The sequence below is a fragment of the Magnolia sinica genome, chromosome 18 (genome assembly GCF_029962835.1).
Source record: "Magnolia sinica isolate HGM2019 chromosome 18, MsV1, whole genome shotgun sequence".
Lineage (NCBI taxonomy): Eukaryota > Viridiplantae > Streptophyta > Magnoliopsida > Magnoliales > Magnoliaceae > Magnolia > Magnolia sinica.
The window spans coordinates 20,636,716-20,708,804 of NC_080590.1; the positions used below are offsets into that span (position 1 = coordinate 20,636,716).

The window sequence follows — 72,089 nt, forward strand, 5'->3', positions numbered from 1 at the left end:
TAGGCCGCACCCTTGCTCAACTTGTTACGTAGCTAATCCGCTTCCTCATGTTGGGGTCCACCATTATTTATTTATTTCATCCACTCTGTTCATCTATTTTAACACATAATTTTATGGCTTCACTACAAAATGGAAGAATATAAAAAAACTCAAGTAGATGACATCACAAGAAACAAACAAATGGTGGACATTTAATCATTACTGTTTTCCTGTGGTGTGGTCCACCTGAGTTTTAGATCTAACTCATTTTTTGGATCAAGCTTTAAAATAATATTTAAAAATGAATGAAAAGCATGGATACAAAAGATGCATCATGGTGGGGCTCACGGAGCACCGACTTGCACCGTCAAAGCTTGGCACAGATTGAGTAGTGCGACTGGCTAGTGAAGTGACGTCACCAAGTTCCGTGGGCCCCATCATGATATATGTTTTGAATCTACAACTTCCATCCATTTGGGGAGATCATTTTAGGGCAATATACAAAGACTGAGTTAAATTCAAAGTTTCAATGGACCCCAACACAAAAAAAAAGTGGAGACAATGACGCCCACCGTTAAAAACTTCTAAACGCCACAAAAGCTTTAGATCAAGCCGATATTTGTGTTTCCTCTTATTTCATGTCTTTTTTAACTTTTGAACAGGTTGGATTTCAAATAAACATTATGGTGGGCCTTGGGATAGTTTCAATGGTGGGAATCACTCTCCCCACTATTTTCTATGATGGGGTCCATTGCAGATTTTTATCTGCCTCGTTCTTTGGCACATGACTTAAAATGATATCTCAAAATGGATAGACGGTGTGGATATGACACATACAACATAGTGGGCCCCACAGAACTTGATGACGTAGCCGACTCACTACTCAACCTGTCAGTATCTAATCCACGTCCGTCAAAGCCAGATCCCGATCCTCAATTTAACACCGAAAATCCTCCCCCTCAACATAAATTTTTAAAAATTCCTCTCCTTCCCACCTATATCTCTGGATTTTCAACTTGAAAATCCCTCTCCCTCATCCTCAATTTAAAAAAAAAAAAAACCTCTGGCATCCGACAATATCTCGAAATTTTGATCGGCGATAACCAGGTTTTACCAAAATCAAAGATTTTTTTTAAAATCTTTTTTCCATTTTTTTATGTATTTACGCAAGGATATCGTCGATATTCTTGGTGAGAATCCAAATTATCGACAATATCGAAAATTTCGCCGATATTTCGTCGATATTCCGTAAAGAAACGAAAAATTAGAGTTTCAGTTTCACCAATGTAGCGACACCGCCGTGGCAGTAGCCCCGCCCGCCTAGCACGGCGTCCCTGTCCGCCGCCTAAGTCGCCCCGACGTGGCCCCGCCCGCCTAGCACGGCGTCCCTGTCCGCCGCCTAAGTCGCCCCGACGTGACCCTGCCCGCTTAGCACGGCATCCCTGTCCGCCGCCTAATTTGCCCTGACGATGCCTTGCCCGCCGTGGCAGTAGCCCCGCCCGCCTAGCACGGCGCCCCGAGCCGCCGCCTAATTCGCCCCGACGATGACCTGCCCGCTTAGCATGGCGTCCCTGTCCGCCGCCTAAGTCGCCCCGACGTTGCCCTGCCCAGTTAGCGCGGCGTACCTGTCCACCGTCTAATTTGCCTCGATGATGCCTTGCCCGCTTAGCACGATATCCCTGTTCGCCGCCTAAGTCCCCCCGACACTGCCCTTCCCATTTAGCACGGTGTACCTGTCCACCGCCTAATTTGCCCTGACAATGCCTTGCCTGCCGTGACAATAGCCCCGCCCGCCTAATACGGCACACCGGGCCGCCGACTAATTTACCCCGAAGATGCCCTGCCGATATTTCGATAATATCACTGATAATTAATTTAAACATTGTTCATGGTGAGGCTTCCAGCGTGGAGCTTCCACGCGGAGATTCCATATGAGTATTGGAATGTCTGTATTTCAAGGAATTCCATTCACGATGGTGTGTGACATGGTGTGTGACGTCATATTATCTGATTGGCTGAATACACAGACCATGGTGGACCCACACTTTTCAGACCATCTAAATGGGTGCGACTTCACATCTCAATGTTTTCCTATGTTGTGGCCAATATAAGTGTTTAACTCTCATAATGTTTGGGATTCATACCAATCAAAACGTCCCAACCATGATGGACGGTTTGGATCTCATCAAAATGAAGTCCTTCCATCCACTTCAGCGAAAGTTACCCACGTCCGTCCACTGTCCACTAACGAAAGTAACGCAGACGTTTTCGTTACGAGGATTTATACGATACTCGGGCTGTGCATGCGCTTGATACGCATGCACTCGGAAATTGTACAGTTGGCATATATTAACTCAACTAAAACCGAATAGATCGTGCATCCTACCGTCTCCAACTCGCAATCCGTAGTCAGCTGTTTGAACAACCTCCGGTTCGTGAACGCTTGTTCGTGGAAACAGGATCATTGGATATCTTTCATTTCAACCGTCCAATATCTGTACTCCAATCCGATAGTCAAACAATCAAATAATCGTAATTTTTGGTTCAAGATATATCTATAATATTTTTCATAATTAGGACGATTTAATTGAACTATTTTTATGCCACGTATGCAATTTCTAAGTGCCAGTGTATCATCCATCACACCCTTCCAGGGTATCAAAGGTTCTCTGCACCGTTTCAACGTACACATGCTCTGCGGGTCACTGGAAATCGTACGCCCTAACTCTAATCTCTCTCGGGCGATCAACGACCGCTTCCATTACTCAACCGGTGTAGGGCAGCAGCTATTAGGCGAAAACCGACCCCGCTCGTTCCGTTTCTCCTCTCTCTCTCTCTCTCTCCCGCTTCTGCTGCATATGGTTCATGGAAATCCAGCAATAGGAAGAAGGCAAAAAAAAAGGGAAATGGAAGAAGAAGAGGGAAACGCTGGAAGAGAGCAGCAGCAGAAAAAGGGGTATATAAAGATCCCTTCATACGAAGAAGTTACAGAGAGCTACCTAAAGAAAGATACTCCTCCCTCTCTATTCACTCCCTCTTCTTCTTTCTCCCAAGCCTTCTCCTTCATCAAAAACACCGAATTCTACGCCCCTCCCCCTCTCCCTATCCCTAGGTCTCTCTCTCTCTCTCTCTCTCTCTCTCTCTCTCTCTCTAAGCCATATGTTTTCCTTTTTATTTTTATCTGAAACATGATTGCTGATTTCTCTCTTCAGGCAGGTTGCACAATCCGAGACTTCTTCTTCTGCAGCTGCTTCTTCTTCTGCAACTGCTGCTTCTTCTACTTCTGCTGCGGCTGCCACTTCTTCTTCAACTCCATATCCTTCTGCTCAGAGTCGTAATGCGATCCTTGTCAGTCATCGGCAGGTGAGTCCACTTTCGATCTTTTTCTTCATATTCTCTTCTCATACATTGTAATTTGTGGTGACTTTGTGTTTAAATTTTGACCTAGAATATGTTTAGGTGGGACCTACCTATTCTGTAACCTAGTGGTGGATCGGATTGGCCCCATCATGAGATGGCAAGGTTTGCAACTTGCTTTCGGTGTACCGTTTGGGTTTGTATTGTACCCTGTATCTGGCTGTTTTGGGCTGTATCGATGCAGCCGTGTTGTTCATGGGACGTTTTTCAGACAATACGCTCGAACCATGGATGGGACATGCCATAGTATCTTCTTTCTCTGATGTGCTAGCCATCTGATGGAAATAGGCAGTTGTAACTGATAGCCCACATCTAACGGGGGTCCCTCATGGGCAGTTTTGATCATCTGATGCGGAAGGTTTGTGGGTGTATTTCATCCACCATGGGGCCCATCACTATAGCGTGCAATTTCAATCACCATAAGGTTGGCCCTACATGTTGATATTTTTCCCTTTTGGACCTCATGACAATAGTGGCAGTTCAGTATAGAGGTGGGTGCTCTTTGGAGAGAAGTTATTACTAGCAAACATGGTTGTCCAAGAGGAGGATGATGGGCCAAGGAATCTTCCCTCTACAGAGCCTCTTCGGTTGGAAAGGTGTTTTTAGCGTGAAGCCTAAATTCTTCAATGGTGTTACTTTCTCACTTGAGAATGGGGAGAAGCTTCATTTTTGGGAAGATGTTTGGAGGGACAATTTGCCTCTCTCTGCCCGTTTTCCGCTTATCGTGGGCCTTGCTCCGGATCGAAGCATCATGATCTATAGATGTTTTGAGCGTCATGGTGAGACAGTTGTTTGGACTCCGCTTTGTCGCCACTCTTTGAGGGATGAGGAGTACACTGCCCTCTTGGAATGGCTTCATCATTGCAGGCTGTCAGTTGCTGAAAGCGATAGCATCAGTTGGTCAAATGATAAGTCTGGACGCTTCTTGGCTGGATCATTCTACTTCATGCTTCGGAACAAAGGGGAGAGTCTTGCAAGCACTTCTTATGTGTGGCATTATGGTGACCCTCCTAAAGTTGGGGCTTTTGTTTTGCTAGCAAGCACTTCTTATGTGTGGCATTATGGTGACCCTCCTAAAGTTGGGGCTTTTGTTTTGCTAGCAAGCACTTCTTATGTGTGGCATTATGGTGACCCTCCTAAAGTTGGGGCTTTTGTTTTGCTAGCAAGCACTTCTTATGTGTGGCATTATGGTGACCCTCCTAAAGTTGGGGCTTTTGTTTTGCTAGCAGGAAGAAAAAGAATCCTCACCATTGACAACCTCCAAAGGCAATCCATGATTATTCCGAATATCTGCCTTCTTTGTATGTCCAATGCAGAGTCAGTGAACCATCTCCTCTTTCATTGCTCCTTTGCAAGCCAAGTCCGGGCCTCTCTTATTGCTAGATTCAGCCTAGCATGGTCAATGCCTCTTGATATTGGCAATGCCCTTCCTTCTTGGCATGGGATGACCCTCCGCAAGAGTTCTTGCACGTTATGGAGACTCTTTCTTTTTGCCAGTTTATAGGCAATTTGGGCCAAAAGGAATGGGAGATGTTTCCGTAACTCATGTTGCAGAATGGATTGGGTTGCTAATCATTTGTGGGATATTGTGTTGGAGTGAGCTGCATCCATGATTTGCTACTAGTAGTAGCTTCGTTTTTGCTTCCCCCTTTGTTTGTTGTTTTTTTCATCTTGTTGTTTCGCTTTTTGGCGCTACCTTAGTGCTTTTTTAATGAAACTTTCAGTTATCTTTCAAAAAAAAAAAAGACAGCATATGCTGATTTTTTTTCTCTCTCTAACATCTTCTATGCAGAAAGGAAATCCATTGCTTAAACATATTCGGAATGTGAGGTGGATGTTTGCAGATGTCGTTTGTGACTTCCTGCTGGGGCAAAGCTCTTGCGCTTTATATTTAAGGTCAGTTAGATTCTGGTTTTCGGACCTGTTATACTTTCTCCTTGCATGATACCAAGAAAATGGAATTGTATAAGGTCATGAATTTTATTTTTTCAATTCTTTGTACAGAACTTCCCCATTTCCACGTCTACTTCATTGGGTGCTTAGAATGTCTATCGTCAAAGGATAGTTGTAGGGCTGAACTAGTAATAACTTTAAATCAGAATGTTGGGTAAGATTTGGAGGATGTTTTTGGATGCTTAATTAAAGTGGAACTGGAAATTACTAAAGTGGGACTAGTCTCCACTCCAAATCAAAATAATGGTCATTTCAGCTCCTGCGCAAAATGTATGAAAGTATCATTAGTGGTTTGGTCGACATTAATTACAATGTGTGCCACCTAAGCATTTGCTATGAATTGGACTTGAAACAATTCTACTTGGGTGAGCATTTGAACTAAGCCAAACAATTCCCTAAGACTGCAAAGTGGGCGGATGGTTTGAATCATTGAAACCTATTCTTTTATGGAAGAGTATCTTTTCCTGGTTAAGTTTGTGTTATAATCATAAGGGACATTTTGTTCGGCAATGTACAAATGTTTGTCTAGAAAGCTATCCGCTACATTCCTGCCCATTTAGATAATTCATTGGGTTGTAAATTTGTCGTTCCAGCATGTAGTTTGCTTGGAATATCTCATTTACTTTAGTAGTATGCAAAGACTTTTTGCTATTTATTTGAATATGTTGTGTACCACTGGACGCAGTCTTCGGTATCATCTTCTTCATCCAGACTACTTATATTTCCGGATAAGGGAATTGCAAAAGAACTTTAAGCTCCGTGTTGTCCTGTGTCATGTCGATGTGGTAAGTTCAGTTCGCATCTATATTTTCGTAGTTGATGTTTGTATTAATTTATGAGCAGATTCCAAGCCACCCATGGGTGGAGAATTTAGAGATCATGGTTGCGATTCGTGTATTCCTTTTTGAGGATGCTATGGTTTAGTCATAGATATTTTATTGACCTCAATTTCAGGAAGATGTCATCAAGCCTTTACTTGAAGTTACCAGGACAGCATTGCTTCATGATTGCACCCTCCTTTGTGGCTGGAGGTGCTTCCCAATTTCCTCTTCATTTTTTTGTGAATAACTCATTTTGTCGAATTTTCTTGGTACTGCATTCCCCCCCCAAATTTCTTTGGTGGTGCACCAATCAACCCTTTCCATTGTTAATTAGCATGAACCATTTCTATTATACTAGAGTATGGTTACAGATATTGAGTACCACAAGGATCAGGTATGGGGGATCCTCTGTACCTTTCTTTTTTCTTTTTTCTTTTTTTTTTGAAAGATCTCTAAACCCCAAATTGTTAGCATATGCTTTAAAGATTGTTTACTGCTCATAAGCATAATCATGTTGAGATACCTCCCTAACACTACCACAAGTTGAATTTCTAGGCTGTAGATCAATTCGCACAATTCCCAATAATTTCTGAATGACTAATGCCTCTAGAGTTCAAAATCGTTCTAGAATTCTATTTTAATTCTCAACGAAAGCAGATCCCTTATCTGTTCCAGTTCCAAGAATTTGAGTATCTGACTCAGGTACCTTAAATTATACTTGCACGAAGAGTGGAGTGAAATGGCAAGAGATTCAGGTGTGCGGGATCAGGGATTTTTTTTTTTTTCAGAATGTTAGCAAGTATAAAGAAATAGGAAGCAGGAATAAGAGCATGAGTTAAGAGGGATATTCGAAGTGGGAGCGGCAACTAGTTAAAAGGATCATGTAACTGAGCTTCAGATTTTTAAGTATCCAAGTATCATAGAGTTACTATGTTGAGAAATGGGGATTTAGGCATAACATCCCTTTCAAATAATAAATGAAACTATTCTGAAATTTAAATATAGAAAAAAAATGAACTGGCTGAAGCAAATAACAAACAGATGGAATACATTCATTTGAAGAACTGAATGACCTTCAAGAAATTGGGGAATAGTCATTTGGATCAATACTAAATCCTATGCTCCAGTCTTACTTATGGAGGAGATGGGTGAAATGTTATTCTCTAAATAATGTGGGCAAAGAATTACACATAAGAGATATAAGTATTTGGAGATTTATGTTTAAACCCAATTAATCTATCAAAATTGTCAACAGCTGAGCAGAGGCCACCCCCTGTATAGAGTCGTCCAATCTAGAATCGAGGGTCTAGACTCTAGAGCATATTCTTCCCAAATGTTGACTGCAAACAAGAGCATTGTACGCAAAGATGATAAAGTTGTTTTCTGATAGACGAGTTGTCCATGTTGAAACATGCTCCCAGGGATGTCATTTGCTTTCACATTGAGTGATACTGTTCAATTCTCGAACATTTATGTTATGGATGTGAACACAAGGCATATAACTGAGTCAGCCTCCAAAGCAACTAGTCCTGGAACATATTACTATCTAGGCCAACGGATGCAATGCAAATGCACTTCTTATTCTTTTTTTTCTTTTTTTTGGGGAGAGAGAGAGAGAGAGAGAGAGAGAGAGAGATTTAATTCCATCATTTGGGGAACAAAAAGGGGATGTCTGGCATAGATGTGCCTATTAGACTCTATTTTCTTGCTCGTAAGGCAGGCCTCACAACTTTAAAAAGTAACATGTACAATAGAAAATAATATTTTACTGTTTCTTGAAGACTATTAATTGACCCTTATAAGAACTTCTTCCATGATTATAATTCCTTCCCTAAGAAACAACACATGCACGCACCCACCCACACACACGTGCCTTTTCTTTTTCTATCTTACATTTTCTGGGGTCACTTTTGGTCAACACGCGCATGCACACACGTGCACACCTTTTCTTTTTCTAGGGTCACTTTTAGTCAACACACACACACACACACACACACACCTTTTCCTTCACCAACTTACATTTTCTGGGGTCACTTTTGGTCAACTGTTATTTTGTAATGCGAATGGTTGGTAAAGACAATAGATGATTTCACTGCAATCTGTTTCTTGATATCAGATGTCTAATTTTCTCCATAGCTTTCAAGATACCGTTTGAAACCACTCTTGTTGTGCTTCCCTTGACAATTGGTCTGGTCTTTTCCAGTTTGGAGGAATGCGGTCGATACCTGGAGACAATAAAAGTTTATGAAAACAAACCTGCGGACAGTATTCAGGAACGAATGGATACTGACTATATGTCACGGGTACCCATCTTTTACAGAGATTATTGGAATGATAACTAGGCGTGGATTATTACAATTCTTGAAATTATGAAAACTTGCAATTTGCTGCACAATATCAGTTTGTAGTTGCAGATATCTTTTCTCCTACTTGAGATTATTTTGCTTGGTTAGACTGAAACTCTTCCTTTTGTAGCTTAATCATGCACTTACAGCTGTTCGGCACGTTAACAAGAATGATGTTGTCACTCTTGGTTCTGCTTTTGGGGTAAGCTTAGCAATCTGCTTTGACTCGTTGAGATAATTTTTGTTTTAGCATTTTATTCATGTGCGGATGTAATTTTGTGGCCTCAAATGATGTGTGTACACATGTTGCGGTTGGATCCATTGATTTCCCTTCTCTATTACAATGGTATCCACTTCTCGTCAATGTGCTCTTTCACTTTTCATCTCTGCTGTTTCAGTTCTCAAAATATTCACTAAGAAGTAGTACGGGCCGCAATTTAATATGCATTGGAGAAACAAAAGAATCATGCTGTATAGCACTTAAAATTTTCCTATCTTTAGCTTTTTATTGATGGGTATTTGACTACATCACAACATGCCAATGCAGTCACTTTCTCGTATCATGGATGCATCTATGGAAGACCTAGCTCGCTGCCCTGGCATAGGTGAGCGAAAGGTATTTATCTGATGCATTTTCCTTCCTGGCATTACAAGAGTTGAATGTAGATGCATTTTTGTTGCACTTTTGTAGTTTCATTTTGTAGCAAAGATCGCGAAATTAGAAGTTGCTGCAATGTGAGGAAGATTCTAGCATATGCCACAATTTTTTTCTTCTTACTGATATAAATAAAGACACATGTGCACGAACACACAATGATATTCACCAATTATTTTATAAGACAACAAATCGACCATATATGCTATATGAGCAAAGTGTCAGGCAACTAGAAAGCAGCATGAGAATAGATTTGTGTTGCAGAAATGGGAATACTGAAATGGATGTGTGGGGAGACTAGAAAGGATAGAAATATGAATGAGGTCATTCAAAGTAGCCTAGTAGTAGTTGAATAAGAGATAAACTGATGGAGCAGATTAAGATGGTTCGTTCAATTGCAACAACGCCAGGATACAACTCCAGTAAGGGGGGGAACATTGGTTTGTGTTCAAGGACCTAACAAGTGGATGAGAGGAACACTTGAAAGGACTTGGATTGAGGTGACGAGAAGAGGCGTTCCACTATAGGCTTCATGCAGGGTGGATTGTTTGCATGAAAATTTTCACAGAATTTACACCCTTCAAGCTTTTTTCTCATCATATGTAGTGGGAACTTTTGTTCTTATACTTATATTCTTAATTTTTTTTTGCAACAAACATATCATATTTCCATATGCTTCTCTCAAAATCTGTCGTCATTTGTCACATGCTGCAAAGGTTTAAATCCCAATTTGCACCCACAAATCTCTCACATAAGGTTGCATTGGAATGGCTAGTTTTCACTATAGTAGGAAAAAAAATCTTCAAAAATTTATCTATAAAAAAGAAAAACTCAAAAATGTTGTTAGTGATTTTATCCTCTCAATTTAAGTTGCATCAATGGTAGTATATGGTTGACAAGCAAGGGCTACAACACATTCTAATAGCACCACTGCCACTTTCTCCCTGCCATGAAATTACAAATCCAATTTTAGTATAGAAATATTATTTATGATTGGGTGATATTTAATAAACAATTTTAGTCTGATTTGCATATTAATAGTTAACATGAATATTATATTAAATCAATAGCAATATAGTATCTGTTTCTCCTACATTCTATTTTCTAGTGGATTTTCTGTTATCTGAAAAGCTTGACTTGTTAATTTGACTCAGCTCTAGCACAAGTCTGCTGGGTCAGTTCCTGATGTTAAACATTTGTTTAGGAGCGATATTACTCCATGTCAAACCTAATGCACATTCATAGAATAATGTTCTTTTATTCAATACTATTAAAAAAGAGCCAAAAGTTGAACAAATCTAAACAAAAAGCGGGATGACTAGAGATCATCTTGCAAATAAAGCAGTATCATACTTCCATGGGCCAACAAATTGACAATGTCTCCTGGTATAATCTTCTCACCAACCTGTAAATGCAATGTTTCTCTAACACTAATCATGAGTTGTGCATTCCAATCTACATGTGCGTGCTGAGATGCAGCTTTATGAGCTCAGTGGTTCTCAAATGTTTCAAACCATAGTTTACCTATTCACTTAGGAAGTACTGAATTATGATGATTTGAGACCGAACAGGTTCACATTCCAATTCAGTCTAATTTCTATCATTCAATGAATTCACTGAACAACCACAGTTCAGGGCTTACAATTTCAGCATTGTAATTGAAGGAAATGACAACCACGGCACTATTTCAAAAATCGAGAAGGATTGAAAGCCACTCATTTTGATGTGAATTATGAAATTATGCCTATCCTTTCATATTTGGACCTTAAAACTAATACCAAATCTTCCATCTCATTTCAAGGGGTTAATGCTTGCCTAAGAATCCAAGATTAATTGATCTAATAAATAGAAACCATCCAAATTAAAGAATTTCAAGCCTACCCCTCGCAAACCAGGTTTCGGGAATATAACAAATGACATACCAAAACTTGAGAGTGGACCAAGGCCTTCTGGTTGGGTATGGATTGCTCATCTTTATGAGTAGCTGCAATTAATGTTTTGAGTGGAAATGTTGTAATTTTCTGCTGCTAAGATTCATATGCTAACTTGGATTTGAGGTTTCCAATTTATGGCAGGTCAAACGTTTGTATGACACATTTCATGAACCATTCAGGCGGGTTGTTTCAAGACCTGCTATCATTCCAGAAGCTTCCGTCCAGGAGAAAGTCAGACCAGTTTCGGAGGATGACGATGGCATGGAAACTAAGAATGAAAAGGCAGACGCAACTGAACTTAGGAAGGAACCCATCGTAACTGTGAGGTCAGCCCTCACTGCTGCCTTCACCAAATACTCGGAAAAAGTTCATAAACAGGATGCGAAGAACTCTCTTATTGAGAAAGGTGAGGAAAACTAGTGCAGATGTGTCGTGGATGAAGACAGAGATGAGCAGACCAGATGAAGGGGGAGCTAGCTAGCTGACACGCAATGATCATGATAATGAATCTGCAAACTGATATGCATGTGCACCACTGGTGAAGAGGTTAACATGGAGAGAACATGGTGAGATATCAAAAACTCAAATTGGTGGACCAGCAGCTTTTGTATAAAGCAGCACTGAAAATCTGGACCCCCCCTGGAAGTGTTGTTACAAACTTAAGTCTATTCATTCGTGCAGACTCTAAAGGACACTTGTGAAATTGCCACGGTCACGTGAGGAAAGTCGTTAATTTCTCGTGTTTGATCTCTCCTGTGCCATCCCTGCTACATGCAGTATGTCTGGCTTGAATGGGGGATTGTTGGCCTGATATATTGAGCTACCCTTTCTATTGACCAAACCATGAAAATCATAGCTGGGATTTCTTCCTCACCATTTGCAGACTTAACCATCACAATCACTTGTATGAAACATGATCCAATGCAATAGAGGGGGAGCAAAATGCTAGGTTGCCTTGTTTGCATATTTCTTCACAATGGCAATTGATGCATTGGATCAAATTCGGCATGGTCCATTCCCTTGTTTTGCATATGGCCAAATCCAGAAAATTCAGGGAAAGGAATGTTCACCCTCCATTCTCTTTTTTATTTTTCGGTTTATCAATGACTGAAGAATATAACTTTCTCCAGAAGGTAACCCTCTAAACCGTGTCCTTAAACAGTCAACACTGTATATCTGAGCTTTACCATCTGGTTGGAAATAATGCTTGCTTCTTTTGCGTCAAAAATCAGGCAGCTTCGCCTAGGTGGGCCACTAGGTATGAGAGTAAAATGACAGTTAGACAAATTTGTTCTAGCTGTCCATTTGTTTTCTACACTGTACCATACGCTAGCATAGCAGATGGAGAGTTGGTTTTGCATTCACGTTCATATGCCTGTGCGTGGATGGGCAGGGCGAGGCTCCCACATGCTTGTGGATTTAGAAAACCGGGTAGTCATTGGTACATTCAGACTTATTTAATGTTCTTCCTGTTAATCAATCTTTTATAGTTCCTGGAGGCATTCTTTGCCAATCACTAGTCATAGGAGTAAGTGAAAGTAAATGGTATTTGTGGTGTGTTTGAATGGAAGTAAATGCTTAGAAATAAAATGGGAGTAAATTGAAGTAAATGGAGGGATTAGGGGTAAATGGAGATAAATTATATTTGCAGTGTTTTTGGATGAAAGTAAATGCATGGAAATGAAATGAAATAGGAGTAAATGGGCACGTAAATGAAATCTCATGCCAGAGATAATTTGAAAGCAAACCGGGTGAAATGTCTTTTTGAGCTCCCTTGGAAAGTGACACAAATAAACAAAGGTGACATCACACATGTTTGTCATACACATGGCATGCTAGTGATACTTCCAAACAATTCGATTACAGACTATATCACAAAAATCACACCAATAGAATGATTCAAATCATCTAAAAATTGGCCATCTAAATGGATGATTAAAAAGCATTGGCAAGTTGCTTGTTTGTGATCCTCAGGTTTGTAGCCCACCCGAGGCTTTAAATTTTCTGATTGAATGCCTACAGTTAAAAACTTTATAGGGCCCACTAATGTTTATTTTCCAACCTGTTGATTATGTCACACAGACGTGGAGGGAAAACAAAAATATCAGCTTGATCCAAAACTTTTGTGGCCCCCAAGAAGTTTTTATTTTTAATGGTAAGCGTTCAACTACCACTGTTTCCTGTGTGGTCCACCTGAGATTTGGATCTGCCTCATTTTTTTGGCCATGCCCTAAAATGAGCTGGCAAAATGGATGGAAGGCATGGATAAACCACATACATCATGGTGGGACCCACAGCTTATCCAGCACCAACATCACTGCTGGAGGGGTCACTATGAATCCGAGTACATGTGGCTCACTCCAAACCTTTCAAAAATTCAGCTACACTGTAGAAGGGGCATAATCAATAAACTACATAACACATGATCAAGTCGAATTGGGGACCATCAAATAGACAATATCCATTCATCAGAAGTCGAAATCATTCAATTGATCTAATTCTGTAGTGGTGTCCTATCTACGGCAGAGCCCACTATTTGAATATAATATAACTTGAGGCAAACATATGGCGTGTGCACAGTGGCTAGCATATGAGTCATAACACACAACCGGTGCATCAATGATATTCTCAGACAGATTAGTCTACTCCTTGAGTTAATAGGTGGGATGGAAAAGAGAAATAACCACTTATAGAATATCGTGTTATAAAATGATAAACTTGTAATCAGAAGTAGCCACTGACTTTAACCAATCAGGACAAATGATTATGACATATTGGAAAAGACTGAACAAGTCAGATTTATGGTGGGAACCCACCAAAAGAGCAAAAGGCTAAAAATTGCATCAGGGTATCATTTGAGAGCAGTACTTCAAAATGCGTAATTCCTATTCCGGTGAGGATGCCAAATGCCTGCAAGGGGGGGGTCGATGGTGTAAGCAATCAGCTGCTTCAAAACCAACACTACAAGTCCTGACAGTACAATATATGCACATGTTAAGTTCTCGAAAAGATGAGGCATCACTAGACATACTACCTTCAAAAAAACAGATTCTAGGGATCTTGGGCTTCTGATTGAATGTTGACAATACGGGACATAAGCTTAGAGAGCTCCGAGATAGCAATCTGGACCTGATCATCATCTTGCTCTCTGTTCCTTGACCATGCAGCTGAGTTTGAGCCTAATCTATATTCACTTGTCGTAGCTCTCGCCATTCTTGATGTCGATAGAGCCTTCTCCAGGTCTGACTGTGTCAGCATCCTTGGCCCCTGCAACATAAAAGTTTTATAGCTAACTTGATGAGAGGGGGAACAATGCATGAATACACACGTATGTACATGCACACTTCTATTGAAGGGCATGCATGAATATTTCACTTGTGGGTGTTTGAACGCAACAGGAAAATTGAACTGTGAAGATATAGTTCGATCAAGAGAAGATTAAAAAAACAAAAGACCTAGCTAAGCTCCTAGTATTTCATTGTCTCAATAGCCCACAAATTTCAGTTAATTCCTTCCAAATCCAACCCTGGACTAATGTAATTGCAATTTGGGGCCTACAGCTCCAATACAGATGCTAATAAGAAAATCACAAATGATGGGGGCGACGTGACCTGATGAAAGCGCCGCACACTTGCCTCAGATGTGGGGCCCACAGTGAAAAGCAAAGATTGCCCTGTGTGAAATGACGATGCTGCCCTTTTCACTGTGGGGTCCGCATCTGACGCACAAATGTGGCCCATTTACATGGGCCACGGAGGGAGCACCCCATGCTGAGAAATAAATAGGCTGGGTTGAGGGCTGATCGCAGCCCAGTCTAACTTGGCCCAAAGTTTTTCTTAATAGTCTTACACTAGCTTGCTTAAGACGACGTTTGCTAATTACAAAAGCACGTGGAAGGCATGCCATGTTGAGCATTTCATCTTGTTGAGAATAATGCTTAGACCTTCTTCCTCAAAAATCAAGCAGTTTTACTCCTCAAGTAGGCCACAATTAGGGGTGTCAATGGGCCAGGGGTTCAGGCCTGAAAATCAGAATTTTGAATAGGTCTGGCCCAACAGCCAGGCCCAAAATAGTTCAAAATCCAGGCCGAGACCTACCCCAGGCCCAGCCCGTTGACAGCCCTAGCCACAATGCAGCAAGTAAACTGAGGGTTAATACAAATTTTCCTGGGTACCATTTGTTTTGTATAGTTTGTCTAACTTTAAGTGTGAAATAGCCTGATCTCTAGGCCCAAAGATATTAAAGTAGCCCACCCATGAATGAGCAGGGCTCCCACACACGTGGAATTAGGAAACCTGACTTTAGCCATCCCATTAGTAACGCCATATTTCTAGATTGAGCAAAACTATTATCCCACAGAAAATAGCAGTAAACTGAGTTCTGATGAAATGGTATTTCAAGGAACTATATTGCATTAGCTGCAGCTGACCTTTTCCTCTTCAATAGCCAAAACCTTGATTTTAGATATAGCCTGAACAATGAAATTTATGAAAAAGAGAGACGATCCAAGGGGACTTTAATCCCACTTCACATGGGTCAAAAATAAAGGATCCCAAGACACCATCAAACAGCAGAAGTGAGCATATAAGGAAACATGTGCCAACTGTAAATGATGGCGAAGAAAACACAGTGAACAAGAAAGCCACTTGCACAAATAAGCAAGATTAATGAGATAGTACTAAAAAATCATTAAAAACCCATGGCTGAATGCATGAAAATGCATGACTAATCCGTTCAAAGGAACATCTAAAAGAAGAGGTAATTCACAATGAGCCAACATGGCTGCATGATCGGGATGATGTGGAACACTCCTCTGGTGACCATTCCAAGGAAAAGGTCCCAGACCAAAATCATGATGACCTTCAAATCATCATATCATCATCATGGGTCATTCCCAAATCGAGGTCATCCATGATAACCCCACATGGCAGGATGATCAGATGACACAGACCATCCCTTTGATGACTGTAACAAGGAAAGAGTCCCTGTCCAAAAATCAGGCTGACATTCATATTATTGTATCATCATGCCTTTTGTCACACCAACCTTCAAATGGTGAGTAAAAGTTAAAACCGGTCCACTGTCCAAATTCAATAGGCATAAGGCCCGCCAAGCAATTAACCAATTGGTGTAATTTTTGGATTGCAGCACTCCATGGCGCCCAACAGTGGAGAGAATAATGGATGCTTGACAGCTCATTCAACCGAGTAGTTTTTCAACTGACAGTGATGATTGACGCCTGAAAATCAAGCGTGTGCTTGAATGGAAACCCGCCCCCTTACTTGTCAGGTAATTCTCTAAAGGAGTTGCCAAAGTGCAGCTACCATCGTGTCTCCATTCTCTTTTTTATGATTCCTCTCTCAAATAAGTTGGCCTAATTTGTTTAAGTTTTTCAATTATAAAAAATGAAGGCACTCCCAAAGAATCTTACATCTTGAGAAAATGATCAAGGACAAGATGGTAAAAATAAAGATGAGATCAAGATGTATACTGACATGAGATGCTTGACCGTTCCTTTCATCACGCAGCAGGTCTCTGAGAGGAAAGTAGGCTGCTTGCTTGCAGAGTTCGAGCAGATCTGAACCAGTATAGCCCTCACATAAGCTGGCGATGCGATCATAGTCAATGTTCTCTTCTACTTTCTCACCCTTCAATATCACTTTCAGTATCTTGGCTCTCTCGCTGCAGTCAGGTACCCCAATTTCAAAGGCCTGGGGAAGACGCCGGAGTATTGCTTCATCAAGTTCTTGTGGACGGTTGGTTGCTGCCAGAACCATCACCCGAGCATTCTCTATATAAACAGAGGAAATAAAGTTCAGTTTACAGTATAAGTATGGAATTGGGTTTTCACCCACCACTCACAGATGAATTTTTTATTGTGGATTCTTTATCCTTAAAACAAAACAAGCCCCCAAGTTCAATAAAGAAGAAATGAGCTTATATCCATGCCCTTTTTTTCTGCAAACACCATGTTTCCTACTTTTGGCAATAAACTAGTACTGAAGCATACTATTCTAATACTTAATAAGAAAAAAGGGGTGCCTGTAAAAAACTAGGTATATGCATCATTTAAAATGAAATGCATGCTCTAAATAGACAGATTTTCTGAAATAAGAGTATCACGGACATGAGCTTCTTTTTCTTTTCTTTTTAAAGCAATTATTTTATTAAAAAGCAAACTACACAACACAAGCCAAGAAACTGAAGAGGCTAAAGCACATTTAGCAAGGGCCTTTATAAAAGAGGCCCAAGCCCATCCAGCAGACTGCCATATAAGTCTTCCTATCAGGTATACTGGCAGAAAGACAGTAGGGATGGCAATGGGCGGGGTTTGGGCTAACTTAAGACCCAAGGCCTGAGCCCGGCATGGGCCTAGCACATCGGACCTGAGCCTGGAGAAAATTGGTTGGACCCACCCAGGTCCGCCTGGCCCAAAATTTGATAAAATCCCTATTTCCCTCCAAAATGCTCTTAACCTATCCACTGATCAAGTGTGCCAAACGTGGACAGGTAGCATTTTTAGAGGAATGAAACCAGCGGTCTTCATCCAAGAAGGATGGATTGTCTAACCAGAAGATTGGAATGGCATGCCTGCAGGATATAACAAGTGCATATAAATTCAGGTCAAGCCTTGCTGGGCTGGGCTGGGCCGGGTTGGGCTAAAAATAACTTGAGCCCGAGCCCATCCAGCCCAGCCCAAAGCCGGGTCAGGCAGGCTACCTGGCCCATTGCCACCCTTAGACAACAGAACATATAAGCCTCTTTGCCATTTCTTTCGCTTTACGAGATCTGAACCCCCAATCTAGAACTTGGTTTGGAAGTTGTACCTGACCCAGATTCATAAGCTATAGACTTAAAGGCTGCATGACAGTAAATGCCACAATATTTTCATTGGACTAAACACCGCATAATGCTAGTGCCAGGCAATTTTTTTTGAATGCGGACCAGACCCCAGTTTGGTCCAACTGTTGATGCCACCAGTCCTACCCAAGACATTCACTTAGGTATTACTGAACTGAAAGTCCAAAGTAAAATTCTCAAATCATGCTCCCAAGAAGTGCTATGAAAACTTTTTCGGATGTCCCTCGGCTTAGAAAGCCAGGAAATATACAAGACATCAAACGAGATTATAAGAGATCATCTTGTTACGAAGCAATTGAGAATTTCTCATAGATTGCAAAAGGCTGAAGTGACTCGAGCCCACAGGATGGCTTTCTCTTGCATTGCAATTTGCACTTCCTACCTTTTAGATTCTTCATTCGACAACAACGCAAAAGAATAAAAAGAAAAAGAAAAAGAAAGTGAGAGGCCACAAAGCTTGTTTCTTTCTTCCCAAGTAGACACCATCCCAAGCTCGGATAAGGGAAGAGATGAACCTCAGCACAACCCACCCACCTCAAATATCCTCAACAACTCATTCCACATAAATGAAGCATACTCACAAAAAAATTGAAGAGATGGTTCTCTGATTCAGCCTCCTTAAGCCACAGGAGTAGCCATTGGTTATCACTTATCACTATCCCTCTCTGCCTCAATTGATCTATGGTTAAGACCTTATCCTTCCCAACTAGCCATGAGAATGCCATCAACCTTTGAGGTCCCTAATAAAACCACACTTGAGTTGTGTGAACCTTCCTTAGACTAGATCCTACCCCGACTCTGAAGGTATAAAATGATCTCACTGAGAAATATCCATTGGTTTCCTTATTCCACTTCCATTTATCAATCACCTGGGTGAACCAACTAAAGTCATTGAAAGCTATAATTATCTTAAAAGCTCCTCAAATTCATTGTCCAGAAGAACTCTTCTAAACTATGGAATCCACAAAACCAAGTAGTGACTTATGTTGTATCGCTCACACACTAGCTTTAAGTGGTGGAACAATATAGCAAGTGCATGATTATCGCACCAGATATCCTCTCAAAACCGAATTCTTGCACCATCTCCTACAACAATTTCAACATTTTGTGAGTAGAGCCCTTCGATTATGAAAATCACCCTCTATGTTGGTTGTCCCTGTACTGGGATCAAGCCTCTGCAAACCACCCTCTACCTCTGGTCCCATACTTGCAAGAGACGAAACATCTCCATAGATTATTAGTTTTTTTTTAAGGATCAAGATATATATATATAAAAGAAAAGGAACTACAGAGGGAGCGGGGCTGCTAAAGAAGTGAACCACCTAAGCTCCAAGAAAAAGAAGATTACAGCCCTTTAGATTATCTACATTAGCAGCCCACTCCATAATCAACTGTTTTGCTCTACGCACTAAGAGCTCCACTGAGTTGGAGTCATTCCTGAAACATCTTCCGTTTCTTTCTTCCCATACAAACCACCAAACAGCCAAGAAAGCTATTCTCCAAATCGGTGTCCTCTGCTTGCCTAGGTTGACTCCGTGCCACACATTTAACAACCAACCCGTTATGTCAGGAAGAGACCATTTAATTCTGGAAGAACGTAAAATTTCTGGCCAGATCTGGTTTATATAGGAGCAGTGGACAAATAAACGATCGACCGTCTCTTCGTCCACCATGCAACATAGGCATACGTTAGCTAGAGTCATCCTCCTTTTACTCAAGTTGTCGACTATGAGGACCTTTTTCTTTCTGACCAGCCATCCAAAAAACGCTATCTTAGGTGGGACCGAGTAGCTCCAAATCTGATTTGTTGTAGGTTCTTCTTTGGGGGAGGGATTGTTGTCCAGAATTTTATATAGTGACTTAATCGAGAACATACCAGATTTTTCGGCCCACCATACTAACCTGTCTGCACTCGAATGATCTGGCTTACTTTTGGAGATTCGATCAAGGAGGGCCACATACTCTGCAATCTCCCAATCCTATAAATTTCTTCTGCATTCTAGGTTCCATACCAAATTCCCACCGAGTAATGAATAACAATTAGCTACTGATGTGGCTTGGTTTTGGAGAGATGCAGAAAATGTTTGGAAAGTCCTCTTTCAAAGCTACTTCTCCCACCCATGTATCTTCTAAGAATCGAACATTTTCTCCATTACCAATATCGAAGCCGATTCCTTTGAGGACCTTTTTCATGGATAGGACACCCCTCCAGAGGGCCGAAGCCCAATAAGATGAATAGTCTTTGGTCCACCAACCTCCCTCCGAGCTTCCATACTTGCTTTTGACTAACTTGTTCCATAGACTCCCGCTTTCAATCCCTAATCTCCAAATCCACTCCCCTAAAAGGGCCCGGTTCATTGTCTTGAGGTCTTTAATCCCAACACCTCCTTGAATATGCTTGCACACCTCCTTTCATTCTACCAAGTGGAATTTCTTTTTCTCCTCTTTCTCGTGCCATAGAAAATCGTGTCTAGATTTTTCTAGGATAGCCGAAACTGAAACCGGACATCTAAATAAGGACATGAAGTATAACGGTAGATTCGATAAAGCCTACTTTATTAGAGTGATACGCCCCCCGAACAATAAGAATCTGCATTTCCATCTAGCAAGATATTTCTCAAACCTGTCTATGACCTTGTCCCAAAGAGATTTAGGAGGCTTTCCAATGCACAACGGGAGACCGACAAAGGAGGTCGAGAAGCGGCCTATAGAACATTTAAAGAATTCAACATATTTCATAATGTCTTCCTGTTCCATGTTCACCCCGTACATCTTGGTTTTAGACATATTAACTCTCAGACCGGAGACTGCCTCAAAACATCGGATCGTTGCACGCAGATTGCTTACCTTCTCCTGATTTGCTTCACTGAATAGCAACTTGTCATCCACAAACTAAATATGTGATATTGGAGTGTCCATGCCCTTACTCTGATACCACTTAAAATGCCTTCTTCTTGGCCTTTGATTAGCATTCTGGATAAAGCCTCCTCGAAAGGCGATAGCGGGTCCCCTTGGCGTAACCCCCTAGAACTTTTGAAAAACCCTTTTGGGTAGCCGTTTAGTAGTACAGAGAAGTCTGCAGACCCAATGCACTCTCCTATCCATCCTTTCCATTTCTCACCAAATCCCATACAAGATAACATATATTGAAGGAAGCCCCAATCCACATGGTCATATGCCTTCGCAAGGTCAAGCTTGCATATTCGATCTGGATCTGTGACTGGAGTCTACACATTCATAAGCGATTAAATCACTGTCAATGATTTGTCTACCCAGAATGAATGTGCTCTGATTACCAGATATAACGTTCCCTACCACCTTCTTTAAACGAGATGCCATAACTTTTTCCAGGATCTTGTACGGCCCTCCAATTAGAATTATCGGTCTAAAATCTTTAAAGCATGCCGCACCCGGGAATTTAGGGATTAATGCTATAAAAGAAGCCCCGAGCCCTTTAGAAAGACGCCCTCTTTCATGGAATTCGCTGAAGAAATCCATAACATCACTCTGTATGTCTTCCCAGAAGATCTGAAAAAAGAGGATTGGGAATCCATCTGGCCTTGGAGCTTTATCTCCTCCCAGGGCATCCACCGTTGACTTAACTTCTTCCAATGAGAAAGGGGACTCGAGATCTTTGACGTTAACTTCCGACAGCCTGTCTACCTACAAGAGGTCTAAACCAAGCCCGTTCCAATCTTCTCCTTGGAGCAAGTTGCTGAGAAAACCTCAATATGAATTTCATTCACCACTATGCTATTGATCTTGTTATATCTAAGACGTGCACTAGCTACACTATGGAAAAACTGTGTTTTTGTCCCCCTCTCCAATTTTTACCACGATCGTTGTCTCCAAACAATTTCATCTTTTAACACTCTAGCTGATAGGTTTCGAATAAGCTATATTCTTTTTATCAATTGTTCTGTTGACATTGAACCTCCTTCGGCACTCAAATCAATTTTTTACAACTCTGACAAAATCGCTTCTGTTTCCCTCACCCTTTTACACAAATCCTTCGCTCTCCACGATTTAATCTCTTCCTTCAAAAGTTTCAGTTTGCAACTCAACCTGAAACTAGCATAGCCTTCCACTTCAAAACCAGACCACCATTCTTTTATAAGTTGCGAGAAACCTTCTATCTTTAACCAAGAAATTTCAAATCTGAAAGGTTTCGGACCCCAACTCTGATCTTCAGCTACGAGAATCACCGGGCAGTGATCCGATGTAGTTCTTGGGAGGACCCCAACCCCATATATTATTAGTTTCCACCTCTGCCTCAAAAGCCACTTCCTAAAAGTGCACTATTCAAAGCGTTTAATGATTTAATGCGTGTTCCCCTGACCTCAATCGATTTACTTCAACCCAACAAGGTCCAATTAACGATGGCTTTTCACCCCTTTTCGGAGGAAGTCCCTTTGGATTCTTTTATCCGAATTGATGCAAGATATTGGAAAAGAGATGCAATAAAGGGGCATATTCACATGAGAGTCACTATAAAAAGGGTAATCTTACCCGAAAATGGTCGATATCTTCCTTTCCAAGCCAAAAACTTCTTTTCTATTCTTTCTACCACTCACCATTGGGTCCCAAAAATGCTTAGCTGGCTTCCTGGCATAGAGAAGAAGGCCCATATGGGTGGAAGGCAACATTCCCGCCCTACACCTGAATCTTATTTCAAGCTTTCCACCTCTTCTTCTCCATATGAACACCAGGATCTCACTCTTTTGAAAAGGCTCAATTTCTAACCTAACACTGCTAAAACATCCACGGATCAGTTTCAAATTCCAAATTTGGTCTTCATTCTCATCACAAGAAATGATTGTATCATCCGCAAATAGGAAGTGAGAGATTTGAAATCAGTTTTCTTGATCATAAAGCCCTCTATTAGACCTACAACCCTTGCCCTATCCATAATCCTACTTAACGCTTCCACTATAGCTACAAAGAGAAAGTGACAAAGCAGGTCCCCTATCGAAACCCGCTAGAGCTCTTGAAGAAGCCCTTAGGAAACCATTGACCAAAATCGAATAGTTTGTGGATGCGACACATTGTGATGCAGGACAATTAACCACTTGCTTTAGAAGCTCAAACTGTTAGAGCATGGCGAATCAATCCATTTATCTCATAACCCAAGCCCCGCATCGCATGGGTTATGACCTCGGCCGAACCCCCCTCGTGGGCTCCACATCATATGGGTACCACCTCACACTGGTCGCCCACCCCGAGTGTGCCCCTGCATCCCATAGGCAACCCCACTCGAGCACGGTGTGAAAATACCCCTGCATTAATCACCCCGATGAGAGGTCTCGAACATGAGACCTCTCGCTCTGATAGCAATTTGATGTAGGAAAATTAACCATTTGCTCTAAAAGCTCGAACTGTTAAAGCATGGCGAATCAATCCCTTTATCTCATAGCCCAAGCCCAAGGTGTCCCGTATCGGTATCGGTTGGCATAACAGTGCCCTCCGAAACTGATACGGATACAGGGGCGTAATGGCGCAAAAAAATTTTTTACCAAAAAAATATGAAAAAATATGGATTAAATCCGGAATATTCTAAGCATTCCAAATATGCATTCATTTATAAATTGGAACATGTTTATGGTGGTGTAACGGTCCACTCTTTGGTGAGAAGTTGTATCGGACTGTCTGATTAATTTTTTTAACCAGGTAACTTGAATTTGACTACAAAATTCATATATTTAATTTTCTAAATATGTAATTTATATACTTAACTTGATATCATTTTTCCCAATAGTTCTTTAAAAAAATGAAATTAAATTCAGGTAAATGGCGTTGCCAATTTGAGGCTAACTTGGAAGACCAATCTATTCTCCAAATCAGCCTCAAATTCATGCCATTTATTGTCATTATCCCACTTATAAATTGGTGGACATTTATTGGATAGTGAATCATTAAAAAAAAAAAAAAAAAAAATCAAAAGGCCATATTTTAAAAAATAAAAGTCCACAAATTAACAATTAAAACTATTCAAACAATTTGATTTTGGCATTGTGAGTTAGCAATTGCAGTCCATAATTTAATTGCCAAATTTTAAGTTAATATATGTCTCGTGTACAATTTGTTAAGGCTTGAATTAGGAGGGGCTTGGATTGTAAAGTGCAGCACACGTGTCAAAGTTTTTTGGGCCCCACCCGTGATGAATGTGTTATATCCACACCGTCCATCCATTTTGCCAAATAATTTTAGAGCATGAGCCCAAAAATGAGGCACATCCAAAGCTCAGGTGGACTGCACCATAAGAAACAACAATAATTAAACGTTCACCATTAAAAATTTATTGGGGGCTAGAAAAGTTTTAGATCAAGCTAACATGTGTGTTTTCCCTTCATCCACGTCAGTGTGACCCAATTAATATGTTAGATTGAAAATAAACATTACAGTGGACCTTAAGAAATTTTTAATGGTGAGCATTCTATAACCACTATTTCCTATGGTGTGGTCCACCTGAGATTTGGATATTACTAATTTTTTGGATCCTGACCTAAAATGACGTGGCAAAATGGATGGACGATAGGGATAAAATATATACATCATGGTGGGGCCCACTCGGGTCTGATCAGATTGGACGAAAAATAAATGTTACCGTGCGCACTACGAATTGTTTAACCATGAAAAACATTATCACCGCTGCTATTTTTGGTGTGGTCCAGATGATCTCTGGATATAATTCATTTTTTGGGTGGTGCTCTAAAATGATCTCTGAAAATAGATGAACGGTGTAGATGTAATAAATACATCACTGTGGAGCAAATATAACTTTGATCTCCTTTGAACCGTTCGTACAACTCGGAGCTCAAGGAGTGTCAGCGCTCGTCTTTGCGTGACACGTACCTACAGCAGCTAGCTGCTGCAAATAAAAAAAAAATGGAGAGAGGGAAAACGAAAAGAAAAAAAGAGGGAGAGAGAAGAGATTGAGAGAGAGAGAGAGAGAGAGTGAGTGAGAGAGAGGAAGAAGAAGAAGAAGAACAGGAAGAAGCCGCAGCCGCAGCCGGGCACAGCCGCAGCTGCCCGAGAAGAAGAATAAGAAAGAGAAGAAGAAGAAGAAAAGAAAAGAAAAAAGGTACGGTTTTTTTTTTTTTTTTGTTTTTTTTTTTTTTCAAGGCCCGTAACAGCCGTTATGGGTCTATAACGGCCGTTATGGCCCGTAACGGCCATTACGGTCACATAATTCCATAACGGCCGTTTCGACCCCGTATCGCGTAACGGGTCCCACCGTTACCGTTACGTAACGGCCGTTATGGCCGATACGTAACCGATTTGGGATACCTTGCCCAAGCCCCATATCACATAGGTTAGGACCCCGGCCGAACCCCCTCGTGGGCCCCACATCACATGGATACCCCCTCACACGGGTGGGGCCCACCTCATATGAGCCACCCGCCTCACACGGGCCGCCCACCCCGATTATGCCCTTGCATCCCACAGGCAACCCATTCGAGCCCGGTGTGAAAATACCCCTGCATTACATTGTAGCAACCATCTCCATCTATCCCCAAACCCCATTCTTTTTAGCATATAATCAAGAACTTCCCACTTGCATGGCACTCATAGGCCAGGAGAGCAGCCTAAAAGATTTCTCCCATAGAAAAATGCCGCTTGAGATTCTGAAATCCCCCTCTCAAGAACTGCTATGGGTTTGGTAGTCCCTTGAGTTTCCTCTGAAGAACTGCTATGGGTTTGGTAGTTTTTCTTTTGTCAAAGCTACTACCCTTGAACTGCTATGGGTTTGGCAGTCACTTTTGAACTTTTTACTTTTGTCAAAGCTACTACCCTGAGGAATAATACATTAATACTTAGTTAATAGTAGCTCACTAAATAAAGTAACTAGGGAAGGTTGTTTACAATAAGTCCACAATTACGATAGATCTGTAAATTTCCCTGGATGATGTTTAGATAGGAAAATCAGGGGTGTACAATGAAATGGATACTGCTTAAGAAGAGACAATGAACAAGAAACAAACCTAGGTTCAGAATTTCTATATAGCTATTAAGGTTCCATACCCTCACCCTTACAAGTTTGAATGCGTGGAAAGATCCATTGTTGTTTGAATGTCTAGACAATCCTCTAAAACATGGCGTTGTCCAATGGAGCTTTCCAGCATGTGGATGCAGCATTCACTTAAGACAGGTGTCAATTTGGACAAGGTGCAGTCCACAACATAAAAAAATTAAAAAGGTTGTTCTCTACTCCACATTCCTATCTCTATCCACACACATAGGTACATACGTACACCTATACACATACATGGGGGGGAGGGGGGTGGGACGGGGATCTCATGTTAGGATTCATGAGGTTGAAACCCATAATTCTGTGGATATGCTGTTGCCAAATAAACCCTCTGTACAAAGACATGGATCTACAGGTGGCTTTCATAGAATTAGAAAGTTGTTTTTCTTTCCCCCCACAAGCACATAGAAAATCATTTTTTTAAAAGAGTAAATAATAGGAAAACTAGATTCAGTTCAGAACACAACATTGGATTTCAAACAATATGGCCCCAAAATACTTGATTCCAGGACAACCTTACTAGCTCAAGCTTGGTTTCAGCAGAGAAAGGATCTCCACTTTAAAAAGCAAGCACGAAAGCATCAAAAAAAAAGAAGCAAGAAGGGTTAATATGCCGTTTTAAGTGTTAAAATACTCACGGTCAGTGGTAAAACCATCCCACAAAGCCATGAACTCAGTTTTCATGTTAGTCAAGGCTTCATGGTCTGTAGTGCGGCGTTGCCCCAAAAAACTGTCAACCTCATCAATAAATATAATAGCAGGCTGGAGTTTATAAGCCAAACTGAATACAGCAGCCACTGCAAAAACCAAGGCAAATATAAAGAACATCACAACAATATTAATAGCTATAAGAAAATCGCTATTTAAGAAAAATATTACTACTTATTGTCTTTGCATAATCTTAAATCACATAGAAGTCAATTAATAAAATTTTCCTGATAAACAAACACACTGTTAAAGTAGCTTGATAATGAAAAAGGCTAAATGTGCCAAATGGCATTTTGTACTATCAAGTTCTAATGAATCATTAGAAGATTATAGGTTCTGAATGAAAAAGGATCGATTTATATCAAATTTTAATTAAGGGACCATTAGAAGATTATATGTTCTGAAATAAATAAAAAGAAATAAAATATTGATCTCAATATAGTACAATGATGCAAGTCTGATGACCTTAACTAATCATGACAAAAACAGAAGTCGAACATACCAAGTCAGGGAATCCATCATATCATATCCTTACAAAGAAAATGTTCAACAGAAAAAAAAATAAAAATCCTCATGAAGAAAATATGAACATCAACAATTCCAACTCCCAAGTAACAACTGTTAGAAAAGAGAGGACAGAGTAATGGGAGCCCACCATGAGTGGACAAGTGATGTTATCCAGAGGAAAAGGATCTGTTCCTTGGTCATCCTCCTTTTTATTTGCAGATTAGTTTAGAAAAGGTGTTAGATATAAAGTTGAGTGTACGGTGGCAATGGGCCGCGTGGCCCAATTTTTTCTAGATCTGGACCTTCTCATTAGGACCATGGTCCTAGCCCGGGCCCACCTCAATAGGCCCAAATACTTATCGGTATCATATCAGCCCTAGAAACAACTCTGAAATAGTTTTTGGCATCACCCAAGATACCCCAAAGGTCCCGAAAAACCTTTCCAAACATAAATATGAATAACGGTATCATATCGGCCAATATGGCCACATTGTATCCGTATCAACACGAGACGAAATGCGATACGGGGTTAGTATCGGCCCAATACAAAAAATATAAAAAATATAAAAAAAGACCCATATCAGCCGATATGCCCATAAAAGCCCGATTTTGATTTTGATTTTGATTTTTTTTTTTTTCAAAATTCCACTTGTCTCCTCTTCCCTTTTCTTTTTCATTTAAACCATGGAAGAAGCTTAAAAACTCATTTTAGGCTAGATTTAGACCTATTTTGGGATCAAAATAAATGATTTGAATGGGATTCAACAAATCGAAGAGAAGTGGACCATTAGGGGAAAAATCAGAAAGAAAGGTAAAACTTCACTTTCCTTTTTATATTTTTATCTTTTTTTTGTTGTATTTCAATATAATAGGCCCTAGTTCACCAAATTATGCTTGATTTCTGTTCAGTTATGGCCTATTTAGTTGACCTTCAACAAGTCAAACCAACAAACAACATTCTCATCAAAGAATGGTCCGATACACCAGTGTTCGAGTTGTCGGTATCGCTACAAGTTTCACTAGCCGGAGATAAAGATAAAATATCGTTATCGTCAATAATATCGCCGATAACCAGAAATGCGGGGAAAAATGGGGAAACATAGGGAAAAAATGTGGAGTTTTTCAGTGAAACTTCAAGACATGCCTAACTACACAGATCTTTATATATAGGAATAAAAAAAATTGAAAAAATAAAAATAAAAATGCATGCATAATAAGTTTTCTTGTAATGGAAGTCTAAAAACATGTGCCGCCAAAAGAAATCACTTTAATAGTAACTACAATGAGTTTATATAATACAAATGCAGCTCACATAAAATAATTAAAACATATAAAAGTAAACGAACTAAAAAAAACACACAATTATGAAGCCCACCATTATGTATGTATTGTATATCCACATTTTCCATCCATCCAACCATCCAAACACCCATCCATCCAGTCATCTCATCCAACCAACCAACCATCCAACCATCCAACAATCCAAACATTCATCGATCAATCTCACCCATCCATCCATCCATCCCATCAAATCATCCACACATTCCATTTATCCATCAAACATCCATCCATCCTATCTATCTAACAATCCAAACATCCCATCCATCCATTCCATCAAATCATCAAAATATCCATCCTTCCATCCCATTTATTCATCCAACCATCCCATCCAAACATCCATCCATCCATCCAATCATCCATCCCATCTATCCATCCAAATATCATCTATTCATCAAAACATCCAACCATCCATCCCATCCAATCATTCAAGCATTCATCCTTCCATCCATCCATCCAATCTATCCATCCATCCTAGTTATTTCATGCATCCAACCATTTATCCATCCATCCATCCAACCATCCCATCATTCAAACATCCATCCGTCCCATCTATCCATCCATCCAACCAACCATCCTATCGCATCCACGCATCCAACCATGTAACCATGCGTCGGCCTCACCCAAGACTATGGCCCTTACTGTGGGGCCCACCTTCATGGATTTATTCTATATCCATCCGTTTTGCAAGACCCTTTTAAGGTATGAGCTTAACAATGAAGTAGATCTAATTCTCCAGAGCAACTTATCGTTCATAGGAAACAATGGTGATGAACATTACTCGGCCACAAAAGTTTTGGATTAAGTATATATTTGTTTTTTCCCTTCATCCATATTTACGTGACATTATCAATTGGTTGGATGGAAAATAAATATTATGGAAACATAAGGTGGGTCTTAGGAAGTTTTTAATGGTATGTCATTCAATCATCCCTGTTGTATGGTCCACCTGAGATTTATTTCTTCGTTTTTGGGGGCTCATGCCTTGAAATGTTCTGAAAAACGGATGGGCAAATACATCATGGTGGGGCTGCATCATCTTATGTGAGAATGGGACACACCTGATCTACTCCTGTAGCCATATCAATTTTTTATATAAAATGGTGGTGAAATAGTCTTATTATGTTATATGAAACTCACACTATAAAATAACTTAAAAGTTACATAATTTATTAGTTTTGTTTTGAGGTAAAATGGCAGTGAAACAGTCTTATTATATTGTGTGAAACTCATATTATAAAATAACTTAAAAGTTATATAATATATTAGTTTTGTTTCGAGGCAAAATGGTGGTGACCTTTGCAATTTAATAGTGTCAAACGCACATTTTAGTTAACTTTAAAAATTCAGTTGTAAGGCAAAAGCTTCAAAAGAGGGTTCGAAAACCCCTCTTTCAAAACCCTAAAAGTCGACGCGCAAGTTCTTCTCCACAGCCGTAATAACCCTAGAATTTTGGAAGTATCTTTAATCTCGCAATGCAAATTCAACTATTGAAGAAAATCCCAACAAGATTAGAAAAAAGCTCGTCGAAATCTCGGATTTTTTGGGTTATTTCATACTTTTGAAGACCACGCTATCGATCTACAATCCAATCACTTCTCGATCTTCCAGAAAGAGGTATTTTTAAAATACGATTTTCTTTTTTAGTATTTACGGCTTGATTTTGTCGGCGAAATTTCAAAAAAAAAAAAAATCGGCGAAATCCGAAAAAATAGGCGAAATGTCACCGATATCCAAGAGAGAAACGAAATCTAGGGTTTTCGTTATCGAAGGGCCAGTGATACCGAAAATATCCGCAATAATTCGATATTATCGCCGATAATTTAAACACTGCGATACACCATATGCATGTCCAAAATACCTATATATATATATATATATATATTCTTGAATATCTTATTATTCCCTTTTTCTTGATATTTTACTTAATTCTTTGGCTTTAAAAAAATTGACCAATATAAGCTGATATTGTTCAATACGGACCGATAACAATACATGACTTCCCACCCCAAAAAAAAAAAAAAAAAGAAAAAGGAAAAAAAGATAATCGTCTCTTTGTTTTGCCAACAAAATGCACAAGCATTGGTGATAAATAAACCCATTTTCCTAATATTGTCAATCGTGAGCACCTTGTTCCACCCCACTGGCCATGCCATGCGAACGTTGCCCAGAGGGATGTTGTAGGACCAAAGGAGTGTGCATCATACTTGCTTCCTTGAGTATCTATTAAGCATACTATAAAAGGACCCAGTGTTTAAATTATCGGCGATAATACCGAATTATCGCCATTATTTTTGATATCATTGGCCCATCGATAACGAAAACCCCAGATTTCATCTCTCTTGGATATCGGTGACATTTCACCGATTTTTTTCGAAATTTTGCTGACAAAATCAAGCCGTAAATACTAAAAAAGAAAATCATATTTAAAAAAATACCTTTCTAGAAGATCAAGAAGTGATTGGATTGTATATCGATAATGTGGTCTTCAAAAGTATGAAATAACCCAAAAAATCCAGAATTTTGACAAGCTTTTTTCTAATCTTCTTGGGATTTCCGTCGATAGTTGAATCTGCGTTGCGAGATTGAAGATACTTCCGAGATTTCAAGGTTACTATGGCTGTGGAGAAGAGCTTGCGCGTCGACTTTTAGGGTTTTGAAAAAAGGAATTTTCGAAACTCTCTTTCGAAGCTCTTTCCTTGTAGGTGAATTTTTAAAGTTAACTAAAATGTGTGTTTGACACTATTAAATTGCAAAGGTCACCACCAATTTGTCTCAAAACAAAACTAATATATTATGTAACTTTTAAGTTATTTTATAATGTAAGTTTCACGCAATATAATAAGACTGTTTCACCGCCATTTTACCTCAAAACAAAACTAACAAATTATGTAACTTTTAAGTTATTTTATAGTGTGAGTTTCATACAACATAATAAGACTATTTTACCACCATTTTATATAAAAAATTACGATGGCTACGGGAGTAGATCAGGTGCGTCCCATTCTCACATAAGATGATGTGGCCCACCATGATGTATTTGCCCATCCGTTTTTCAGAACATTTTAGGGCATGAGCCCAAAAACGAAGAAGATCTAAATCTCAAGTAGACCGTACAACAGGGGTGATTGAATGACATACCATTAAAAACTTCCTAAAACCCACCTTATGTTTTCATAATGTTTATTTTCCATCCAACCTATTGATAATGTCACATAAATATGGATGAAGGGAAAAAACAAATATCTACTTAAATCCAAAACTTTTGTGGCCCAGTAATGTTCATCACCATTATTTCCTATGAACGATAAGTTGTTCTGGAGAATTATATCTACTTCATTGTTAAGCTCATGCCTTAAAAGGGACTTGCAAAACGGATGGATATAGAATAAATCCATTAAGGTGGGCCCCGCGGTAAGGGCCATAGTCTTGGGTGAGGCCGACGCATGGTTAGATGGTTGGATGCATGGATGGGATAGGATGGGATGGTTGGTTGGATGGATGGATGGATGCTTGGATGGATAGATGGGATGGATGGATGTTTGAATGATTGGATGGGATGGGATGGGATGGGATGGTTGGATGGATAAATGATTGGATGCATGAAATAACTGGGATGGTTGGATAGATGAATGGATGGATAGATGGGATGGATGGATGGACAGATGAATGCTTGAATGATTGGGATGGATGCATGAATGTTTGAATGATTGGATGCGATGGTCAGATGGTCGGATGTTTTGATGAATAGATGGGATGGATGTATGGATGTTTGGACGAATAGATGGGATGGATGAATGGATGATTGGATGGTTGATTGGTTGGATGGATGGATGGATGGATGTTTGGATGCTTGGATGGGATGGTTGGATGAATAAATGGGATGGAAGGATGGATATTTGGATGATTTGATGGAATGGATGGATGGGATGTTTGGATTGTTAGATAGATAGGATGGATGTATGTTTGATGGAATGGATGGATGGGATGTTTGGATTGTTAGATAGATAGGATGGATGTATGTTTGATGGATAAATGGAATGTGTGGATGATTTGAAGGGATGGATGGATGAGATTGATCGATGAATGTTTGGATTATTGGATGGGATGGTTAGATTAATGAATAGTCGGATGGATGGTTGGATGGATGGATGGGATGGTTGGGTGGTCGAATGGATGGATGGTTGGTTGGTTGGATGAGATGAATGGATGGATGGGTGTTTGGATGGTTGGATGGAGGGAAAATGTGGATATACAATACATATATAAAGGTGGGCTTCATAAATGTGTGTGTTTTTTTAGTTCATTTACTTTTATATGTTTTAATTATTTTATGTGAGCTGCATTCGTATTATATAAACTTATTTTAGTTACTATTAAAGTGATTTCTTTCGGCGGCGCATATTTTTAGACTTCCATTACAAGAAAACTTATTATGTATGCATTTTTTTTTTCAATTTTTTTATTCCTAAATATGAAGATATGTGTAGTTAGGCATGTCTTGAAGTTTCATTGAAAAACTCCCCATTTTTTCCCTATGTTTCCCCATTTTTCCCCGCATTTCTAGTTATCGGCGATATTATTGACGATAACGATTTTTTTTCTTTATCTCCGGCCAGTGAAACTTGTAGCGATACCGACAACTTGAACACTGAAAGGACCTCACCAAGAATTGACCCGACTTGTCCTCAAGCCACCACATCGCATCTGACTCTACCAAGAGAACAACATCCAATAGTTGCTTCAATAAACTGGTTGACATAACCGGGCCATATCCCCTCTAGGCCATGAGCCATTCCCTTTACTTGGGGTGTGAGCCTCTTATTTCCCTTTTATCTTTTATTTTTGTTCCTTTTTTCTAAGTTAGTTTATGTAATTTTGTCGTTCACTTAATATATATAAAAAGAGAGGGTTGGACAGCCAAGACTGTTACTGAGTTTTTTTTTTTCTTCCTTGGTTCTTTCTTTCCTTTGACATGGTATTAGAGCAAAAAGGCCCCTAGGGATTTTTAACTCTCGATCTCCTCCTCTTCTAATCTTCTCTTCTTTTTCTTTTTTCTTTTTTTCAGATAATCTCTCCTGGTTTGAGAGTCTTAGCCTTTTAATTACAGATTGTATAAGATTTGTGAGGGGTGGTGCTGCAGCCATGGTGTCTTAAAGATCTTGTTGAAGTTTTTGCTGAAAATTCTGGATGGATTTGTTCCCTTTGGTTGGATCAAAAATATGATTCCGATTTGCTGGACTTTCGTATTTCTATAAATTTTTTGGATTGTTTTTCTTCCAAATTTACTGAAATTAGATTGCAGCAATAAGGTTTGTTGGTCATTACTGTTTGGACTGTTTTTTGTCATCTTTCTTCCATATTTACAAGAATCTCCTCATGGTAACCATAGATTTTCCTAGATTTGTTTTCTTTTAGTAATTCGACTAAAAGATCACCCTTCTCTTCTTTGGCTTCTTCATTATTTATTAATTTGAACATTCATTCTTTGAAATTTATTTCCTTTTGAGTTATTCCTTTTGGTTCGTAAGTATTCCTTTTGAGATTATTGCATGCTATATTTGCCTACAGTGTTCGTTGGATTTTGGTTAGTGAAATTTTGAGAGTTGTTGGGTTTAAATATGGCTTCTTTAATCTTCAAAAAAGAATGGCTTCTTCATCTGCATCTGAAATGGCAAATACAATCAACTCTAAGATGGAACAGTCGATTGTTCATTGTAAGAAACCTGGATGAAGATTACAATCCATAAGCTTAAGTTCAGCAAATTATTTTTAGTATTATAATTATACCGGTAGTGGAAGAGGTAGAGTTAATGGATGATGAGGTAAGAATGCTAACCGTGGCCGTGGTGGTGGCATTGGTCATAGCCGTTGTGCAGATCGTTTGTGTACTTATAGTGGTCAATATGGTCAAACAACTGATTGTTGTTGGGTGCTCATGGTAAAACACTTCAGGGTTGTTTTGCTAATTCAGCCACTATTGACGATAAAGACTTCTCACGTATTGTTGGCCAGGTGGCTCCTTTGGCGACATCATCTGTTGGAGTTCAACCAACTGGGGATGTAGTCCATCTCTCAAAAAATGAGTATAATGATTTATTAAGGGAAGCCGCACAGATTAAAGCCTCTACATCTTCATCTTTGGCTCAAAAAAGTAATACCTTCTTTGTCCTTCACACTACCTTTGCGTCCAACCTTTGGATAATTGATTCAGGGGCTACAGATCATATAACAAGTACATTTATTTCGTTTTCTTCGTTCACCTCAAATCCTTATTTGGTACCTGGAACCCTGTCAAGGGAAAGGGTATTGTTTCTGCTTCACCATCGTTCTTTGTCTTTTGTCTTATTGGTTCATAATATTGCTTCGAATTTATTATCTGTGAGTTAGACTACGAAGAACCTAAATTGTAGTGTAAATTTTTTTCCTAATCATTGTGTCTTTCAGGATATGAAGACAAAGAAGTTGCTTGGTGGTGGACTTGAGAAAGATGGAATATACATTTTTCATTCGAATCCTTCAAATCGGTTTAGTGAATGTCTTAAGGCAAACAAGGAGGACCTTTATCTTTGGCAGTGTCGTTTTGGTCATCCTTCTAATTTAGTTTTACAATCTTCGTTGCTTCAGTCAGTTGAGTCTGAGGAAATCAAGAATTTTCAATGCGAGGCCAATGTTTTAGCTAAATATCTTAATTCAATTTATTCCCTTGTGGAAAGAAAGACAAATAAAAGAAAAAAAAAAATGTTAGTTCATTCTAATGTATGGGAGCGGATTTCGATTATTTCTAATGGATTTAAATACTATAGTCTTTATTGACAATGCTTCTCGTATGACATGGATTTATTTAATAAAAAGTAGAGATGAGGTTGGTTCAGTTTTCAAAGTACTTCAGAGCTCTGTCGCCCTCCTCAAGTTTATAGTTGAATTGTAGCCACCACCCCACCTCATCGACATGAGCTCCAACTCGTACCGTCACCACCAAGCACCATTGAAAGGGCAGCCCCATACCTGCCAGCATTTGCATGTTAAAGGTTATTGCCCATCTGCGCCCAGCTCCCCCATACCCAACACATCTACTCTTGAGATGGCCTCCTCAGGTCCTCTTGCCTCTCTTCCTTTAACGGCTCCCCCTCCCCTTTCTTCCTCATACTCCGCTGGTTTTTTTTTCCTTTCCCCGCCTCGCATCCATTCACCACATCCCTGTAAGACTCACCCCCCTTTGAGTACACAACCTTGTTAGGCCCTAACTTCTCTAACCCCCTTTCACTTCCTACCTCCTTTATTTCACCCCTACTAAGCCTACCTTCTCTACCCACTTCCCTGTCTCCTTCTTGAGGACTTCTTTACTAGCCACATTTGGAACATCCCGAGCCATCTTCATCACCAGTTTCCTACCTTCGTAGAACTTCCCATTAAATGGCCCCTTTCACATCCTCCTTTAACGTTATTGCACGAAAGTGAACCCTCTTACCTCTTCTTATTCTCTCTTCTTCGATATCACCACCTCCATAACATTTCCACAATTCCTAAGGGCTTGTTTGAAATGACATTCCCTCCAATCGATCAAGAAATTTTCGATGAATGATACCAGTAACTCTCTCAAGCCCGGAAATCCCTTTCCTTCTCCCTCTCTTTCTTTGCTTCATTCCTCTTCCAGACTAGCATCCACTCACCTTCCTTCCTCTGCTGAACATCGATTGCTTTTACTTCCTCTTCTATTACCTCCTTACCTTTTTCATCTCCCCCTCCCCTATTACCTCTTCCCTTAGGGCCTATTTGATTCTCCATGTCACATGTAAATACATTGTAAATAGATAATAATTATTTACCTACGTAATTACCGCATCATTCCCAATGCAGACAGTGACAGCCTGCCTTTTGAAGGCTAAAATTGAGGATAGTTGCAAAATGAATGTGGGGCCCACTGTAATGTATGTGGCTCATGCACACTTATCCATTATGTTAGCTGCATTTACGGCATGAGCCCAAAAAATGAGGCAAATCCAAAGCTCAAGTGGACCACACCACAAGAAACCATGATGAATTGAACGCCTACCATTAAATACTTCTAGGGAGGCCTGGAGGTTTTTTCCCCTTATCCATGTCTGTGTGACTGTACAAACAGGTTAGATGAAAAATAAACATCAATGTGGGCCCCGTGAAGTAAATAGCTTTCAATGGTGGACGTTTCAAGGACAATGCTTCGTTTGGCGTGGGCCACTTAAGCGTTGGATCTGCTTCTTTTTTCTGCTCATGCCCCCAAAATGTTCCAATAAAATGGACAGACTGCATGGATATGTCACATGCATCACGGTGCGACCCACAAATTTAAGTCAATCTTTTTGGACCAGTTTTCAAAGCGGAAATACACCCATATTATCAAACATGCTAAAAAAAGTAATAATTACCTATTTACAATGTATTTAGGGTTGACATGAAAAATCAAACATGCCCTTAGCGAGTGATTCTCCCTAGTTCTGTCTCATTTCCGTTAACCACAATGTATATCCTCTCCCTTCATCCTTCAAAAAAAAAACCCTCTCCCTTCTCCACCGCCAGGACCGCTCCCTTCTCCACCACCAAGATCTCTCTCAGTCACAATTCTTTGAGCAACCTCTTTCTTGATCCATCCCACAACCTTCCTCTCAATGAGCCATTGCCATCTAAATCTAGCATATACATATATACATATAGATGATATAGATATCCCCTTTCTAACATAATATTCATACCTATTAACTTTTAGATCTATTAAAGAATGTAATTTTTTCAACCTTTCTAGCATGCTAAATTTCGTGAAATGGTTCATGATACAATTTTGCCAATAGAGACATAATTAAAATGTTCCTGTTATCTTGAGATTATCTGTATCGCAGGTCAGCAATACAGGTACAGGGTGTAATGTAAAATTTACATTATTAGTCGATATTGTCGATAATATTGCCAATATCTCGTGACACACAAAATATCATGAGATGTCAGCCGCTTCCCTTTAGCATATATGCGAGGCATCATCGTCAATATCAATATAGCATGCATACACATTATGGAACTCGAGAGAAAATCGGAAAAGTAAAAGGGAAAAAAATGGGGGATCACTTCCTAAGGGTTATTTTGATAGTTCGAGGTAGAAATTGCAACTTGAGAGTGGAAATGAGCTAGAACTCCACGGTGAGAAAAGATGAGGAAAGACATATTGACCACGATTGCGCAGGACTCACAGATAGGCATACTAATCCAATTCGGAGAGTATGAGTACCAATGATATGTGAGTGATATGTGAGGGAGTACATGAGTTGGTACCATTCTATCATGGTGGAAACAGAGATGACTTCGAGCCACCTTGTAACTCTGTGGGTTTGAGGCATGGATATATTTTTGTTCTCTTTAGTTTGTGGTTGTATTGTTTGTGTTTTATTAATTGCATTATATGATATTTGAATGATGTGAACTCATTTTAGATATAATTGTACTGCTTTTGTCTAACAACATATGATTTAGGCCCTATAAAATAGAAACCTATTATGTATATTTGTTTTTGTGATATTTTGAGCCCTAAGTGTGTAAACATGTGTCTTTTAACATCTCCTGAACTTTCAGTGAAAAATTCAACTTTTTTTCCCAATGCTTGCCTCAAACAGTGATACATTCTCTGGTATTTGTGATATTATCAACGATATCGATAAATGTTTCTGTATCCCAATTCCAAAGTCATCGATACATGTAATGTTAATGATACTCTGAACATTACATAATATATTATGACAAGAATGCTAGAAAATTGTCAGAAATTTACAAACAATTAATCTAATACAATAGGATTCACTTCAAACCTTCCCTACAAGTATCAACAAAGGCCCAAGGATGACTGTCAACAAATAATTGGTGCAGTAATCCCAGTTTACTGATTTTGGGTCTTGGGCTTGCTGTTACAAGCCCATCACGTTTCATGGTGGTCTCAGTCCTATTGCCTTTCATATCGGATTGGGCATAGACCTGGGCATACCCTGGCCCAAACCAAACCCACCCTGTTATCACCCCTAATTAGTATAGAATTGGGTGTTGGGAAGACCATTGGTGGGGAGATGCACCTGTTAATCCATTGTTTCTAAAACCCTGTAAGGGGGGGAATCTATAGTTGATGTACTTGTTTACTCAATTGTTTCTAACCCCCTGTAGGGGGGAGCCAATGGTTTTTATAGACAAGTAGACTGTGGAGCAAAACAAAGCTTGTGCTTAGAATCATACCTCGAGTACATCTGGCTACTTAAGAAAAGTTAAAATTTGGAACTCGGAGAAAAGGTTTCAAAATGGAACAGTGTAGAAATAGAAGTAGGAAACCAGATAATTACTGATGCAATGAGGAAAGCATAAATAGGACACTTATTGTGGGAACTGTTACACAAATATAACACTAATTAAAGAGAAAATTGCGTATCAGTGATGGAATGAAGCAAGATTATGATGAAGTTCCAGTAAAACAGTACAAAGCCCTCTACCAAAAAGAATTGCCATTCTATGTGTAACAATGATGTTGAGATGTGAGGGAACAAAATGGTTTCTGTACATAAGCACTCACCCAAACCATTCCCACATTTTTTTCACTAAAGTTGCTACCAATAAAAATTCCCATTAAAAAAATGTTTTATAGGAACACTCATGTCTGCAAATGACTGACAAACATTCATGCAACAATTATTACACAAAGCACATTATCTAGTTTGTTTAAGAACACCAATACCAAAATGCTTCCAGTCTAACACTCTGGACAATACTTACCAAGTTTTTGTGCATCACCAAACCATTTGCTCATCAGATTAGATATCCTGACATTGATAAAAACAGCACCGGACTCTTTTGCTATGGCCTTGGCAAGCATAGTTTTTCCAGTTCCAGGTGGTCCATACAGCAGTACTCCTTTCTGTGGACTAAGAAGCTTCCCATGTGCAAACAATTCAGGTCTCCGCAATGGAAGGATCACAAGTTCGTATAATGCGTGCTTAACCTTTTCCAATCCTCCAATAGACTCGAACTCCACATCGATATGGTCAGGATTTATAACATCACATGCTATAACATCCTGTCAGATCATGAAAAGAGAAGGTATAAACATGGCAACAAAGGAAAAAATAAAATAAAAAAACATTCCTAAAATACTTTGAGAAGAACCATCAACCAAGAACTCAAAAACTGGATAGAAACTCCACACAGATGGAACTCAATTAATCAAACCATTTTATGAAACCGAAAGGATATTCCCAATAACAAGCTACAAGCAAAGTCCAAATTTGAAACTAAATGGCCAATAGAACCACTCATATTGCCAGGACTCCAAAAGAATTACAAAATAAGATTCATTCAACATATTTAAAAAAATGCATTTAGTAAACAAAACTGACTTAAATAAATGAGCTTGTAAGAATGAAACTGCGCTTCTTGAAATAGTCTGAGTGACCATCTTCTTATGCTTCACCAATTTTCAAAAGGCAATAGCACCCATGCATTCAAATTCCCCGATATACCAAAAACCCAGTAAAAACTCACTCAAAACAAAAGAAATTTCCAACAATCAGCACTGTCTCTGTCTCCTGCTTACTCAGGTTCATTTCAATTTCCAATCAGCAAGTAGTGGTGGTTTTGTTACCTGGCATCTCAGAGAACACACTTGGATATTTACTTAAAGATAACATCTGATTTTTACAGGTTCATAGTATTGAATTCAATTGCAATAATTAGTTCAACCATGTGGAAGAACAAATTGCATTTGTTGTCCCTCGTGTCATCTGTGATTTCACGGCTACTTCCTTATGAATAATAAGGAAAGTTACAACAATATGGTCATTTCCTCTCTTTTAAACTAATCATTGCAATTCAATTCAATAGCGCATCCAAACACAACCTGAACTGACCATCTCAAACTGTCCTACAATATAATGAAAGAAACTATTTTGAACTTTTTCATCTACTGATTTTTCTAACCATCACACACACTGCTCCCAGAATCAAAACCCTAATCCTAATTTCATCCATAACGAGTGATATCTGCACAAAAAAAACAAATGCATACCAATTCCGCCCCCCCACCCCCCCCCAAAAAAAAAAAAAATCAATTCGACATTCCGAACCAAATGATTTTCCCCATTCTAAAAAACACCAAAAATTCAATAATTCGTACACGCCATCCTCATCTAAGTCCAGTCAAGAAACAAAAACACGCAAGTAGGTGGAGACGACAGCAACACAGACAACCCCGGATTACAATCCGGTACCACCAAATTACGAGGAAGGGGAGAAAAACCCATTTCAGAGAAGGAGGAGGGTTACCTCGTAGGGATTGGTTTGGACCAAGGGCCGGCCCAAACGCCTGGCGATTTCCTTCTTCTGTTCTTGGGCTTTCTTGGAGGCGGCCCGGTTCGGATCCAGATGGCGGAGCCCGGCGAACAGGACGAGACAGCTGAGAGCGGCGCTCGCCGCGTAGAGGACTAGCTCCTGGACGAAGCGGGTCTCAGACACGCCCATGACAGTTCACTGTAAAAGATAACGGAACGGAGCGAGAATTTTCAATCCGGAGCAGCAGCAGCAGCAGAGGCTGATATCGAGGCTGAGGGCGAAACTAGGGACGACTCTTCTTCTTGCTACTTCGCTTGCAAGAAACCACACGCACGTATATGCTTTCTCTCTGTGTATACGACCGAGTGGATGAGAAAGGTATTTCGAGCCCTGCTAAACCTACTTGCGGGAGTAGTCTGAGAGAGATCTGCAGTGGGCCCGCCGACCACGAGCGCGACGGACGTGGATTGCGTCCTACCCCCGCCCGGACGGTAATCCACTCGGGTGGGGCCCAACGCCCGGGCAGAGCTATGTGGGGCCCAACGTGATTTAAGTATTTTATCCACTCCGTTCATCGCTTTTATCAGATTATTTTAAGATATGAACCAAAATATGAGATACCTACAGTTCTTAAGTGGACTACAAAGTGGGGATTGAACTTCCACCATTAAAAACTTCTCGGGAGCTGGAGAAGTTTCGGATGAGCTGATATTTGGTTTTGCGCTTCATACACGTCTACATGACATTATGAACAGGTTGGATGGTAAGAAAAACATACGGTGGCCATTAGAAAGGTTTCAACGGTGGGTGTCATTATCACTTAGCTTCCTTTAGTCTGGTCCACCGGAGCGGTTGACCTGCTTTAGTTTGAGAATGTTATCTTAAAATAATTTTATAAAAGCGATGAACGGCGGATAAAACATTTACATTACTGTGGCCCCACAGAGCCCTGCCCGGATGGATTACCGTCAGGGCGGGGGTAAGATGCCATCCGCGTCGGAAATGGATTGGCTACTCCCCCTGCCGCCATCCCCTTGGCTGGTGGTCGGTGCTCTGTGGGCTCCATCATGATGTATCGGTTTCACCCATTCCATTCATCTATTTTTACATATCATTTTAGGCTTCATCCCAACAATGAGAGGGATATAAATCTCAGGTGGACAACACCACATGAAAACAATAGTGATTAGATATCCACCATTAAAATCCTACTAAGGCCCACTATATTGTTTATTTGACATCCAATCTGTTGATTAGGTCATATGGTCCCGGATGAAGGGTTCCCAGGAACGTCAAATCATGCGGCGTCCCACTTAGATGGAAGCGGATTGAGTAGTGAGCAACTCCGTGGGGTCCACCATGATTTATATATTTTATCCACTCCTTCCATCCATTTTAACAAATAAATTTAGGGCCTGAATCTAAAAGTAAAGCATATCTAAAGATCAAATGGACCACACCATGGGAAATTGTGTAAATTGAACATCTACCGTTGAAAAACTCTTGAGGATCATAGAAGTTTTGGATCAAGGTTATATTTGCCTTTTTCCCTTTCATCCCTGATTATTTGATCTTATTAACAGGTTGGATGACAAATAAACATTACTGTGGATCCAGCAAGGTTTCAACTGTGTAAATCATTACTCATTGTTTCCCGTGGTATAGTAGACTTAAGCTTTGGATATGCTTTAATTTTGATCTCAACCCCTTAAATGAGCTGGGAAAATGGATGGAGGGTGTGGACAAACCCCATACATTTACAGTGGGCCCAACAGAGTTTACTTAGTACCCTAAGGGCCCGTTTGGCTGGTCGGATTGGAGGGGATTCGATGGTATTGGAAGGGATTGGAAGTTAAATCCCGGGATTGGCCGGGCGTGCCAAACAGAGTCGGTGATCTGATCCCAATCCCATGGATCTTAAGACAATCCACTGACAACACCATCATTACCTTTAAATCCCATCCAATCCATCATCATCCGTTCAAATTTGCCTGGGACGTGTTTGGTTTGTAGGATTGGAAGGGATGGGAAAGTTTAATCCCCAAATTGGCCGGGCGTGCCAAACAGACGGGATATAGCAATCCAGGAATACAGCAATCCCATGGATCTCAAGACAATCCACTGACAACACCATCATTACCTAGAAATCCACGCCATCCACCCTAATACCATTCAATCCCTTCCAATCCACCCGGCCAAACGGGCCCTAAGATTTCCACTTAGATGTGGACTCGGATTAGCTACGGATAGGTTGAGTAGCAAGACTCCCTACTGAACTGAAATCATGAAGTTACGTGGCCCCATCATGATGTATTTGTTGCACCACACCGTCCATCCATTTGGATATATTATTTTAGGGCATGATCTAAAGATGAGGCAAATTAAAATTTGGAGTGGACCCCACCATAGAAAACATTGGGTAGAGTGACGCTTACCGTTGGAACCTTCCTAACGTCCACCTGGATGTTTATTTGAGATCCAACCTTTTCATAAGTTAACTCAGAAGGAGGTAAAACACAAATATCTTCTTGATCCAAATATTTTGTGGCCCTTAGAAGATTTTAACGGTGGAAGGCACTCTCCCACTGTTTCCTGTGGTGGGTCCACTAAAGCTTTGTATATGACTATATTTTTGGATCATGTCCTAAAATGATCTCTCCAAATGAATGGACTGTGTGGATACAAAACATCCATCACGGCGACGCCTACAGAACTTGGTGACGTCACCTCGATAGGGAGTCTCGCTACTCAAGCCAATCCGCTTCCCTTACATCTCACGTGCGTCGGGAAGCGGATTGCGTAGTGCGCTACACACCCTGTGTGCTGAGGTCACCAAGTTCTGTGGGACCCACCATCTTGTATGTGCTATCTTCCACCGTTCATCCATTTTGTAAGATTATTTTAGAATAAAGGCCCAAAAATGGAGCATATCTAAAGATCAAGTGGGCCACACTATAGAAAGCCCTGTAGACAATGATGCCTACGGTTGAATCCTACCTAGGGCCTACCTGTTCACAACTTCATATAGACATGGATGAAGGCAAAAAAACAAATAACAGCTTTATCCAAAACTTATGTGGCCCCCTAAAAGTTTTCAATGTTAAGCGTTCAATCCCCACTACTTTATGTGGTGTGGTCCACTTGAGCTTTAGATCTATTTCGTTTTTGGTTTCATGCCTTAAAATGATCTCATAAAATGTATGAACGGTGTGGATATAATACATACATTATGGTGGGACCCACATAACCTGATGACGTCAACACATCGCTAGGGACAAATTTCACTATGGCGTGAGTGCGTGGGGGTACGTGTGCGTGTGTAAAAAAAAAAAATACCACACGAATCCAGTTCCCGTACTTCGACGCACTTAGGGTTGTCAATGGCCTCGTGGACCAGCGCATATGAGATAGCCCCGCCGGATTTTAACATGTCCCAGTCTGGCAAACAGGGTCCTGTTTGAGTCTTACTTCTTTTACCTGTTTCAAAATTCGGGTTCAGCTTAGCTTGGTTCGGGTCCTTAAACTTGGACCCGTTGAAATTGGGTCAAGTGGGGCCTAACTAGTTTTAATATAAATATTATCAATTATTCTCAAGAAGGGTCTTTCCTAAACCACACGGCATGCAAGAGGGCCCATTTACACATTAATGCATGTGTTAAAGTTGCAAGTATGTATTAAATAATTCATTAATTTTATGGACCAATCATAAAAATGTTTTTATTTTACCTGAAACTTTTTTTACACGCCCTTACACACTCAAGCCCCAGTGGGATTTCACCACCTATGGATACTCAAACCCTTGACTGGGTGTTGAAGCCCTTAAGAGTCTACCACCGGAGCAAAAATCAAGAGATCTAAAGGATGATTGTGCCCAATCCAAAGTAATTAGACGTGGAAGAATCCCAACCCGCTTGCTGAGAGCATGTAAGGCCCTGGAATCGCCAGTAGTAATTGCATTTCTGGGACGCAGTTTGGCTAGCTAGTGTCAAAGCTATGTGAGCCCCACCACGATATATATGTTTTTATCTATGAAGTCCAGTTTTAGATCATTTTAGGGCATAGCCCAAAAATGATACGGATCCAAATCTGGGGTGGAACACACCGTAGTTAACTGTGGGGATTGCTTACTGTTGTCCAAAACTTTTTGGGGCCAGGAAGTTTTGGATAAAGCTAATATCCGTCTTTTCCTTTCATTCAGGCTTGTGTGACCTTAACAACAGGTTAGATGGTAACTAAACATTAAAGTAAACCCTATGAAGTTTTTAAATGTGGACACTCAATAAACATTGTATTGCTGTCTTGTTGTCTGGTTAAGATTTGGATTTGACTCAACTTTTGGCTCGTGTTATAAATTGAGCTGGCAAAATGGATAGACAGTGTAGATATAAATTAGATACATTATTATGGGATTGAGGTCACTGGCAAAACCATGTCCACTTTTGGATATAAATTACCCTGATGTATTTGCCATACATCCATGTGGGAGATCATTTTAAGGCACAATCTAAAAAATGATGTAGATCTAAATCTCAGGTAGACCATACTATAAGAAATAGTGGTGATTGAACACTCACCATTAAAAACTTCCTATGGCCCAATGTTATGTTTATTTAGCATCCAACCTATTGATTATGTAACACAAACCTAGATAAAAGGAAAACACACATATAAGCTTGATCATAGCCTTCTTTGGCATTAATAAGTTTTCAATTGTAGGCGCTCAATTCGCATTGTTTCCTATAGTGTGGCCCACTTGAGCCTTAGATCTACCCTGTTTTTTTATCTTATATCCTAAAATGGTACCGAAAAAAAAGAAGAAGAAGAGATGGACAATGTGGATCTGCTGCATATATCATGATGGGGCCTATAGAAGTTCTATATATTAAAAGTTGTGTTGTATATGCATGCTATTCCGAATAGAAAATTGTCAAATTTTGTGGGTTGCCAAATCGTGCAGGGATTGAGTAATGCCTCACCGCGACTTAGCTAGAGATGGATAGTCTTGCCAGGGGCTTTGTGGAGCCAACCACAATATATGTGTTTCATCCATGCCGTCCATCCATTTTGAAAGATCATTTAAGGGCATAAGCCCAAAGAGGAGGCAGATTGAATGCTCATATAGACCACGCCAAAGTAAATAGTGAGGATTAAATGGCCACCATTGAAAACCTCTTAGGGGCTATAGAAGTTTTGAATCATGCTATATTTATGTTTTCCCTTCATCCAAGTCTACGTGACCTTATGAACAAGTTAGATGACAAATAAACACCATGGTGGACCATAAGAAGATTTCAATGATGTGGGTCATTGTCACCACTGCTTCCCATGGTGTGGTCCACTTGTGCCTTTGATATGCCTCCTCTTACCTCATGTGCTAAAATGATTTTTTTTTTTTAATGGATAAATGGCTTAGATAAAAACACATATATAATAGTGGGCCCACAGAGCCCCTTGCGGGATCGTCGTCTCTAGCCAGTTCATGATCGGGGAAGTATAGTACCCCATCCGTGTTGTTACATAGTACTCTGGAATTAAGCAAATATGGAGGTGTTTTTACATATAAGAGTTATGTGGGCTCCACCATGATGTATGTGTTATATCGACACCGTCCATCCATCTTGTGAGATTATTTTACGGAATGAAACAAAAAATGAGGCAGATCTAAAGAGGAAATGGACCACACCACATAAGTAGTGGGGATGGAACATCTACCATTGAAAACTTCCTACAGTCTACAAAAGTATTGGATGATGCTTATATTTGTGTTTTCCCTTCATCCAGGTCTATATGTGACCTTATGAGCAGGTTAGATGGCAAATAAACATTTTGGTGAGCCCTAAGAAGGTTTCAACAATGGGCACTATTATCTCACTACTTCATGTAGTCTGGTTCATGTAAGTTGTCAATCTTTTTCCTTCTTGAGGTCATGCCCTAAAATAATATTGCAAAATGGATGGACAGTGTGGATATAGTGCATACTAAATATTTGCATTCACGTTATCTATCCACCATGAATACTTTACATGCATATCCAAGGTTCGAGTTGATTTGCGAGAGTGGTATGGGTGTGCATTAAATGACTACCGTTTCCTGTAGTGTGGTCCACCAGAGATTACGATCTGCTTCATTTTTTGGGGCCATGCCTTATTTGAATTAAAAAGATGTTAATTTAATGGTTTTATTTTTATTTATAAAATAAATAAATAAATCACTCATAATGTAAAACATTTTCAAATCAGAGAGGGGGCCTAATGTGTCAAATTAACAAACTTCAAATGTTTGTTGACAAACAGGTTATTTCAAACTCCATACTTAATTTTTAGACTCCAGCAATAGTTACCAAACAAGTTTTCAAACTTTAAATTTAGGCTTTAAATTTATATTTCAAATTTAGGCTTCGGGCTTCATATTTAACAAATAATCCCTTAGTTTTTTAAACATCATAAGTAATTATTCCGAAAGTCTGTTTGGTCTCTCTCACATCCACCATCCATCCTATGGAGCTAACCTTTAATGTGGATCATTCATTGTGTGGGCCCCACATTTTAATGTGGGTCATCATCATATAGGGCTCACTTGGTTGTAGTTTATTCATCATTAGGGGCCGACCTTTAATGTGCATAGTTTATTAGGTAGGGTTCACCTTTGATGTTAATCATCTATCATGTGGTGCCGCCCATCTATGTTATTGTCCATCATGTAGGGGGTCATCTTCAACATCAACTACCCATCATATGGAGCCGACCTTTGATGTGGATTGTCCACCATGGGGGCCCACCTTCGATGTGAGTCGTCCGTCATGCAGGATCCACCTTGGAGATGAGCCACTTGTTATTAGTCCTCCCTTTGATATGGATTGTCCATCATGTAGGGCCCACCTTGATGTGGATCATCCATTATGTGGGCCCACCAGTATTAGTTGCCATCATGTGGTGCCCACCTGATATGGGTTGCCATCATGTGGGTCCCTCCTTCAATGTGGGTTGCCCATCATGTGGGGCTTGCCTTTTATGTGGACCATTCATCATTAGGGGCAAACGTTTGATGTAGATTGTCCATCATGTGGGGCCACCTCGATATGAGCCATCATCATATAGGGCCTACTAGATGATTCACTCATTCAGTGGGTGATTTTTTAATCTCATAAACTTACAAGGGGTTCTTGCCTATAAAGAGTGCATTCTCTTAAATAAATTTATAAGTTGTTGTATCACCGAGGAAAATGAAGTAAATAAGTTACTTTTGAAACTTAAAAACAATTAAAAAATAACTCATAAAAATAAGTTACTTTTTTAAAAAGACACTTGTTTAAGTTTAATAGCATAATTAACTTATTTAAGAAAGGTAACTTATTAATTACCTAAGTTTAAAGAAACTACTTATTTGGTAGTATCCAAACGGGCCCTTATTAACCATCCAACCTATTGATAAGGTCACACATACTCGAATGAAAGGAAAAAAGCAAATATTAACTTGATCTAAAACTTTTGCTTCCCATAAAAGGTTTTTAATGGTCAATAACTACTATTTCATGTGATGTGGTCTACCTAAAATTTATATTTGCTTCATTTCTAGCACCATGGGGTAAAATAAAGCTGGAAAAACAAATAGATAGCATCGGAATGCAAATTCATATAGTGAGGCAGGCCCTATGGTCAGAGTCCCACCCACTGGGCTGGTTTCGAGTCGCAACGAAGTAGCGACCTGTAATTACTCGTATTACCCAGGTAACAACTTAGTGGGTGTTACCTTCACTGTAAGGCCTACCCTGATAATATGTTGTATATTCACTCCATCCATTCATTTTTCTAGCCTATTTTAAGATGTTATCTCAAAAAGTAAGCACATCCAAGATCTCAGGTAGACCACACCACAAGAAACACAGCAATGATTGAACTTTTATCATTAAAAACTTCCTAAAGCCTACTGTACATTAATCCTTAATGTTTTTTTTTGTCATCCAATAAGTTAATAAGATTAACCAAAACTAGATGAAGGAAAACTACAAAGATTAACTTGATCTAAAACTTTTGTGGCTTACAAAATGTTTTTAATAATCATTCACCAATGTGTTGTGGTCCACCCGAGATTTTGGTATGTTTGGGTTTTGGGATAATGTCCTTGTTTGGGAGCACGGATTTAGAACCCCCTAGATTCAGAACCCCCTGGATTTGAAATTCTCCTATCATGTTTGACACATTGGATTCAAAATCCCTTGTAATCCAAAAGTAGTTTATGCATACTATAGTTACAAGGGTTTAAATTTAATTACTAAATTAACTTTAATATCTTTAATTTGTGTACGTATCTAATGTTTGATGCAATGGTTGTAATAAGCCCTTTGAAATATATACTTTACCTGGAAATGATGAAATTCCAAGTATCAGATGGGCCACAAGCACAAGATCTCATCCAGTGACTAACCAACAAATTTAATGGTGATTTACGTGGACAATATTTGGACGGTGCAGATCATCCTATTAAAGTAATTATAGTGATGCAATTGATAATCTAATTGTTTGAGGATATCATTAGTGGGTCATGTGCCCAATGGATTAATAGTCTAGTGACACATATGTTACACATGCAACTGTTGAAAGAATTTTAGATGCAAACTAAGCTTTCGCCTTGGATTTCAAACCCTCTCTTTGAGGGGATTTGAAACCCTCATATATTTTAATAGTGCTAATAAACAACCCTTGGATTTAAAATCCTCCTCTTATGCTTGGTACCCTGGATTCAAAATCCAGGGTAATCCAAAAGTAGATATGCATAGTATATTTACTAGGGTTTGAATTTAATTACTAAATTAACTTTAATATCTCTAATTAGTAATTGTACGTAATATTTGACACAATGGTTGTAATAAGCCCATTGAAATATATAGTTTGTCCAAAAATGATGATATTCCAACTCTTAAATGAGCCACAAGCACAAGATCACATCTGAGTGACTAACTAATAATTTTTAACCATTAATTTACATAGACAATGTTTGGACGACACAGATCATCGTATTAAAGTAATTATAGTGATGCAAGTGATAATCTAATTGTTTTGGGATATAATCAGTGGGCGAGTATGCTAGACTTTTGACAACATGTCTTTCTAATCAATGGGCAAGTATATCATATGTCTATTTTGTTAATAAACCCTATAATGTTTAATCTTCTACATAAAAATTTAGATAATTTCACCCTTCATATGGTCAACAAAATACAAAATATATTAATGACACTTTCTTCTTACTACCCTTCATTTGTTTTAATATTCCATGGCCAAATAAGGTGTGAAATAACCGGCTTTTATGCTAGAGGATATGCCTCGTGTAACTCAACTAATGGAAAAGTTCAGATCTTACTCACATGTCACATCGTGAGATGTGCATATGTAAATGTACATAATAGAATGTTGGAAGCATACCAAGGGCTAGATTGAACCTAACATTTGTTCTATATGGGCTTGTGTGGTTGACTAGTCAGCAATTGCCAATGGGTTAGTCTTGCATAGTTTTTTCTTGGAATGCCTCTAAATGATATTCCAGGGATTCCTTTCTATAAATTGATGAACATTTCCTCGGTAAAGGCAAGCATCAAACTAATTTTCTAAGAAAATCGAGAGAAATAATAAAAGAAAGTTAATTGTCCATTAATTGGCTCCAAACAAGCTAAATTGTTGATAATGTCTAGTGAACATCCTAACTATAAGATCAGAGAGGTAATTAGCTCATTTATGCTCTTATTGTAGTTAGGCGGATTGCTTGATATAGGTTAACCATCTTCAACTTTGTGTAAAGGTCCCTAAGATCATATAAATACCGTCACGTCATGTGAGTCTACCCATCTAGATCTTTCAAAGTGGTATTAAAGTGACTTTCAGGGATTTTCGATTTGTGTAATATAAGCATCATTTTTCTAATATGAAATTTTATTTATTTTATTATCCATTATTTTTTCATATATCGATCGCTCATTATCTATTTATTTCTGCAACACAAACCCACACCTTTTTATCTTCTTGGTTTTCATAAAGATGGAGGCAACCATGACCATCATCATCGAATCCAGTTTTGGTAGCCATAATTATAAACTAATGGAAAAAAAAAGAAGAAGAAGAAACTATAGAAAAAGTAAAGGAAGGTAAATAGCCATGATTGCTATCTATGCCAAGAAAAAGGAAAGTGATTATATATCACAACGACAACATTTTTTATTTTTATTTTAAAGGAAGGGAAAAAGAAAAGAGAAGAAATTAGCAGAAATTGCAAAAGACTTTTGTCGTATAATAATAAAATAACAATAGCAATAATAATAAAAGGGGATAGCCATCTAGCCACTGCCCATTCCCGTGGTAGTAACTGTAATTGTCACTAGCCAATGCGGTGGCAATAACAGTTCCAACCACTGCTAGCCGTTGTAGTAACGACTTCCCTCCCTCGCTCTCCCTATTGTCTCTTTCTTCTCTCTCTTTCTTCCTTTGATCTCATCTACTGCTTGTTGTCGATCATGGCTACCAATAAAAACACCATTGTAGCCATTGCTAGCAGTTATATTGTCGCCCGCCCCAACTCCTTTTCCCCATCTCTCTCTCTCTCTCTCTCTCTCTCTCTCTCTCTCTCTCGATCTCGTCACTTCTCTCTCTCCCTATGTTTCAATGGTAGTTGCATGTTGACGACAAATATAATAGTTGTAGCCATGATCATTGTCATGGGCAACCACAGCGACAACAATTGGTAGCCTTAAGAGCTCTCTTGTTGGAATTTTACCCTTAAAAACCATTGTGAGTTTTATCCATTGACGACATGAATGGTATCCAATGATGTTCATTATATTAATTATAAATGATATGATGTCCATGAGTCCAAAATGGATTTGTAATTGTGTCATGGAAATGTACAAACATGGGTTAAAGAGAGGAATCCTTTTATTGTCCTTGAAAATTTGAGAATGAACATAATGGTCACTAAGTAAAGGAAATTTGTGAGCTATGGATTTCAGTACCATATTATTCTATGTCCGCCTAGGAAATTATAAGATAAAGATATGGCTATTACTTTGTATATGATCATCTTATATGAAGGGGGTTAATGACGAGTCAAGACAAAAAAAAAAAAAAAAAAAAATCATCATTGAGCATGACAACAAGTTGGTGTGCCTTTGCCTTACCCCACACAAGCTCTTGGATTGGATCTATTGGGCACTTACATTGGCGGATCGATGCTAAGTCTTTAAATTGAGAGACCCATCATGCTTGGACTATGATTCACATAAGGGTGTATTATCTTAGGTTAATTCTTAGAATTGTGTGTGAAAAATCAAGGTCTTGATTACATGTACTTTAGCTTGCTTTATAAGGTCACCATGTGGTCTAGGGGTGCACATCAAACTGATAGAACCGTGGAACCGGATAGGAACCGACCAAACGGTCCGATTTGGTCCATTTTTAGAGTGTATCGGTTCCGGTTCCGGTTCCAAAAATTAAAGAACCGTTTAATTCGGTTCAGTTCCGGTTTGGAGGTATGTAGAACTGAATTGAATCGTGATCCGAACCGTGAATCCAAATTGTGGATTCGATCCGTGGAACCGAATCTGGAACAGTGAGTTTACAATATATTTTAGTTATATATTTGACTCATGATTTATGGTTTACAATGCTTGCTTGTTTTCATAAATGTATTTTTTCACATCATATACAATATCTAAATCATTCATCAAGTGAATCACAACATGAATGGACATGAGCTAAATTATAAAATAGAACATGCAATTGGGCTGGATTATAAAAAGCCCAGAACCGTGGAACCAATTCGAAACTGAACCGGTTTTCACAGTCCGGTTCTAGGGTGCTAACAGTCCGGTTCCAGTTCCGAAAATCCTGGAACCGTAAGGAATGGTTCAGTTCCAGTTTCACCCCAGAACTGGATCGAACCGAACCGTGTGCACCCCTAATGTGGTAAATAAAAGTGAGTGTAGTTGGACGCATCCAACAAGGTCCATTGAGACTCACATGGGATTCATTGTTTTTTTAGGAACTCGCTTGTAACTAAGATCTTAGAGGGCAAACATTCTATCAAGTGGTTTTTCCGTTAGGCCCAAAACTCAAAAGATTTTAAAAAGGTTTTATAAATATTTTTAATAATTAAAATTTTATTTTAACCATTAAAATAGTTTTCATCACACTCGATGATGATCTATTGACTTAAATATGATGTGATTCACTGCTTAATTTGCATGAGTATTGGGTCAATGGGTAGATGTGTTGAGAGAAGGGTCCATTCTCGACCACAAGCACAACAATATCAAAATCAAAAGAAAGTAGAAAAAAAGATGTAAACCACAACATAAATTTACGTGGTTCCTTTTCAGTATGTCCATGGATGCACACTAATATACTATGCTCAAAGACAAAAAACAAAAAAAAATAAAATAAAAAAAGAAGCATCTCTTAGTACACCGTCGACTCGCTTTCTCATGAGAGAATATATATTATCCAAAATGAACTAGGATTTACATAAAACTTCATGTGAAGTTACGAAATTGCCCTATGGATTAGTGGCATGCACCCTCGAACCACCAAGCAAGGGGGCGTTGTTGCCCTATGACACCTATTGAGCTTAGCACGGAGCTCGACCTGCAAAAGTGTTGGTTGGATGAATAGTAGACCTCTGATAATTGGGCTCCATAGATCCTAATAGGATGATTATGACAGTAATATGCTATGATGAATTTTGGTACGTGGGTTAAGATAGGATCATAGACTTTTAATGTAGTGAGACACATGAAAGATTAGAGGGTGATAAAACACTATTCCTTACTTCTGCTCAAAGGCCCAAAACTCATATATATATATATATATGGAAATGGTACTATGAGGTCGGCCTCATGGGAACTTCCCATGAGGTCGAGCTGTGTGGGCCCCGCCGTGATGTGTGCTGAACATCAACACCGTGCATTTGATGGGTCCCTTTAGCTTATGAGATATCTCAAAAATCAGCTGCATATGGAACTCAAGTGGGCCATACCGTCTAAAATCACATGAAGACATGCCTAACACATATAAAAGCACTTGGTGGGGCCCACCTGAGTTTTGGATGTAGATGAAACTTGGTCTGACCCCTCATCCAAGTGGGACACACACAATGGATGGGCTGGATTTGTGAACCAGATTTGGGTTGGCCCAATAAATGATTATTAATGTTTTAATGGGAGAGTAACCCCTCTCAACTGTTGTATGTGGTGTGGCCCACCCAAGTCATGTATTGACTTGATTTTTAAGCCTGTGGCCCACCATGGAATGGTGCATTTGGCTGATGGGGTAGATGTTCGACAAACATCACGGTGGGCCTACACAGCTCGATACACACACACACACATTAGGAGAGAGTTGTTCTCATCTCTCCTTCCATCTATCACACGTTGTAGCGTGCCGAATCCACTTGTGTGGACAATTCTAGTGTCTTTCGTGATCCTACTCCAACGTGGCTCATCCTCTCATCCATTTGAGATAGATTAATGAGAGATCTTCTAGTTGAAAGAATGATATCGACAAAATCAATTGCATTAATTAGGAAAATTTTAGTTGTAGGATTGAGTTTTTCTTTTTTAGAAATATGATAATATCTAAATGGGGATCCATAGGACTATTAAAAATTAAAAGTTCGTTATCGAAATTTTTTATCCTCAATTGCAATTGAAAACTCTAATGAAAATTGTCTCAGAATGATCCCGTTTCTAGATATTTGTCGCTTCTATTTCTATCATGTTAATGGGTATGTTTAGTTTGCGCTTTGACCGAGTAGATTTATTCCTCTAAATTTTGTGTGCAAATAGATGCATGGATTGAGAAATCCAATCAATTTTAGTTATAATGTCACCAACGGTCAACATTTAATCCATGATTAATTGAGAAATTACATATATGTACTATTGTAAGTAAATTGATGCATATAATCATCCTTTGGGTCTATTGGTTCTAATTTTTCTATATTCTTTTAGATCTCATTATTTATAACATCTCAAATAACCTCAATTAGCCAGAATTTCAATGCATATTGATAGATGTAGAGTAGCCAAATCGCACTGTTGATGAAAATCCAAAAACGCACTTTGAATCACTCGAGGAAAGGAGTACATAGGCAGACTACATTAGCAGAGAAAATGAAGATGGAAGAAGTGGACTTCCAAGGCGGGTCCCATATAGGGTAGCTGTATGGACACGCCCCAGGAGGGGTCATACATATGGTGTGCGTGAAGAAAGATTTTTTTTATTTTTTTCTCTCTCTCTCCGTAATAGAAAAGGGTGCCTTGCCATTGAAGTCCACATGTGTGGGACATGTGGGGCTCACTCACGGCCTGTTGTGAGTAATTAGAGTGCCACGTGTTGAGCATATAGGGTTATGGAATGAATACCATACCTAATAAAAGATTTTGTAATCTGGGCATATAGGGCCCATTGACAGCCATAAACGACCTTTATCATTATTGGTGTGGGAAAACAAATTAAAATGATATCTACCTCCACTGTGCATGTGACCAAGGAACTAATGAATCAGGACCGTACAGATAGTGGCTCTACTATGGACTGCAAATCATTAAAAACAACTCCATTTTAGTGATCCAAACCATGGGCCTATTTAGACCAACAGTTAAAAAGGAAATAAAAATAAAATAGTGGTCAACAGTAAGGTCAATCAGACCATCCACCATAAGGCCTACCAGATGGACGGTCTTCATTCATGCCCTCCTTTGTAGGGTGGTCAACTAGCCAAGATGGCCAGTTGGGTTCCTCAGCCCAGCTCATCTTGATGTTGACTTCCATTTAATTTCAGGTCCACATTCAATTTTGGCCCAAAAATAAATAGGCCAGGCCCAACCATGGTGTAATGGTGTTTTTTTTATTTGAGGGTGGTGCCGAAATTGAGGCTCATTAAGTGCAAGGAATCACTGGTGAACCAATGGGATTTGATTGGGCAATGTGCCACTATTAGATATCAAACCAACAACTTTTAAACATACCTTGCATGGGCCACATCTACATTTGGCCCATTCAAATCCCTCCACCACCTCACGTCACTAGGGATATCCAGCTGATTCTGTCACCAGACAATGTGTGTCCCTATGCATGGTATAGAGGTATAACTGGAGAGATTCTCCAGTAGAGCTGGGCACCGGACAACTCGACTTGACTGAACCAAGTGGGTGAGTCAATCCAAACCAAATAAACTTCGTCCAATCTGAACTCAAACCGAGTTGAGTTCGGGTCACCTAGTACTTCAAGTTGAGTTCAGGTCACCCAATAACTCGACTCGACTCGACCTGAAATCCAACTCGGTACTAACTCGACTTGTACATATAAAAAAACTCAGATTTGATGTTTCGAATCTGAGATGCCCTGTAGCTGATGAAGAGACTGCAAGTCTGACATGTGCAGCTACATTTTAAGATATGATTTCAGCCTATGGATACTTGCCACACCCAACCCAACTTGGTGCTGCTTCGACCCGACTCAGTATGTGCGACCAGGTCAGACTCAGTCCAGATTAGTCCAGGCTAGTTACAGTGCACCTAGTTGCTTCAGGACACTTAGACAGTCCAATACATCAACACAGACTTTTTATTATATCCAACCCATATTTCATGGGCTACCATGTAAACTGTTGTTGTCAAAATCTAAACCTCCCTCCGCTCAGATATTTGCACTTAGAGCCGCTTCGAGGTCCTGAACCTACACAACAGTGACGAACAAAGGTGGCCCAGGTTTGAGCAGGGGACCTTCCGATGCCTGAGTCAGGTCAAGGGAATCTGGGTCTAAGTAGTATGGTAGAGGGAGAGTGTAGAATATTACGTACCCGTTTGCTTCCCACAAAGTGCTATTTGTACCTTATCGCCTAAGGTGAGCACGTCTGCATAACTCGGTGCATCTTAGGACATGACGAGCGTACCCATCTAACTCGGCGCATCTTGGGGCATTTGCTTCACCTCATGGGTGACTCAGTTATCTAGTTGTTGCATGGTCGTGCAGACGTGGGTGGTTGAATAACCGTCGCCAATCGTGTGATAGTGGGATTCTTCTCGGCCTTCCTCATTAGTGGATCCCGGTCCGAGTCTTAAACTAAGCATCTCTGCATCAGATCACTCCGAGTCAACAACTTCGGCCTTGGATCATTTCGGGATTTCACTTTAACCTCCAGGCAGACCAACTCAGCCTCGGAACATAGCAGTCGTCGGATCGGATGTTCATCCTTCGCATATTCAACTCCAAGCTCGATTTCATGCCTCAAATCGGCTCTGAATTATTTTAGACCTCAGCTCGGATATGTCTTTGATCTTCCCATAACAGAAGCCCCCTACTCTCTGAGTTCGGACACGGACTCAGAGAGTAAGTATGTGCGGAAGATCGGTGGTTTCCTCCGTTACGTCCTCAACGCGTGCGGTTGTAATTAAGGTTTTTATATCCAAAAAGATATGTCCTCGAGGCTTTCTGTCCGTGAGTTATTCTAAACAGACACGTGGCGACAGTTAGGATCTCGAATCGTTAGAGACATTATGAAGGGCCGCCATGCAAGCTACGAAGGACTGCCAAGCGACGCTTCCACTACTCGGGGCTCAGCGCCTGATGCTAGGGGCAGGTGACTTAGCAGTGCTCAGACCAGTGACCTCCAGCTACGTGTCCTCTGAAGTCGGTTCACGACGGTTCGGCTGTGGTCATCATATCTCGTCATTAATGCAAGAATTATCCACGAGTTATAAAGACTCCAGCGCTCAGATGCGCTTGCATTTTTACTTTCTGAATTCGTGTTGCTGTGGGCTACCTAAGGAGGCAATTTCCGGGGATTACGGCCTGCATGAGAGTCGATTCCGGTTGATTAGCAATTTTCGGTTGAAGCGATTTCCGGTGACCATCTGGTGTTGATTTTCGGTGACCGTCTGGTGAGTCCTCCCTCTCGTTTCCGGTTTACCATCATTTCCTTCGCTTCTGTGGAATGTCGGACGATTCAAATACAGTCCGAGGTGATTATGACATTGATGATGACTCTGGATCAAGAAGCTAGGATGATAGAAGAGGGGCCTCCGAAGGCCCCTTTAAAGCAGTACCCCTCTTCCCTCCGCCCAGGAGGGGCAAAGAGGTAGGGACTCAGATGCGCCGCAAAGGCAGGAAGAAAACCTCTTGAGCCCTTCGAGACTTGACAGCGGGCGATGCAGAGATGCCTGCGAGCGGGCAGACTACAGAGACCATCCCAGGAGGCTCTGTACTTGTCGAGTCTCAGATGGAATGGATCCGATCAGAGTTTGAGATCCCGGACTCTGTATGGATACGAGCACCAGAGCCCCTCGATACTACCAGGGCTCTCGCCGAAGAGGAAGTCGCGATCTTCCTCTACACACTACAGTGCGGGCTCTGACTCCCCATCCACCCCTTCGTCCGAGCCCTAACAACATATTTGAGACTGGCCTCAGGCCAATTTACCCCCAATGCTTGGAGGGTCTTAATATCTTCATACATCATCTGCCGTCACGTCGGGAACTCGGAACTGACACCAGAGGAGCTGATAAGTTTATACCTGACCAAGCACAATAGCCAAGTGCCATGGTACTACTTCGCAACTCGTGGCAGCAAAGGCTTGAGGCTGATCGTGCAACTTCCATCTTCCAATAAGGATTGAAAGAATAAATGGTTTGGACTTCGGGCGAGTGGGAAGTGCCGGCAGCGGAGCTCAGATATCTGAGGACTCGGGTTCCCACCCGATTTACCCTTCCAGGTCGGACTTTGAACCGCCTACTTACAATGTTCCTTTGTTTACAGTGATCTGATCAGTATCTTCATTTCATTTTTGTAGACTTTCCGAGGGGCCCGCCTCTCATCACCTCGGACTAAAAGAATCAGATCGCCAAGGCCAGGGCGCGTCCGGAAAACCTATGCTCCTGGTCGGACTTGATCACTGCTGATAATCTTTTTGGGTCCGGGCTCTATAAGTCCAAGCCACTCCCCACCTCATTTAGTAAGTGCCCCTTTATTGTGATGAAATTAAAGGTCTCTCAGCTCGGACATTAACTCATTGCCCTATGTACAGGCATGGCTGAAGCCTCTGGGTCTCGGAAGTGGAAGGCCGCTCCGTCCATCAAGGAGATGCTGAGGGCCAAACCTCGGACAAAGACAACTGTCCGGAGGATGCAGGTGATTCCTCGTAATGGGGGTCCCTTGGCTCTAATTTCTGTCGTTGTAGCTCCAGCTCCAGCTTCAAGTTCTATTACTGCAGCTTCAGCTCTAGTAACTGCAGTTTTAGTACACGTCGTGGTCGGGGTCGCGGCTCCAATTCCCCCTTCGGTCGTCACCCCTTGCATTCCTAATGTCCCTTCACCAGCCCCCGAACCTTACATAACCATCCCATCTTCTCCGAACGGGAGGAGGCCATTCGGATAACCGACGTGATGCTCTCTCCTTCCGAAGTCAGGGATGACCCCAGAGCTGAGGCCCAAGCTTCGGCAGGCAGCGGGACCGGAGCAAGGGGAGCGATGAGGTCAGCTCGGGTCGGAGATAGAGGGGACGAACTTCCACTGGGCTATCATATGTCGGGTTTAGTTCACTGGGCTGCGAAGCATGCCCCGGAGGAGGAGATTGCAGCCATTCTCAACAAGTCAGATGAGTCCTTCGTAAATGAAATGGCCTTCGTGTTCTACCAGGTAGTTTGTTGACTTTCCTGTCTCGATTCCCTTCTCATCACTCCCATATGCTTGTATTTATTTTTATCCCCTCTATTTTTTAGTTCGTCCCGAAGCTCTTGATGACTCGGGAGAGGTTGAAGGAGCTCACGTGAAAGGACAAGGAGATAATGGCCCTCAAGGGCGAGGTCGGGACTCTTCAAGATGAGGCTGCGTTCCTCTGGATAGAGCAAGCAGAACTACGCCGGCAGCTTGATGATGGAAAGGCACGAGAGCTGCAACTCCAGGGGGGTCGTTGATGACCTTCGGGCACGATGCGCTATTACCGCAACTGAGTTGACTGGAGCCAAAGTCCACGCTGATTTGCTTAGAAAGGACAATGCCCAACTAGGAGACGTGCTTGAGCAAACTAAGGCCGAGGCGGCGGAGGAGTTGAGCCGAGCGGTGGCGCAGGCAAAAGAAATTCAACAGGCCGAAGACGAGGCCTCCTTGGCCTTGGCGGTGGCTGCAGCAGCGGGTGCGTTCAAGTCCTAAGAGGAGAGGACCGCCGAAGCTACCAAGTTTTATACCTACAGCTTTAACGCTTGCATTGATGCGGTCCAGGAGCTTTACCCAGATCTCAACCTCAAGCTCATATTTCCTGAGGACGCGGGGGAGAAACCCGCTGAAGATGCCCCTCCGGGTCTGACTCCCACCTCTGCTGAAGACATCCCTTCGACTAAATAGTTTACCTTCTCTTTTAGCTCTTTTAAACAATTATTCAATGGATGATTATGGATGATCTTTTTGACCCTCTGGAGAGGACGTGATAATCATGGTTGATTTTTTGGATGATAATTGTTAGACGTTAAGTTGTCGATTGTCGAGTCGATTCCTTAGTAGGTCGGATCACTTTAAGGCTGTTTTCCTATTCTTAAGGGATTTGAGCCCCTTGGTCGTTTTGTAGAGTTCTATGATGTTAAAATTAATAGGGCCGACCCTCTGGGGAGTCAACTCCTCCCACAAATGGCGAGCGACTTATAGTAGATTCGGCAGTCGCATGATGAGCCGACCCCTTTGTCGAGGAGTCGGGTCATCCATGGGCTTTTCCTCCAAATATGAAGGGATCCCTTGACGGGTTTTCGTGAGATAACGTACCAACCCCTTCTTTAAGGGATCAGTCCATTAAGTCGGTAATTTGTTCAGATAGATACATAGAAACATGGATGTTATTGAAAGCCTTAAAGGCTAGTCGCTCCGAGGTGTACACATACTAAGGGCCTTCAATGGCTAATACATCGGGGTAGTAGATTTTTAGGTGCTCAGCCTTTGGGATCCTCTAAGTGTTAGGAGCCAGGCTTGGTCGATCAGACCACGCGGTAGGGCCCCTCCCAATTAGGTTAGAGTACCCTAGCCCCCGGCTCTGCAGTGTTTTGGAAGATTCGGCGAAGAACCAAGTCTCTTGGGTGGAATCGCCGAGTCTTGACCTTGGAGTTATAGAATCGTGCTACCTGCTGATGCCGAGCAACAACCCAGAGCTTGAAAACATCTCTAAATTCCTCGAGTAGATCCAGATTGGCTGTAATCTGCTCGGCATTCTGATCCTCCTGATAGCTTCTGACTTGGGCTATTGGGAGGCCAATCTCGACTAACACCATTGCCTCCGAACCGTAGGAGAGTGAAAATGGGGTTTCCCCAATGGATGACTGAGCCATAGTCCTATATGCCCAGAGGACGAATGGGAGCTCCTTGGCCCAGTTGTCTTTCGTTTTCTCTAATTTCGTTTTGAGATAGTGCTTAATGACTTTGTTAACTGCCTCCACTTGCCCATTGGATTGTGGATGTCAAGGCAAAGAATACGCGTTGGAAACGTCGAGTCCTCGACACATGCCTCGGAACTTGTCGTTGTCGAACTCCCTTCCATTATCGGATACGATAGTGTGGGGGATTCCGAATCGACAGACGATGTTCTTCCAGACAAAGTCAACCACCCTCTGCTCTGTGATTTTTGTGACAGGCTCAATTTCAGCCCGCTTAGTGAAGTAATCGACTACGACAATAGCGAACTTGACTTGCCCTTTCCCAGTGGGCAGAGGCCCGATGATGTCGATTCTCCATTGGGCGAACGGCCACGGCCCGCTCATGGAGTCATTTCTTCCGCAGGTCACCTTGGCACGGTCACATATCGCTGACACCTATTGCACATTTGAACGTAGTTTTTCAAATCCTCCCTAATGGTAGGCCAGAAATATCCTTGGCGGAGTATTTTTAAAGCCAGGGCTCGACCATCAGAGTGGTTTCCGTAGATGTCTTCATGAATCTCCCGAATCATGTAGTCCGCTTCATCAGGTCGGAGACACCTGAGGTAGGGTTTTGAATGCCATTTCTTGTACAAGATCCCGTCCAAGACTATGTACTGCACAGCTCTGACCCTCAGGTGCCTTGCCTCCAACCTATCCGAGGGGACCTCACCAGATGTGAGGTAATTGTAAATTGGTTCCATCCAGCTTGAATTGACCTCTACAGGGTTGATTATTTTCTTCTCTATTTGGTCAATGCTCGGATGTTCTATGAACTCCACGGGAATGACCCGAGGGATCTTACCTTCCGTGGCCGAAGCTAACTTTGTTAGGGCGTTGGCCCAGGAATTCTCTGCTCTCGGAATCTGATTGATAGTGCAGCTCCAGAACCTTTCTATCGGTTTCCTGGCTTCGGCCAGGTAAGCCATCATCCTAATCTCCTTAGCCTCATATTCGACGGAGATGTGATTCACTACCAGCTAAGAATCGCATCGTACCTCAAGGGACTGGACTCCCAGACTGGCTACTAACCTGAGTCCAGCCAATAGAGCCTCATACTCCGCTTCATTGTTAGAGGCTTTGAAATCGAGTCTAATCGCATACTAGATAAGTGTAGAATCAGGCGCGACCAGGACAATCCCTGCCCTGACACACTTGGCATTGGATGACTCGTCCACATAGAGAATTCATCCCAGCTCTAACATAGTCTCTTGATTGATTGGAGGAACAAGCGAAGGAGCTGCCTCCACTTCGGCACTGATCCCCTCTTCGCTCGGAGTAGTGAACTTCACAATGAAGTCGGCCACAACTTGGCCCTTAATCGCGGTCCTCGGTCGGAACCAGATATCAAATTCCTTGAGTTCAATTGCCCACTTAGTCAGATGACCCGACACCTCAGGCTTTTAGCGGACTTGCCAGAGGGGAGAGTCGGTCAAGACAATAATGGATGAGCTTGGAAGTACGGGTGCAACCTCCGACCTGAGATAACAAGACAGAGTGTCAACTTCTCCAGAGCTGGGTACCTTATCTTGGCGGGTATCATCGTTTTACTCACATAATATACGGGATGCTACTTGCCCACCACCTCTCTAATCAACGTCGAGCTAACGGTTGAGGCCGAGACGGCGAGATACAGGAACAAGGGCTCACATTCTTCGGGTTTGGATAGTAGGGGCGGTGAGTCTAAGTATCGCTTCAACTGCTGGAAGGCTTGCTCACATTCTGATGTCCACTTGACTTTCTTATGACCCTTCAACTGCTGAAAGAAGGGGAGACATTTGTCGGTGGCTCTGGATATGAACTGCCCAAGTGCCGTTACTCATCCAGTGAGGCATTGCATCTCTTTAGTAGTCTAAGGCGAGCTCATGTCGAGGAGTACCTTGATCTTGTCAAGATTTGCTTCAATAACCCTTTGACTGACCTGAAACTCGAGAAATTTTTCGGATTCAACTCCGAAGGCACACTTCGTGGGATTCAGCTTTATCTGGTACTCTTAAAGGATGGAGAAAGTGTTTCTGAGATCTACTAGGTGGTCGGACGCCTTGGTGCTCTTAACGAGCATGTCATCGATATAAACCTCCATAGTACGTCCGATCTGCTTGTCGAACATTTGATTCATCAATCTCTGGTACGTGGCCCCAGCGTTTTTCAGGCCAAATGGCATGACCCGGTAATAGTAGAGTCATTTATCAGTGACAAAGGTAGTCTTCTACCTATCTAGGGGATGCATCGCGATCTGGTTATACCCGGAATAGGCATCCAAGAAGGAGAGCAGTTCATGCCCTATTGTACTGTCTACCAGCCGATCGATCCGAGGCAAGGGAAAGTTATCCTTAGGGCATGCCTTAATCAGATCCAAGTAAACTACAAAGACCCGCCATTTCCCATTTGCTTTCTTGACGAGGACCACATTTGCGATCCAATCTGGATAGTGTACCTCATTGATGAAGCCAATGCTGCGCAGTTTGAAGACCTCGTCGGCTATAGCTTCATATTGTTCGGCGTCGAACAGTCTCCTCTTCTGTTTCATAGGTCAGTGATCTGGTTCCACATTTAGCCTGTGAACCATAACATCAGGAGAGATCCCTGACATATCCTCATGTGACCATGTGAAGACGTCTCTATGTTGCTACAGGAAAGCCAACATCTCAAACCGTCGCTCAGAATTCAATGATGTTCTGAGTTGAACAGTCTTGCTCGGATCTGCTTCGTCGAGCGGTACAACCTCCAAGTCTTCCACAGATGAGTCCTCTGTGGGTCCCCTGGGATCGAGGACGTTGATGGTGAGAGCTTGCTTCACTGACCCTTTCTTTACTGCTATCGCATAGCACTTCCGAGCCTCGCGCTGATCACCTCGGAGATAACCTATTTTGCCTTTGGTGGGGATCTTCATCATCAAATGGTATGTGGACACGACCGCCCTCATTGCGTTGAGAGAAGGTTTGCCCAGAATGACGTTATACACTGATGGCACATTAACGACAAGGAAGTCCACCTGGAGGGTAACTTGATGTCATCCTTTTCCCGCAGTCATAGGGAGGGAGATGGCTCCTTCGGAGATCACTCTTTCTCCGGCAAAGCCGTACAGGGGAGTCTTCACATGTTTGAGGTGTGACCTTGGAATTCTCATTCTTTCGAAGGCCTCCGAGTAGATAATATTGGTTGAACTCCCAGTGTCAACCAGGATGGGGTACACCTTATGATTGGCTATGACCATAGTTACCACTAAGGCATCGTCATGTGGATGTTGAATTCCGCGCGCATCTTCTTCCGTGAAGGTTAAACTGCAAGGACCGACTCCGAGTTCTTTCCTCGGCCTCTCGGCCATGTGGACGTAGTGCTCTGGATCAGATTTCCAGGAATGGGATTTACGGGCCCTGTTCGAGTCCCCTCCATTGGATGAACCACCAAAAATGATTCGGATCTCAGTCGGTTCTTCTACAGCCTTGCTCGCTTACTCTTCTCTCCGAGTTGTTCTTTCCTCGGTGTATCGACGCAGATGACCCTTACGAATAAGGGTTTCGATTTCATCTTTGAGATCCACACAATCACTTATATTGTGGTCGTGATCACGATGAAACTGACAGTACTTGCACTTCTCTCGATGATCTAGGTTGGCCTTCATACAAACTGGCCAATTCAGGAGCTTCTGACCTATGATGTCCAGCAGTATTTGTTCTGTAGATGTGTTATAGGAACGGAATCTACCCCCAGGTTTCCTGCTTGGACGACGATACAATGAATGCAGTCGTTTGACTTCTTGGCGGACGACTGGGGTTCTTCGTTCCTCTACCTCTTTCCTTTGGTTGCCGGCTTTGCTGCTTGAACATTTTTTGCAGGAGTTGGAGAACTCCTCGGCATTGGTATATTTTTGAACTCTAGTGACAAGCTCGACCAATGTCTTTGGCAGATTCTTTCCAATGAAGAAGATAAACTTTCCTTCTTTCAGACCGCTGAGCATGGCGAAGAGTCTCATTTTATCATCGTAATCCTCCACCTACAATGCTTCTTCGTTGAAGCGAGCGATAAAGTCTTTCAACGACTCTTTAGGCCCCTGCTTGATAGTGAACAAATGAGTAGTCGACTTCCGACTCTTCTTACCACTTATAAACTGGGTAAGGAATAATCTGCTGAGCTCTGTAAAGGAATCAACAAAATTGGGTTTGAGTTGCCGGTACCAACTCCGAGCAGATCCAGTGAGCGTGATTGAGAACCCCCTGCACATCATTGCGTGTTGCTTTCTGGATTTACATCCACGAGCGATAAGCCTCTACATGCTCGGACGAGTCGCCAGATTCGAAATACTGGATGACGGGAGGTATTCGGAACCTCTGCGGCATCGCCTCACTTATGATTGCAGAGGTAAAGGGAGGTTCGGTCTCTTCCATCATTGCTTGAATGGCGGTGAGAATAGACGAAGGTTGCTAGTTTTGCTGCAGTTTTAGAACCTGATTGCTAAGTTCCGAGAACCGCTCCTCCCACGGATCCCTGTTTTCGGCTGCCATCTCTGTCGGAGCCTCTACCCCAAGGGTTCTTCTTCCCCTTCTTCTCTCCAACTCATGATGGAGATCTGTCGGTGTCAGGGCCGAAGTGACCAAAACATATGTCGGAACCTGAGTCATTGTGTTCCGAACCGGAGCTTGATTTTGCGTTGGTGGGGGAATCTGGACTGAAACTGGAATCCGAGCAGACTGATGTTGTGACCCTTCGAGCCTCATACTCCGCGGTGTGGACTCGGCTTCCACCACTGGTCCAATCGCTTCTTGGACGGGAGGTGGTGGTTGCTCCTGTTGTTGTTTCATCTAATTGATTTCATTGCGTAAGGCTTGGATTGCGCTTTGCATTACTCGATATTTACTTGCCCGAGTATGACAACGCTGGGATGGCCCCGGAGTCGACTCGGCGTGAAGTAACGAGGAAGACTGAGTCTGCTCGTTCAGCTCCGGCTCACAACTACGGATTTCTTCTTTCCTCTAGCCATTTTAACAGAAGATAGGGAACAAACTTTTTGTATTAGGTTCCCACAGACAACGCCAAAAAAGGTTAATATCAAAATCTAAACCTCCCTCCGCTCAGATATTCACACTTTGAGCTGCTTTAAGGTCCTGAACCTGCACAACAGTGATGAACAAAGGTGGCCCAAGTTTGAGCAGGGGACCCTTCGATGCCTAAGTCAGGTCAAGGGAATCTAAGTCTAAGTAGTATGGTAGAAGGAGAGTGTAGAATATTGCATACCCGCTTGCTTCCCACAAAGTGCTATTTGTACCTTATCGCCTAAGGTAAGCACATCCACATAACTCGGCGCATCTTAGGGCATGACGAGCGTACCCGTCTAACTCGGCACATCTTAGGGCATGACAAGCGTACCCGTCTAACTCGGCGCATCTTGGGGCATTTGCTTCACCTCACGAGTGATTCGGTTATCTAGTCGTTGCATAGTCGTACAGATGTGGGTGGTTGAATAACCGTCGCCAATCGTGTGATAGTGAGACTCTTCTCGGCCTTCCTCATTAGTGGATCCCAGTCCGAGTCTTAAACTGAGCATCTCGGCATCAGATCACTCTGAGCCGACAGCTTTGGCCTCAGATCATTTTGGGATTTCGCTCTGACCTCCAGGCGGACTGACTCAACCTCGGAACATAGCAGTCGTCGGATCGGATGTTCATCCTTTGCATATTTAACTCCAAGCTTGGTTTCATGCCTTAAATCGGCTCTGAATTATTTTAGACCTCGGCTCGGATGCGTCTTTGGTCTTCCAATAACATAAACATTACACGAATGTGATGAATACTAACCATTCAATCGATGGATTTTAATACTGTGGGTTTTTTTTAAAAAAAAAACTCAAAAATAGGTACAGTTGACAATCTGATCCATCTATTTGTTTGGGCCCATCGTTGATTTCTTATTATTTTGAAGACACTTTTGTTTGGCAATCATAACCATCCCATCCATGGTTTTGGAAATGGGATGGCTGGATAAAATAAGGCCATATCAAGGATGTATTGGATAATCTGATCACTGCAATATTTGCACGGTAGTCCATAAATAAGTTCTAGAGTGAATTGACGGTTCAGATGTATCAATTGGAAAGTCCAACAGAACCGATCGATGCAATTAGAAGCACAATAACATATAGTGCTCTGAGCTCTGAGAGCTACGGAGTATTTTTCATAATAGAAAACAACCTCTAATATAAGGTTTTACATCCCTTAATCTAATCTTAATCGAAGAGACATCTCACTTACATTATCAGCACAAGGTAGGATAAATATACTAATTGATGCTTAAGGGTGCGTTTGGATGCTTTATAGAATTGAAATGAAATAAATTTGTCTAAGAAAGTGGAAATAACCATATTGTAATTCAATTGACTTGTGCATCGGTGTTTGGATGCACAAGCGATTTGAATTGTGACTATTCAGGATTAATGTAATTGCAAGTTCGAGCCTAGTGCATGGATGTAAATGCCAAAGTATGGAAAGTGTTTCCACTTAGCGAAGACTTATTATTGCAATATGATTCGATAGTGCATCCAAACACACCCTTGCAATACAATTACTAATGTTACATTTGAGCTTTCAAGTGGTAGAACCAAATTTGCAGGGGATAGCAAGAAGAGGAGTAACCTTATTTAAGGTGATTCCTAACTTCTCTTGCATGTCCAAACACTCCGGTGTCACTCCCTCTGGAAGCTTCCAATCGAAGGATTGGAGAAAGGAAGCTAGAATCAGGTGAACAACGCGATCTGCTAGAGGCATACCTGGACAGATACGACGGCCCGCCCCAAACGGGATGAACTGGAAATCGTGTCCTCTGAAGTCTACACGAGACTCCAAGAATCTCTCTGGGGAAAATGAAAGTGGGTCCTCCCAAACATGGCCATCTCTACCAATAGCCCACGTGTTGATGAGCACTTGGCTGTGCTTGGGAACTGTAAATCCGGCAAGTTCTACCGTCGCGTCGGCTCTATGAGGTATGAGAAATGGAACTGGTGGGTGCAACCGCAGTGTTTCCTTCACTACTGCTTGTAAGTAAGGGAGTCGAGCAATATCGGACTCATCCACAGCCTGCTCTCGACCTATGATCTCATTGATTTCTGATTGGGCCTTTGCCAATACATGCCTGTTGCGAAGCAGCTCAGCCATTGTCCATTCTATTGTGGTTGAACTTGTTTCAGTTCCTGCCGTGAAAATGTCCTATTGAAATGTGTTGAGATGTGGTTAGTGACACTAACATTTAATAAAAATATGAACATAATGAATTGATATGCAAAGAGAGAGTACCAGAAATAATGGTTTAATGTGTTCATGTCTGAAATCAGAGCCATTGTCTTCACAATAATCTAGAAGAACATCCAACAAATCATTGGTTCTTGGAAATTGCGATGGTGATGATCTTGATTGTAGGCGTTGATTGATCTTGTCGTCAAAAATGGCATGGAGCTTTGTGAAACACTTGAAAGTGCGACGGCGTAATCCTTGAGGATCAATTGGTTTCAGCACTGGGAAATAGTCGGCCAGATTGGGCGTCCCACCTATCTTCATTAACTCCCACACCAAATCCTTCAATTCTTGTGCTAATCCTAACTTGTGGTCCACCAGATCGACTGAGAACATCATGTTCCAAATCAAATTCAAAACTGTTGTGAAGGCACACCGGCCCACATCAATGGCACGCGCTGCGGCATAGCTCTCGTGCAAGTGCTCTATCATCTGTTTGATTTGCCTTCGTCGAAGGCCTTGAAGTGCATCCAGCTTTGCAGGATTGAACATTTGAGTGTTGCATATCCTACGGAGCGTCCGCCAGTGTGGGCCTAGTTGGGCAAATACCATTGAACCCTCAGGGTGAGATAAGGTCGTAGCAGCGTCTATGACGATCCTACCAGAGAAGGTGTGGTCATTTTTCTGAAGGACCTCCCTAGTCATCTCGGCCGATGAGACTACTACAGTGGTCAAGCAGCCGAGATGGAGTGTCATGAGGGGGCCATGGGTCTTGGATAGATTAGCCAGGGACTCATGTGGCCTGTTACCTAGCATCAAGAGGTTTCCCACTAGAGGGAGGCCTTTGGGTCCTGGTGGGAGATTGGTCTTGGAAGAGGAACTCTTCAGAGCAAAAACAACCAATACATGGATGAAAACATAAGAAGAAATGGCATAGAGAAGGAAATTGCAGAGATCCATTGAGAATGATACACCGCCCAATCAGTAGTGGAGTATTTTATAACAGATGGTATCGCTCTCTGGATAGGATAGGATTGGTGAGTCTAGACAACAAACGCTCTACAAGAAAATCAAAGTCGCGTTTGGACTTTTTCAAAATTTTATTATATTATCACTTCGGGTCTTGTTTCACTTACGTGTGTGGGGGATCTGAACCGTTTATCATGTGGAGATATCATGAGCAGAGCTGTGCTAAGCCGACATACGCGAACGAGTCAACAAATGCACATGCCACCACAAATGCCAGTTTGGCAAACAGGTGAAATATCCTAGCCATCCATCAAGCGGTCCTCGGCTTACATATTTACTGCCCAAAGATAAAAATGGTTCTTTCAATAGGTGTATGATAAATCAGGCAGGTGTACCAGCAAGATACGGCACACGTGTATGAAAAGGAAGCGTTTTGGCCGGTGACCACACGTGTATGAAAGGGACGCGTTTTGGCCGGTGACCACAATACTAGCCAGCTAGCTGGTATCAACTCTCTGGGCCCACCATAATGCGTGTGTTTTATCCACATTATCCATCCATTTTTCCTACTCATTTTAGAGCATGATGTAGAAAATTAATCGGTATCCAAACCTCGGATAGGCTAAATTTTGAATCAAGCTGATATTTTTGTTATCCTCCATCTAGGTATATTTAACTTATCAACGGGTTGGTGGCAAATAAACATTACAGTAAGTCCCAAGACGTCTTTAATGGCGGCGTTCAATCAACATTTTTCTTGTAGTATGGTCCACGGCGGGGATAAAACGCATACATTATGGTAGAGCCACGGAACTTTAATACAAGAGTCAAGATAGCCGGCTGGGAATCGATCCCTATTGGGGGTGGCTGACCGTACAGTGTGTCTACTGACACGTGTGTGTACTAACGAGCTAACAAAAAAAAAAAAAAAGCCGGCTGGGGCTGAGCTACCCGCTAAAGCTACCGGCCAAGTCGCGTTCATATGAATCATTGGGAGCGCAGATTAGGTATTACCCCCCGCGTGTTGGGAACTCGGACGGGCAGAGGCTACGAGGGCCACTGAGGGGCCAACATGATGTATGAATTTTATCCACACTGTCCATCCATTTTTAAATATTATTTTAGATTCTATCCAAAAAAATAAAGAAAATCCTAAGCTCAAATGGATCACAAAATGGGGATTAAATTCATACGTTAGAAAAATTCTTGGGGCCACAGAAGTTTTGGATTAAGATTATATTTGCTTTTTTTTTTTTTCACTTCATCGGAGTGTATAAACAACGTGGTAGACCCTAAAAAGGTTTCAATGGTGGTTATCTTCATCACCTCTGCTTCATGTGGTGTGGTCTAATTGAGATTTATATCTATCATATTTTTGGTGCAATATGCTTAAATGATATGAAAAAATGGATGGACGGTGGGATAGAATTATTACATCACAGTGGCACCTCAGTGGCCCTCGGACCCTCCGCCAGTCCCGAGTTCTGAACACGCGGGGTAGTTCCTGCACGGATTTTCGAAGTTCCTGTGTAAGGATGCGGTGTGGGGCCCACCACTGTGTTTTTAGAAAATGTACTCCGTTCATCCGTTTGGTGAGATCATTTTAGGAAAATTTATAAAAAAAGAGGTGGATCCAAAACTAAAATGGACCACACGAGATGAAAAGTTGGGGAAAGAAATAACTACCGTTGAAACCTTCCTGAGCTCCATCTTGATGTTTATATACCATCCAAACCGTTTATAAGGTTATTAACACGGGGATGAAGTGAAAATATAAAAAATTTAGCCTCAAACAAAGCAAACAAAGCTTTTATGGTTATAAGAATGTTTCAACGGTTCTAACTGAAGCCCTACTGTTTCCTCTCGTGTGGCCCACTTGAGTCTTGGATCCACCTCTTTTTCAGTGGATTGTTCTAAAATTATCTTGCAAAATGGATGAACGGAGTATATTTCCCAAAAACAATGGTGGTGGCCCCAACCAGCATCCTGCGAAAGCCGCGTCCTACATAATCCGCGCGCGAATTATTGGAAAAAGGTAATCCGCTATCGCGGATTGCGTCCTACCCCCGCCCAGACGGTAATCCGTCCGGGCAGGGCTCTGTGGGGCTCACCGTGCTGTAAGTATTTTATCCACGCTCTTCATCGATTTTATCAGAGCATTTTAAGGTACAACATTAAAAATAAAGTAGGTAAATAACTTCAGTGGACCACACCAAAGGAAGCTGCAGTGATAATAACATTATCATTGAAACCTTTCTAAGCGCCACCGTGATATTTTTTTACCATCCAACTTATTAATAAGGTCGTGTACATGTGGATGAAGTGAAAACACAAATATCGGCCTGATCCAAAACTTCTCCAGCTCCTGAGAAGTTTTTAATGGTTGGCGTTCAATCCCCACTTTGTGGTCTACTTAAGACCTGTACCTGCTTCAATTTTAGAATAGTACCTTAAAATTATTTGATAAAAACTATAAATGGCGTAGATAAAATACCTACATCACGGTGGGCTCCACAGAGCCCTGCCCGGACGGATAGTGATCCGGGCTGGGGTAGGACGCAATCCGCGTTCGCCGATAACTTAT

The 72,089-nt window shown here is 41.2% G+C and overlaps 3 protein-coding genes across 9 annotated transcripts; 1 reads left to right on the forward strand and 2 right to left on the reverse strand.

Annotated features, from left to right (window-relative positions):
- The first annotated feature begins 2,703 nt into the window (after positions 1-2,703).
- LOC131232494 (DNA excision repair protein ERCC-1) lies at positions 2,704-11,765 on the forward strand. 5 transcript variants are annotated; one of them, XM_058228762.1, is made up of 10 exons: positions 2,704-3,091; positions 3,192-3,342; positions 5,189-5,292; positions 6,035-6,134; positions 6,304-6,380; positions 8,374-8,473; positions 8,646-8,717; positions 8,914-8,986; positions 9,063-9,131; positions 11,246-11,386. In XM_058228762.1, exons 1-9 carry the CDS (start codon positions 2,838-2,840, stop codon positions 9,122-9,124), a joined length of 993 nt encoding a protein of 330 aa, XP_058084745.1. In that variant the 5' UTR covers positions 2,704-2,837; the 3' UTR covers positions 9,125-9,131; positions 11,246-11,386. The 5 variants fall into 5 exon arrangements, with proteins under 5 accessions (XP_058084745.1, XP_058084748.1, XP_058084744.1 ...); XM_058228761.1 differs by having other exon boundaries at positions 2,708-3,091; positions 9,063-9,120; positions 11,246-11,765; XM_058228765.1 differs by lacking the exon at positions 8,914-8,986 and having other exon boundaries at positions 2,707-3,091; positions 9,063-9,120; positions 11,246-11,403.
- A 2,006-nt stretch (positions 11,766-13,771) lies between these two features.
- LOC131234053 (uncharacterized) lies at positions 13,772-41,219 on the reverse strand. 3 transcript variants are annotated; one of them, XM_058231027.1, is made up of 6 exons: positions 40,872-41,215; positions 39,327-39,627; positions 26,633-26,791; positions 16,600-16,895; positions 14,234-14,371; positions 13,772-14,074 (listed from the first exon to the last, which is right to left on the reverse strand). In XM_058231027.1, exons 1-6 carry the CDS (start codon positions 41,064-41,066, stop codon positions 14,066-14,068), a joined length of 1,098 nt encoding a protein of 365 aa, XP_058087010.1. In that variant the 5' UTR covers positions 41,067-41,215; the 3' UTR covers positions 13,772-14,065. The 3 variants fall into 3 exon arrangements, with proteins under 3 accessions (XP_058087010.1, XP_058087009.1, XP_058087011.1); XM_058231026.1 differs by having other exon boundaries at positions 13,772-14,014; positions 14,139-14,371; positions 40,872-41,214; XM_058231028.1 differs by lacking the exon at positions 26,633-26,791 and having other exon boundaries at positions 13,772-14,014; positions 14,139-14,371; positions 40,872-41,219.
- A 26,572-nt stretch (positions 41,220-67,791) lies between these two features.
- LOC131233483 (geraniol 8-hydroxylase-like) lies at positions 67,792-69,554 on the reverse strand. Its single transcript, XM_058230199.1, has 2 exons — positions 68,600-69,554; positions 67,792-68,512 (listed from the first exon to the last, which is right to left on the reverse strand). The coding sequence occupies exons 1-2, from the start codon at positions 69,494-69,496 to the stop codon at positions 67,895-67,897; spliced, it is 1,515 nt and encodes a 504-aa protein (XP_058086182.1). The 5' UTR covers positions 69,497-69,554; the 3' UTR covers positions 67,792-67,894.
- Positions 69,555-72,089: the final 2,535 nt, after the last annotated feature.

Bases quoted from the DNA above. Each gene is read 5' to 3' on its own strand.
- LOC131232494 (XM_058228760.1), top strand. From the start codon at position 2,838: ATGGTTCATGGAAATCCAGCAATAGGAAGAAGGCAAAAAAAAAGGGAA. The intron at 6,135-6,303 runs GTAAGTTCAGTT...CCTCAATTTCAG, and splicing joins TCCTGTGTCATGTCGATGTG to GAAGATGTCATCAAGCCTTT. The intron at 8,474-8,645 runs GTACCCATCTTT...TTCCTTTTGTAG, and splicing joins ATACTGACTATATGTCACGG to CTTAATCATGCACTTACAGC.
- LOC131234053 (XM_058231026.1), bottom strand. From the start codon at position 41,066: ATGGGCGTGTCTGAGACCCGCTTCGTCCAGGAGCTAGTCCTCTACGCG. The intron at 39,628-40,871 runs GTAACCCTCCTC...ATGATCTGACAG, and splicing joins TCCAAACCAATCCCTACGAG to GATGTTATAGCATGTGATGT. The intron at 14,372-16,599 runs GTCAGTATACAT...TTTATGTTGCAG, and splicing joins GGAACGGTCAAGCATCTCAT to GGGCCAAGGATGCTGACACA.
- LOC131233483 (XM_058230199.1), bottom strand. From the start codon at position 69,496: ATGGATCTCTGCAATTTCCTTCTCTATGCCATTTCTTCTTATGTTTTC. The intron at 68,513-68,599 runs GTACTCTCTCTT...ACATTTCAATAG, and splicing joins ACATTAAACCATTATTTCTG to GACATTTTCACGGCAGGAAC.